Raw genomic sequence first — 72,089 nt, 5'->3', positions numbered from 1 at the left:
CTATCGTTTTTAATTGCATATTTCGTAATCAAGTCTCCATAATACACTAATCACGTAAATTAAAATAAAAAAAAAATTAAAAATTAAAAATTAAAAAAAAAAAAAAAAAATTAAAAAAAAAATTAAAAATTAAAAAAAATCATAGTAATTAAAAATTTCATCTAAATCATCTTAATAACACCCCGCATAATACACCATCATAAATCATCATCCTATTCCATCAGTGCCTAGGAAACTTGAAAAAAAATTGAGGTTGCCTAATTAAGGAACGTAGCAAGCACTTAACAACCTCCCTCAATTCTCTCGGGTAACTCCCGCTGCTGGAATATTCACACGCTATCCTAGCTTCCTCGCCGAAGTTAGCAAATACCGTGAAGACGCGTTTTCAACTTCCTCCTTCCTAACTTCTAAAAACTCGGTCATTATTCGCTCCTTATGAGCACTAAATTAAAATTCATATTTGTATGAGACTACGGTCCGTAAACATAAGGAATTAGAACTTACATATCATCGCCGAAAATACAAGAAACAACTGCTTATGTTATCTCCTAGGCATAGTTCCTCCTCCCAGAATCAACCTCGCCAAACATCTCCGTTTCCATTATCTCCTTTAATTATGGCTGAAGAAAATCTCACAAATCGAGAAACCCCTTTCGATTTCTATATCGCCTTTACAGAAGGACCTACGCTTCCCGCATTAAACTCGACGCGATTGTAGGTGATTTTCAGATTCCGCCAAACATTTTCGGTTTGTTACCTGTTTACCATGGTTTAGACCATGAAAACCATATAATCATCTTCGCCGGATGCAACAAGTAGTCACCACTTTCGCCATCCGACCGCTACTAACGAACAAGTCTTGCTTAGGTTGTTTCCCTTCACCTTAGCCGATAAAGCTTCAGTTTGGCTCACGGACAAGCCGCAAATCCATTGACACATGGGCCAAACTTGTTCAAGCATTCATGATAAAGTTCTATACTTTAAGAAAACTACAAAAATGCTTCAAAAGATTCAATTCTTTTCGCCAAAGACCCCCTGTGAATCCTTTTCGGAAGCGTGGAGCAGATTTATCGATCTACTTCTCAAATGTCCCCATCATCAACTCGACACCGGCCAGATTAGTCCGTTTCATTCTTTAATGGTCTCTCCGACCATCAAAAGGAAACATTAGATATCATGAACGGCGGTTGTTTTCATGGACAAGGGCGCCATGAAGCATACACTTTTCTTGAGAAACAGCCTCAATGGCACCCATCGGGGAAACATCGATTCTTCTAGGTCTTCTAAAGACACTCCTACCAAAGTTACGTCTATGTTCGAGGTCAAACCCGATCCGAATTAAAACTCTAATCTAGTCCCTAAACAAAAAGGTTGATGCTCTTTTCGGGTACAAGTAAATGAACAAAACCCAAACAGTCATGGCCGCCAACGCTTCCCCATGCCCTCTTTGCTTAAGTCCCCGAAAGCACGCCGATTCTTATTGTCCTTTGGTATACGAAAGTGTCCTCCCCCAACCCTTCTGAAGAGGTTTGTGCTTTCAACATCCCTAACGCACCTTGGCGACAACATCCGAATTTAGCTTGGGCACCCCCGCCCAACAACAAGCTCCTTCGGTGGCAACAACGCTCTGACGACCACCCGCGAACTACAATTCCTATCGTCAAGGAAATCCTCCACAATTTCAGCAAGGGCAAAGTAATTTTTCCAACAACGCAAATATGGGATACCAAAACAACCGCGAACCTTGTTCCCGCTTAACCAAGGATATGGCTACCAAAATCAACCCGTGAATAATAACCGAACTAGTTCCCGCCGCTCCCTTTAAGATAATCCACACCGATAAAACGGCTGAAACTTTCCCCGACATACATGAATCAACATAATCAAATCCTAGCTTCTATCCAACGGTCTCTTTAGCTGTTGTTAGCTCGGGATAAAGTCAAAAGGGCGTGTTCCCCGCCAAGCAGGTTCCAAACCCTAAGCCTACAAAAACACGCCTTTGAACTCAACAATGCACCGTGACCTAGTAATCCAAGCCGGGTGAGGTAAATGCCATTACCATTCTTTCGCTCCGGGCCGAACCATCGACAATAATATACGATGCCGACGAGGAATCGACGGAAGCCACGACTAACGCCCTTCCAACTCATACCTCGCGAACCTATAACGGACGAAGTTGTAAAATCAAAATCTACACCTACGCCCCTAGAAAAGATACCATTGATCCTTTACGCGATTCCGTCCAAAAGCTCCGCTCCCCGCCCGCTTGGTAAAGAACAAACATGACTTAACATTTTGATGAGATCCGTGAAACCTTCAAAAATTTGACCATAAACTTACCTTTCCTAGATGCGCTTAAAGCATTTGCCCAAGCATGCCAAGTTTTTGAAGGACATGTGCACCACCAAACGACGCATTTAATGTACCTCAACAAGCGTTCCTCACTGAAGCGGTTTCCCTCGATTACCACTACCAATGGTGTGGTAAAGCATAGGACCTGTGTCAATTAACCGTACCATGCACGTTAGGCGACAAGTATACCGCCATCGCTTTTTTAGACCTAGGTGCCGGTGTTAACCTACTTCCCTACTACTTATTTAAGCAGTTAGGTCTTCATGAATTGAAACCTACCAATATGACTCGCCGAACTCGCGGATCGCTCCATCAAGTACCCAAAAGGCATAGTAGAGAACGTTATAGTAAAGGTCCAAGATTTTTACTATCCAGTTGATTTTGTCATTCTAGATAATCGGTGAAGTAGCCCTGTGACTCCATCCCTATCATCTTGGGACGCCCTTTCCTTTGCAATTGCCAACGCCTTATAAATTGTCGGGACGGTTCAATGACATTGTCTTTCGAACCTTTTCTGTCGAACTCAACGGTTCAAATTAATGAAACAGCTTTCCGATCCTATAATGGAGGGCTTAGATTAGCTTGGTTGATAGTCCGAGCATGATTATTTCGCAAACTCTTTTCCCCGCAGACTAGATATACACCAATTTCTTTCTTTTGATAATCCGAGTTTGACGATGACTCGTACATAAGGGATGTCCATGCATTATTAGAGTCAAGCATCACCACTATTTGACCCTAATGCTTCAAAGGCAAACTAATTCGAAGGACCGGATTCGCTCTTTTCCATTGAAGAGATGATCCCTCACTTAATCCTTGATCCCCAATCCTCCAACTCCGGATTTAAAACCTCTACCCCTGATTTGAAGTACGTTACATCTCGATTCGATGGTAGTCACCCTATAATAATTTCTGCTCACTTGACTACGCATCGGAAGAGACACGCTTTGATTCATGTCATTCGTGAACACCGCCCGCTTATCGGATGGTCCTTAGATGATATCAAGGGAATAGACCTAGCATATGCACGATCGTGATACATCTTGATGACGGCACAAAGACATCACGAGAACCACAACGCCTTTAATCCCGCTATGAAGGAAGTAGTGAGAGAGGAAGTTCTACGTTTATTTGATGCGGTATCATATACCCTATCTCAGATAGTGATCGGTTAGTCCTGGCTCCACGTTGTTCCCAAAAAGTCCGCATTCAAGTTGTGCAAAATGAAAATGGTGAATGCATCTCCACTCGTGATTCCTTTGAAATGGAGAATTTGCATTGACTATCGCAAACTTAATGCCGTAACCCGTGAAAGATCATTTTCCTCTCCCATTCATTGACCAGATGATGCTAGAACGTTTAGCGGTCATGCTTACTCATGTTTTCTTGATGGCTATTCCGATACTTCCAAAATTGTCATCGATCCCAACATCAAGAAAAGACAACTTTCACGTGTCCCTTTGGAACCTTTGCTTACGCATCTAATGCCTTTTGGTCTTTGTAATGCCCCGTGCACTTTCCAACGCTGCATGCTTCACATTTTTAGTGATATGGTGGAACGCTATATGGAAGTCTTCATGGACGACTTTTCCATTTTACGGAAATTCCTTTAACGATCGCTTATCCAACCTTTCCAAAGTCTTAACGCTAGCGAGGAGAAAAATCTGGTACTCAATTGGGAGAAGTGTCATTTCATGGTTACCAAAGGACTTGTTCTAGGTCATATTGTTTCAAAAGACGGGATAGAGGTTGATAAAGCTAAAATTGTTAAAATTTCTTCGCTACCCTTCCCACGCACAGTTCGGGATATCCGTGCCTTTTTAGGCCACGCTGGGTTTTACAGGAGATTCATTCAGGATTTCTCTAAAGTTGCTCGACCCTTAACCAATCTCCTGCTTAAGGATGCAGTATTCGACTTCAATTTCAATTGCAAACAAGCTTTTGATACACTAAAAACCGCTCTGACTACCGCTCCTATTATTCAACCCCCTGATTGGTCTCAACCATTCGAACTGATGTGTGACGCTAGCGACTTTGCTATTGGTGTCGTGCTAGGCCAACGACGCGACGACAAACCCGTTGTCATTTATTACGCTAGTAAAACTCTTAACGACGCTCAACGTAATTATACCACAACTGAGAAAGAGTTCCTAGCTGTTGTCTATGCTTTGGATAAGTTTCGCCCCTACCTAGTTGGAACATCGACCATAGTATATACTGACCATGCCGCAATTCGGTACTTACGCTAAAAAGGGACGAAAACAACGATTGTTACTGGATCCTTCTCTTACAAGAATTCACCCGGAAATCAAAGACAAAGAAAGGAACAAAAATGTCGTGAGTCGACCATTTATCAAGACTGGTTGGTGACATCGATAGTGATTCCGGGCTATCGGTGACTCCTTCCTGCATCTAATACTTGTACTCTATTTTCTCATCTCCATGGTACGCGGATATCGTTAACTACCTAGTTACCGAGGAAGTCCCTCCTTTGGTCACGCCCCGATCATAAAAGTTCTTATCCATGTGAAAAAAATATTATTTTTGGGATGAACCCTACCTCTTTTAAGTATTGTTCGACCAACTATCATTCGCCGCTGCATTCCCGACCGGGGAACACACCGACGATATTATCCTTTTGCCATGAACAATCTTTGCGGAGGTCATTTCAAAGTGGAAAGAAAACTCGCGCCAAGGTGTTACAATGTGGTTTTATCGCCTACCCTTTTTCGCGATGCACACCTAACATTGCGTAGCTTGCATTCGTTGTCAACACTTAGGTCGAATTACCAAACGAAATATGATGCCCCTAAATCCTATATTGATTGTGGAAATTTTTGATGTTTGGGGCATTGATTTTATGGGACCCTTCCCTATTTCTCAAGGTTTTCTATACATTTTAGTCGCTGTAGACTATGTGTCCAAATGGATTGAGGCACTCGCGATGTCGCCGAATGACCATAAGATCGCCGTGAGATTTGTAAAAGAAAACATTTTCTCGCTTTGGTGTTCCCAAAGCTATCATCAGTGATGGGGGTACACATTTTTGTAACAAAATTTTTGGGTTTTTAATGAAGAAATATGGAGTTACTCACAAGGTTGCTACTCCATACCACCCACAAACGAGTGGCCAAGTGGAAGTCTCCAACAGAGAGATAAAGTCTATTCTCGGAAAACTGCCAACCCATCAAGAAAGGATCGGTCTTCCGCTTTATCGGATGATGCCTTGTGGGCATACCGAACAAAGATTTAAGACACCTATAGGGATGTCTCCTTACCGCATTGTTTTTGGAAAACCTTGTCATCCGCCGGTTGAACTTGAGCATCGCCTGCCTTTTGGGCCATCAAAAGCCTCAATTACAATATCATCGAGGCAGGTGAGAAGTTTAAAACCGCAATTAAACGAAATGGAGGAGATTCGAGTGATGCTTATGATCTCGAAATCCTACAAGGCTAATATGAAAAGAGTGCACGACAAGCACATTTTTGCGTAAGGATTTTAAAATTGGCCAAAAAGTTTTATCAGATAACCCAGATTACACATCTTTCCCCGGTAAATTGAAAACACGATGGTCCGGTCCTTTCATTCAGGTCACCGTGAAACATTATGGGGCAATCTCTTTGCTTAATCCAAAAGATAACAAATAATTTCAAGTCAATGGACAACGCCTAAAACATTACCATGAATTACGCCACCGGATGTTGAACGGACTCTTCTTTGAATCCGCTTTTACATCGACTAGATGTTTCGTTTGGCGCACTTTCGATCTTGTTTCTATAGAGGGCGCCATTTTGGTAGCCGGGCCATCTTCTATCTTATGATCTCCAAAGTTCTTTGAAGTGTGTGGTTGCAAGCCGAACCTTAGTCCACTAAAAACTCTTTTACGTAACGGAGTATAAATGTATTTCAGAAACACGAGCAAACGCGCTTTTTCGTAAACGATGGGTACCTAAAATTTCAACTCCTTCCTTCTCTTCCCTTTTCTACTCTCTACCTCGCGAACTTCAGCTAATTATTTGGTGTAAGTCTCACTCATCACTTAATAGGAAATGGTCGTAGTTCTTTTGCTCGTAAACGACGCGCTGAAGGATGACGGGGCTGGTGTATGCATTGCCAAACACCCTTCCGTTTCTAGGCCCGGACTTCCTATCCCGATACTAGCCAGCTTTAAGGTATACTTTTGTCTAACACCACCATGCGGCAGATAATCTTCGCCGCCGCTACCGTTTCTCCCACGTGGATGATGGGATTCGCCTTGAGAATCGACGTTAAAAGACTTCGATTCGTCTTGAGGATCCGACGCTAAAAGACTCACCTTGTACATATGTTTATTTTGTTACCTTTTCCCTTTGCATTAAGTTTTGCACAAGGGATTCGTGGTCAAACCTCGGATGTTGCATACTTGGAACACAAACGGGCAATGGATTCCACCGCACTTCAACCCTAGAATTGGTTACTTTGAGTACCTTGGGGCGGTTTGAGGATAGCCGTATGTAAAAGGGCAATTTTATTAGACCAGAAAGCGCCACACGGTCCAGGGATGGTACCGCCCCGCCCCTAACCCCATAATACATAGAGGTGAAGCCACAACCGGCTGGATTGGGTTCGCCTTCCAGAGCCGACATGACAGTTGTCTATGATTTAAGATAGTGACTTCTAGACATCCGGTGTTTTTCATGTATATCTCCCTTTGTATGTAAATAAAACCCTTACACTTTCCCTTAAAAAAAAAAAAAAAAAAAAAAAAAAAAAAAATTGTGGCTTTCAAGAATGACTCATATAATTGATAGAATTTTTCGCGGCCGATCGCTTCGATATCTCATTCGTCCAATTCGAGTCCAAACGAGTCGTGGGTAATGATTTAGATTTTTAGGTTTAAATCGGGCTTTAGGCTTGATTTGGGCTTCGAGAAAATTTTGGCCCAGCCCAAATATCGATTTCTCGGTCCATTTAAACCCAAAATACCCGACATCACACGCCACAAATCCACGTTTCGCCTTCCTAAAACCGGATCTTGCCCTCTCGAATCGGGTCTCGCGACGAGACAGCCCACACTAAAACCAGTGTCTCGCGCGAGACCCTCACAGTCTCCGGATCAAAATTTCCTTCCGCCGATCATCCCAATTCTCCCCTCATCAATAATCCATAGCCATCCTCCCTCTTAGATCAGCAATGGCTGGAAACAGACGGATTTGTGTGGAAATTTTTGGAAATTTGTTTGAAAAACGGATGTTTGCTCCATTCTTTGATCACTAAATTCACTCTAGAGGATGGGAGAGTTTGTTATATGCCAATGGAGGGCTTTATTCTAAGGATTTGGTGATGAAATTCTACTACAATGGAAGCTTTAATGGCGACCATTTTGGATCACCGCCGAGGGTGTGCGCCACTAAGTCACACCGGTGTTGCTCTCCGGGATCACGGGCATTCCATCGGGTCGACCACGGATCGATTTCGAAGAAGCAGTCCGGTACCCACGGACTTACGACCTAATGCTCAACACGCTTTATCGAGGGAGAGTACAACATCGACGGAAATGCGCAGATCGGCTTCGGTGCGACGTGAACCAGCTAGCAGCAGTGACTCAATGGTTGGGATCAACGCCATTGGCACCTCAAGCCTTCCGACATCAACAAGACCTTCCTCCACCTTCTCTCGATCCTTCAGATTTAAAGGGTAACTTCTCGTGATCGTTACCTTTCTTTTTGATATTATCACACATGCCACTCTTAGGTCAGCCCCCCTTGCCGTTCTAGTAACGCAAGTCATGATTAATCTGGGATTTCTGTCTGCCACCCCCACTACTCCCTATACCACAATATGAGAATATGCTAGTCTTTAAGAAATGCATACAAGATCCTTGGGAACCCACAGCACCTAGGGCTGCCGAGCACGCTAGCGTAGGATCCTCACTCACCCACCATACTTTGATGAGACTTCCATGAGTAAGATCACCCAACCCATAGAGGCCCCACGCAGTGGGAATGCTGGTCGAGAGACATGTACACTCGCCAGGTATCGATGAGACGTACCTTGGGCGAGTTAAGGACCGATATGACCACTCGCCACGAGTCGATGACAGACAGCATGGGTGAATTCCAGCAGGAAATGAGAGCCTCCATGACTGCATTTCAGACAAGATGCTTACTCGCCGAGAACCGGGCCAGCGAATGTTCATGGCGAGCCAAAGATCGATTCCAGCTCGGTGATGGATACTCTTGGTGATATCCAGAGCAGTTAGCCTCCCGGGGAGCTCAGATTGCGACGACGTCATAGGACTCCCCGGTTCGGTTCTTCTTCCAGCCCCCCGAGGATTCTACTAAAGACGAGGAGGATCATCAAGAGCTAGATTTATTTTTTTCCGGTCTTGTATAATATTTATATCAGATATTTTATTTACGTGTTTTCACTTTCTAGCTTAATAGTAGATGATAGTTTTATATTAGCTATACCTAATATTATAGTATATAGGTAGGAACATATATTGCTAATAATAAATTATATATATATATATATATATATATATATATATATATATATATATATATATATATATATATATATATATATATATATATATAAATATATTTCATATGTCATACTTAAACAACAAATTTTAAAATCACTAACACGCTTAGAAACCGATAATGAAAATGCATAAAAAAAAAAAAAAACGTCATGAACCACAACTAAAAACGAACCACAACTAATTGTTGCACGCTTGTCATAATTAATTGTAAAATTCATTATCAATAAAAATTTCCACTTAAATGAAAAAAAAAAAAAACGGTCATGAACCACAACTAAAAAACGGTCAGAAAACGGTCATGACCACATCTAGAAAACGGTCAGAAAACGGCAATTTTCTTTCTATAAATAAGTTCACCTCTTCCTCCATATTCACTCATTTCTTATTCTTCCCTCTACACTTCTTATTCTAAAAAACGTTTTTAGATCACTCCAAGTTCAAGATTCATGGATGCACTAGAAAAGTTTGAGCAGCCAAAGTTTGAATATGCTACTCAAGTTTTCATGCTAGGTTGTTTTGTTATAGTCATGTTGTTAATGTGGCATATTATTCTATCTAATATTTAGGTTTGTAGTTAAGTCATCGTATCATTATGTTGTGTTTCCATACCATTGTACGTTCTTACATCCTATTGTGATAGTATATCTACATTTTCCTTGTCCTTCTACTTACGTAAAAAAAAAAAAAAAAAAAAAAAAAAAAAAAAAAGGGCACTCCTTGTCACATGCCCCATTCTTCTCATCCACACTTCATCCACTTTTGCGCATATCTTAGAAGATACACGTGGTATAACTACCCTGTGACACCTCGAAACGTATCTTTTACATTTTCGGATGGGTGGCTATTTATACCAAGGATAGACACCTCAAAATATTTAACTTCCCTTTTTCCAAAATAATTTTTCACCACTCCATCTTTAATGGCCCTCACCGAAGTTTAGGCTCGAGCAAAATTTTATGGAAAATTTTCAAAATGGTCTTTTTTCATTTTTTTTTACATGAAATATTACGCCGAGGATGGTACCCTCTGTTACACCATAAGCAAACATTTTATTCCAGAGAATTGGTCTTGTTATTCTATAAAAGCGGTTATTTCCAAAACGGACAATTCTTTTGTCCGTGCTAACGGATGCGAAGCATGAATTGACTATGGAAATCATCTCTCGAGGTACTTCAAATTCCTATTACAAACCAAGGAGTTCACGCCGAGGATTCACCTTTCGATAATATCCGCATCCGATGTTTGCAACTATCCTTCACGGCTAATACAACCGAAAACCGTATTGTTTATCGAGATCTTTACAAAAGAACCAATTATCTGTGATCCAATGGGTAGCTCATAATGTCCTAGGCACATCTAAGACTTCAAATAACCAAACCACTCCTCCATTTACTCGGGTGTTGCGGACTAACCGCAATGATTTTTGCATTATAAAATTTCTCGAATGCGATCGACGACGTGCGGAAAAAGGCAGCCCCTTTTTACCAACCATTGTGACACTTATCATGATACATTGGGGTTTTTCTAGTACTTCTCCTCATACACCTCTTCTTCAACAAAAAGCTAACATTCTTACCATTCACTTTCAAGATGTAGGAACGGATTCTCGAACCCCGACGTTGCAAAAACCATGTCGGTGTAGGAACCAACTAAGATTGTTCCACCGACAACATCTTTACTTGAAAATGCCTTATGCAACGTATTTAATCCCATGGAAGGGCTTCGCTTTAATTCAACAAGGACTCGATGACATTATTCAAACGCCGTAACATTATTATCACCAACCTTCTTGAATTTCGGGACTCGCGGACAATAAACGAAGAGGAACAAGCACAATTCTTGCAATACCACAACCAATTCTTGGCAAATCACACTCTAATAATGGAGAACCACCGCGAGATTTACGCACAGAAAGCAAAATGTTGCAACAGTCGTTGTAACGGATTGACGGCATAGAGAATCTTATAAACGGATTCCTCCCACATAAGGATCCTCGCCGTTATTTTGGGCCAATAAAACCATTTAAATTTTGCAATTTTATATTATTTATCATTTTCTTTTTAGTTTTTAATTTTCATATGGTATTTTTGTTTCTACTTAATTATTTTCATCATGCTCTAATATTTGTTTATCCTTGTCTAAACAGTCACATTTTTTATTCACAGAATGGAAGCTCCAAAGATGATTCCGAACAATCTTTCCATTCCTTACTAAATTCTCCGGCATATGGACATCTTTTTCGGAGACTACATCACTCAAGTTGGATGGAACTCTCTCATTCTACACCCGAGCGCATATACTCCCCAGGTTTGGCAGCTTACTTTTATAATAACATGGAAGATCTACCAGCTGTCCAGGGTTTCCCGTTGAATGGGTTTACACTACGTATTGGTAACACCCGACACGCCTTTTATGAGCCAACAGTGGCTATGGCTCTAGACCTTCCTCCTCTTCAGCCAGATCTCCCCATCCAATACATGATAGAGAATGACCTTAATGACTACTCTAGGGAAGATTTTGCTGCCCGCTATGGCGATGGCCTTGCCCACGTCAAAGAACGTGCCGAAGCTGGCCGATGGCCAGAATACACTATTCCACTAGCCAGTATGACCATGAATGTGGGAACTGCCATGCTATTTATTCTTCTGAACATCATGGGAGATTGGCATTTTTCCACGGCATCAAAGGAAGCGTGTAAGACATTCCATGCATTGGCCCAGCAACGTACCACCTTCGACATTACAGAACTAGTAATTGAGAATCTTAAGAAGGCTCGGTCTTTTTGGCAAGATTACATCACCCCGCCGCCATTCAAAGATGCGGGATAGTGAGGACATTCTTCCTCGAAGTTTGCAGCCACCTTCAAGACTGGGTAAAGGTCGACTCTATGTGTCCAACAAACAAGATAATTCGTTCCTTTGCATTTCGGACATGGACCGCAAGGTATCTTAAGAAAGTTCGTTCTTTTCCCTAATGATGAAAAAATGATAGCTCATCTAGACAATGCAAAGAAAAGGAAGTGGAGTGAAGTCCGGAAAGCTATGATAGATTGGCGGGGATGAAGGAATGGCATTTCTACGAGGGGACGAGGCAAGGAAGGACTATCCCCGTTCAAGGTTGGGGCAATGTGAGTTGATGCTTGTACATATTTGTTTTATGTTTTGATGTGAAATAAATAAGTGACCTAACAGTGTGCTACTCTAACAACAGGTGCTTCTACTTTTATGATGTATAATATATAGTGTGTTACAATAAATTTCGTGGAAGATGTCACTTTATTTTTGCTCAAAGCCCTCTCGTATACTCTTTCTTCCTCTTAACACTTTGAGGACACAAAGTTGTCCGATTGTTTGGGGTGGTGAGAACCTTTTGCAAAAAAATTAGGCATGCATAGTTGTACATAGTTACTTAATGTCTAAATAAACGATTTAGTGACAAATTCTCGTTTCTCCTTCTATGATGAAAAATATTTAGAAATCTCACCCTAGCATCAAAATTAGGACTTGTTCTTAGAAACTTAATTTAATAATGTATGCAATAGTTTTACATCTTTTCATGAGCATTCATGCACTGACTATCATTAAATGTACACAGCAGTAAGTTTCTGGAACCCACGGTTAGACAACTAAGTTTCCATATCCTGTAAGAATCTAACCAAAAGCCTCAAAATGTATGATATATGAGTAATGACACAGAGGAGTAGTTCTTCCGAATAGAGAAGTTCACACGTCTACTTACTTGATCACTACCCAAATCCTAGGCGAGAATTTAGGCCTTCTTTGGATCGATATAGCCAAAAATTCGCACCTGTAAATTTTTTTTTTTTACCGCTAGTCGCCCCACTGAACCTTTCATTAATCCTTTCTACTTCACCAAAAAAAAAATCATTACCCATCTAGTAAACACAATTAAATAAGCCTACCTAGATGATGAGTATGAGAAATAGGATGAAGTGCAGAAAAATGAAGAGAAAAACATTGTCACAAATCAAAATCAGTTACCTGTGCCAGAAGAAAAGAAAAAGAAAATAGAAATATGTTTCCAAAAAATCAAAAGAAATATCAAGGTTAGAATTCCCCCCAAAGATCAAATCAAAAGGGAATACAAAAGCTTAAAAAATCCAAGTGTGGAAACCATGTTAGAAGCAAGAAAGAAAAAAGGATTTCTCTAGTATAAATATCTCAAGACCTTATTCTCTCATACTTATCATTTTTGAATTTTCCATTCATTTTCTTTTTACACTACCACCTAAGCCCCATAACACCTAATAAAGACCTCTAGCTCAATTAGGAATAGGATAGTGTGATAATAAGTAGTAGTTGTGACTTCTCGACCTGGCGGCTCCGATTTGTCATTGAGTATGTGTGGAAACGTGTGCCCACTGCACACTCGGAGATAGCAAAGCTTGAGTGGAAAAATAAGAGAGAAATTGTGTTTTCGACACATACCGTGAGAACCTACTTAAGGGACTTATCCAAAGGATCCGTAAACGGCCCCGCCAGACATTTCATTATTAGATCACTGCATGCAAGCTCATAACGTAGATGTTTCGATTATTGTATGTATATTAACTTGAATTTTCGAAAGAATAAAATCCTTGTTTCCCCTATTTAGAGAGATGACTAGATACCCGAGATTAATTAAGGAAACAAGCCTTTGTTTCTTGAGTCGTTGTATATAAATGAAGTTTGTGAGTATCTTCTCGAAAACTCTCACGAGGGCTATAACTCGCCCACTAGGGAATTCCTAGTGGTTCAAGGCCTTGTTGCATCACGGTCAATGCAACCGCGACTCGCGAAATGAGATTTAGCTTAGACAACACATTTTTGATCACTTATCGTTTTAATGTCTCTTTCTTTGCTTGAGGACAAGCAAAGTGCTGTTTGGGGTGGTGTGATAAGCACCTAAAACTGTAATATTAAACCCCCGAGGGACATAGCATTTTTGGTCGATTATGTGTTTAATAATCATGTAATAATTATATTTTCGCATTTTTTTGCGGGTTTCCGCGAATTAAAATGAATATAGTGATAAAATATGCATCAAAGTACGAGAATACGGGGAACATTTGGAGTTTCCCACTCGACCCGTGAAGCCCGAAGTTTCCAAAAGAACAGTAACCGGTCTGGAACGGGCCCACATATGAAGAAGCAAACAAATTTCCGATGCTCAAATCGGATAAATCTAGGTGCCCGGCGTTGGCTAGTGAAGCCGCCAAGTACAAGAATCTGGGAATATTGGGAATTCACACTCAATCCCCGTGAAGCCCAACAAAGCCCCGACTAGAGCCGAAGTTCCCAAAAGAACGTAACCGGCGCGAGAACGGGCCCACATATAAAGAAGAAGGAAACTTCCGATGCTCAAATCGGATAAATCTAGGTGCCCGACGCTAGTGAAGCCGCCAAGTACAAGAATACTGGGGAATATTGGAATTCCCGCCAATCCCCGTGAAAAGCCCAACAAAGCCCCGACTAGAGCCGAAGTTTCCAAAAGAACGTAACCAAAGACAAGACGGGCCCACATACAAAGAGGCAGGAAATTTCGAAGCTCAAATCGGATAAATCTAGGTGCCGACGCGTTGGCTAGTGAAATTTGCCCATACCGACGGCTGACGAACTCTGCAATAAGGACAAAAGTAGTAAAAACGCCAATTTTTTAGCCGCTTAATCGACACACTCTGGGGCCCGTAAGGCATGATGAGTCGGCATAGGCGGTGGCAAATGATGGTTTCAAATTGATACCACCCGGCAAGAGAGAAGACACGCACCAATTCAAAACCGTGGTTTAAATTAACATAAGCTAAAAACAAAACCTTAAAATGGCAAAAGGACAAAACTTAAATAAGTTTTGAAAACAAAGTTTGGTTTGAACCATTCAATTAGCATAAAAACAAAACCTTAAATATTCACGGGTCACTCTTGTATCAGCTATATATATGAAGGGGTCGCCATTCATTATGAGGTCTTCAAAGATATTAATGCTTTTAGCTACGTTTAGTTTTTTTCAAGACTTACCTTCCGCCATTTTTATTTCAAAGAACTTAATACAAGAAGTTATTTTACCCTTAATAATGATCATTTCTTTTCTTGTTTAATTTTTGTCCCGCATTTATTTACTTAATGTATACAAAACAAGTTTTATTATTCTGCTATGATGATGAGCTAATTCCCCTCGTGGGGAGGGTTATCTTCTTTCGTGTGAAAATCCGGATTGACTTCGTTAATATTCTAGAATCACTACTTAGGAATTAGGCATAGAATTAACATCCGGTCCCAAAATGATCGAGATCGTACAAAGTCGAGAGTCCGATGCTCGAAACGGTCGTAGCGACAAAATGTCGCCGCAGCGACTTTCTCTGCGGTGTCGACAACTCTCCAATTCGTCCGGTGATATGAACTTGTGCCAGGAGCGGAGATAATATACCAGAGATGCGGTATTATTAAAACTCCTTATGCTAGTGAAATGCGACCTAGAGATGTGGGCATGCACTAGGGATCAATACTCGACGTCGTCTCCGAAACGAGACGAACTAGAGATGTAGTGATTTGGTAATAAAAAATGTTGAAAAATGATTCTTGCATGAGCATGATTAACTCTCTCCCTGTTTCTCTATATTTTGTTTACCTATATTTAATCACCGTAGTAATTTACATTACCGTTAATTTAATTAAAACCAACTAAAAAGAAACCTAAAATCTTACTCACTTAAAGTTGTAATTCCAGTTGTGAACCTATCCGAGCCCTAAGGTTTCGACGATCCCTTACTCGACCTATCCTACCAATCCCACGTGAGTAAGGTAACTTGACTAAACGCGCGACTATATACGGACGTTGGACTTTGGACTTTGGACTTGGACTGTGGACCTCGGACTTTGGACTGTGGACCTCGGACTTAAGAAATAAGTAACTGAAAGCCGATAAACGTTTGTAAATTTGTGTTTTTATCAAGACCCAATAATAGAAAGTGAAGACCCTACACCTGTAGAGGTTCCAATATGGACACCTAGATGGAAAACGGATAGAGATAAAGCAAAGACTAATAATACTTTTATCCCTTCTGTTAAAAATAGCGATAAAGCACCATATCCCCAAAGACTAGTTGTGTTTAAAAAGGACGAGAATTTTGATGAGATTAGGGAAGTGTTTAAAAGTTTGACTATAAACCTACCTTTTCTAGAAGCTATAAAAAGTCTACTGGACACGCTTAAGTTTCTTAAAGAGTCAGGCGACAAAGAAGAGGAAAACCAACATACCCCGCGAAGCATTCTTAACTGAACAATATCCCTCTTTATCCGAACATAACGAAATTGTTAAGTACAAGGGACCCGGGTCGATCCATCTTGACAATGCACCTTAGGTGATACCTTCATAACAACTGCTTTATTAGACACGGGGCGAAGTGTTAACTTACTCCCTTTTTATTTATATAAACAACTAGGTCTAACAAAACTTCAACCAACCAAAATGACTTTGCAGTTAGCCGATCGTTCTATTAAGTATCCCAAGGGTGTCGTTGAAAATATTCTCATTAAAGTTCAAGATTTTTACTATCCAGCCGACTTTGTTATTCTTGACACAGAAGTTGCTCATGATTCCATTCCCATCATCTTAGGGCGTCCTTTCTTGGCAACCGCCAATGCCCAAATCAATTGTCGGGATGGCTCAATGACTCTTTCTTTTGGAAATCTTTCTGTAGAAGTTAACATGTTTAGACAAAAACAGGGACAACTAGGTTTGCCTATAGAAGGGGAAGTGAAGTCCATTGAGAGTTTTGTACCTCACATTAGTGCGGCTGGCACTTTAGTCCCCACACTAGTAGATACCCCTCTTATGGAAGAAGACAAGGATCACAATTTCTACTCCCTAGACGTAGATAACATCAAGGAGGATTTCCTTCAACTCTTTTGCAACCCTTCTTTGCCGCCTCGCGAGTTCTCTCCTATTGACATCCATTCATCTCTTGACGCCATGACGGAAGAAAAAAATTTCGCCCTCTATCCCAGTGATTCTTCTTACCCACCTATTGAGGAATGTCTTGCATATCTCAAGGCCTCTGATGATATAGACCTAAGAACACTAGTTGAACACCATTCACCCACCTCACATCCTCATGTCACTCATTCACCTTCCATCACGAATGTTCCTCACCCTCTACCTTTTCAAAGAACCATTGAGTTTGTACTTGACCTTGGCGTTTCTCCTATGCTTCATAACTATCTAGAACCAACTAGTGAAGAAGTAACACCCAAGGACAAGCCACCTGACACATTTACATTTTTTCCATTTTTTCCTTCTCAAAATTATCCACATCCTACATATCTTCCACAACCATCAATTTTCTCACGTTCATTTACTTGGCATCCCCCCTTCAGAAGAGGACAAAGTGAAACTCAGATGCTCAATTAGGTTTTAGATCTATAAGGCTTTGCTCTCATTCCACTAAGCTACATCATAGGAAATCTTGGTGCTTAATTCGTTTGATGGTGCATTCCATGTTAATTATTTGTAGAAAGACCCACAACTTTTTTCGATTGTTGATATATGGTAAACCTGCATTTTAATACATATATATTAGTAAGTCTAGGGAATCGACTTTAAAAGACCCAAGTTTTTTGACAATACCAAGTTTCGGAGTATATGCCAAACAAAAATTTTCAAACTTAAAAGAGTTTTCCAATTTTGTTTGGGGGTCAAAATATTTTGGTATTTATTTTAAATCTTGTTGCCACCCTAAGCCTGTCATGTTTACTTGTAGAGTTTGTGTTAGTTAGTACATACCGGTTTAATTGTGCTTCATATTATCATATCATCTTTACAATATTTACATTCAGCATGTGCGCCAATTTTTGCCACGTTTCTATGGTAAATTCTTTCCTTATCTCTTTACACTTTGAGGACAAAGCGTTGATTGTTTGGGGTGGGATAGAAACATTTGCAAAAATTAGACACTTTTAGGATGTAAATTACGACTTTTATTTATAAAATGTTAAAAATTATAAAAATTAGTTAGTTACATAATTTAATTGTGCTATTGAATTGTTTCATGAACCCCCTTCTCCCAAATTGTTTGGGGGTGGTATAGAAACACGATGTAAATGTTAAGCACGTATTAGGTTGTATATTACGTATTATTTGTCTTAAAAATAATAAAAATAAAAATAAAAATAAAAAGTTTATGCTATACACTTAGGAATATTGGTATTGTTTCTTTCTTTATGCTCTTAATAATCTATAAGTCTCACGTAGCTTTTGCATTAGAATAGTTTTTATAAACTTAGGTTAATATGTAGGTAATAATCTTTGCATCTATCTATAAATATATTACATGAGTATCTATGATTGTTTGGCAGTAAGTTTCTGAAATCTAGCGTAGAGTACTTATTCTACAAATCCTGTGAGAATATAGCCTAAAGCCTTATATGAGTAAAACATTTGAGAAATGACACAAGGGAGAAGTATATTCCGAATAGAGAAATCACACGCCCACTTGCTTGACCACTATACCATGTCCTAAGAGAATTTAGGCCCTTTTTGGATCGATATAGCTATAAATTCGACCTAAGTATATTTTCCGCTAGTAAGCCTAATCGAGCCTTTCATTAGCCCTTTCATAAACCACAAATCCTTTTACCCTGTTACAAAACAAAACAAAATAAAAAAATTCAACCTACCCAATTTAGATAAGTCCGAGAATAGAATAAGGAAGAAAGAAGAAGAGAAAAACCTGTGTAAACAAAAGTTAGTTAATTGCTTCAGAAAATAAAGAAAAGAAGTTTCCATCCAAAGAAAAGAAAAATAAAAATAGCAATAAAATCAAAACTCTAAAAAAATAGAATAAAAGGAGTCAAAAGCCAAAGAAAAAGAAAAAAAAATATGGCTACGGATGGAAACAAAGTGTAGAAGCAAAAGTAAATAACAAGGTTTTCTCTAGTTACATAATATGAAGACTCTATTATCTCAGACTTGTCCTTTTTGAATATCCATTTCCTTCCTTCTTAAACCATCTCCTAATCCTCACAACACCTAATAAAGACCTCTAGCTCAATTAGGAATAGGTTAGTGGGATAGTAAGTGGCAGATGTGTTTGATCAACTTCGGCTTCCTTGTGTGTCATTGAGATTGTAAGGTAAAGTATGCCCACTGCTTGACATTTGGAGTAGCAAAACTTGAGTGGAAAAATCAGAGTGATTTTTGTCTTAACTTTTTATGTGAGAACCTACTTAAGGAATTTATTCCAAAGTTTGAAACGGACTAGCATCGCATTTCATAGCATTACTCATTGTATATATGTTTATTCGTAGATGATTGATTATTATACATATATTAGCTTAGGTTTTTGACATGATTATTCTCAGTATTCATTGCTAGTGAGATGTATAGATAATTGAGACACAAATAAAGAAACAATAGTTTTATTTCTTAGTCGTTGTAGTATAGATGAAGTTTGTGAGTACCTTCACTGGAAAACTCTCACGAGGCTATAACTCGTCCACTAGGAAATTCCTAGTGGTTTAAGGCCTTGTTACATATGGTCAATGCAATCTCACTTGAAGCGAGTAGATAGAACTCCATTTTTTGTCACTTATTCTAATTTCTCATCTTTGCTTGAGGACAAGCAAAATGCTGTTTGGGGGTGGTTTCATAAGAGCCCAAAACTGTAGTTTTAACCCCTTAACAATCGTACTTTTAGACCAATTATGTGAATAATAAGTAAGAGTTAATATTGATTACGTGTTTTTATGCATTTCAGGCTTCAAAGTCTATTATGTGCAGAAATGTGCCACTTTAGCGAGATAAAGGAGCAAAGGTCGGTTGCTAAGGAGTTCTGTGATTAAAGGCCAATTTTCAAGAAGACAAAGCCTTTGTAAAGCCCGATCAAAAGCTGAAAAGTCAAAGTCCACGCGACGTAAACAAGCAACACAAAGTCGTGAGAACTTCCTCCAAGACCATATCTTTGGACTCAGACCTCAGAATTGGGCCTACCTTATGTCAAAACGACCGGCTCAAAATGAGCTTTCCAATGGTCCAAGCCTTGGCCCAATCAGAGGAGCAGAAGTGGACGAAACATCTGTTGAAGCCAACTACAGCTGAAAAGCCCATTTTGGACTAAAGAAATTGGGTTTTGGGCCCGATTTTCCGGCCCAAAACATGGCTCCAAGCCCATCCACGATTTTTGGATCTGAAAGTATAAAAACAAAAGCTTGACTCTTTGTTAGAGGTAGTTAGGTTAGGAAGCTAATGTTAATGGAGTTTAGGGTTAGAAAAAGATAGATCTAGATTAGTTTTTAGATCTAGATCTAGTTTTTTTACATTCATTCAATTAGTTAGTTTAGAATCATATTTTAGTTTTTAGAATAAAGTATTAGTTCTTCATTTCAATTTAGATTATTGTTTAAATTCTTATTTAGATTTAGTTGTCTTAAATTCATAATTAGTTATTCACAATCTTAGTTCTAAATTAGTTTTAATTTCAGTTTAATTTAATTATGTCTTATTGTTATTATTGTTCTTGTGTTGGGAATGGTAGTATAGAAATTTCACATTAAATCATTACTCTCACCATTGTTCCTTTTGGGTTTGATTAGTTGAATTCGATTTAAGTCTAGAGAGTTAAGAGTAGACGAATCCTTACTCATTATATTGCATGATTATGTTTTGAGAGTAAGAAGAATTGATTTAAACGTAAGAACGGTAGGATTACGTATTAGTGTTATTAACATTATTATGTTAGGATTCTATTGTTTTTACGGTTATCATGTTCCCAGTCGGGAATGCAACGGCGGATTAGTTGGTCTGAACAATACTTGAAGAGTCGGGAATGCAACGGCGGATTAGTTAGTCGGATCAACCTTTATTTTGCATATTTTTTCGCTAATAGATAACGAAGTGCCGCATGGTCAGTGTAGACAATAGTTAGAGCACCCACTAGGTAAGGACGAAACTTATCCAACGCATATACAACGGCGAGAAACTCTTTCTCAGTGGTGGTATAGTTACGTTGAGCTTCATTAAGGGTTTTACTCACATAGTAAATGACAACTTGCTTATCTTCTCGGCGTTGCCCTAGTACAGCTCTAATAGCATAGTTGCTCGCGTCACACATTAATTCAAAAGGTTTAGACCAATCCGGTGGTTGAATTATAGGAGCGGTAGTTAATGCGGTTTTTAATATCTCAAAGGCTTGTTTGCAACTGAAACTGAAATCAAAAGCGGCATCTTTAAGCAGGAGATTGGTTAAAGGTCTAGCAACCTTTGAGAAATCTTGAATAAATCTTCTATAGAAACCTGCGTGTCCTAAGAATGCGTGAATGTCTCGAACTGTTTTTGGTATAGGAAGTGAAGCAATTTTTTCTATCTTAGCTTTGTCGACTTTGATTCCGTCCTTTGAAACGATGTGTCCTAAAACTATTCCTTTAGTAACTATGAAATGGCATTTTTACCAATTAAGAACAAGGTTTTTCTCTTCACAACATGTAAAGACCTTTTCAAGATTTGATAGACAGCTATCGAAAGAATCTCCATATATTGAGAAGTCGTCCATGAATACTTCCATAAACCGTTCAACCATATCACTGAAAATATGAAGCATGCAGCGTTGGAAAGTACCAGGTGCATTGCAAAGGCTGAATGTCATTCGTCTATATGTAAATGTACCAAATGGACAGGTGAACGTTGTCTTTTCTTGATCAGCAGGGTCTATGACTATCTGAAAATAACCTGAATAACCATCAAGAAAACAGTAATAGGCATGACCGGGCTAAACGCGTTCGAGCATCCGATCGATGAATGGAAGTGGAAAGTGATCCTTACGAGTGACGGCATTAAGTTTGCGATAGTCAATGCATATTCGCCATTTTATCGGGATATGGCGAAATGCATTTATCTTTATCATTTCGCACAACCGTAATGCCGATTTCTTTGGAACCACGGTATGGGACTCACCTAAACACTATCAGAGATAGGGTAAATAATACCCGCATCTAGTAATTTTAACACTTCCTCTCGGACCACATCTTTCATGGTAGGGTTTAGGTGACGCTGCGGTTCACGCGACGTCTTAGCATTTTCTTCCAAGTGTATGCGATGGGTGCACACATTAGGTTCAATGCCTTTAATGTCATCGAGGGACCATCCAATAGCAGAACGATGTTGTTGAATGACATTAATTAAACGAGCTTCCTGATCGTCAGTCAATTGTGAAGAAATAATAACTGGGTGACGACCATCGGCATCAAGCTGTACGTATTTTAATTCCGAAGGAAGAGGTTTTAAATCAGGGGTGGGCGGAGTGGGTATTAAAGATTCTTGAGGAAGGTCATCATCCATGTAGTAAACAGATTGATGATTATCCAAGTTACTTGACATCACTGTTGTAGGGTCAAATAATGGTACTTACTCTAATAACTCATTTACTTCTTGTGTATAATCATCGTCCTCAAACTCAGATTCGCTAAAGGAAAGAAATTGGTACACTTCATCTTCAGGAAAAGAGTTTGTGAAATACTCTTGCGGAATGCTGTCAACCCTGTTGACCTCACCATCTATGTCAGGCTCTGGAAGTTGTTTCATCAACTTGAACACATTCACCTCGACCGAAAGATTTCCGAAGGACATGGTCATGGAACCATCTCTACAGGTTAATAAGAGCATTAGCGATTGGCGGAACGGACGCCCTAAGATGATAGGAATGGAATCACATGCAACTTCTCAGATCCAAAATAACAAAGTCTACGGGATAGAAGAAATCTTGGACTTTACAAGGGGCGTTTTTCCACAATTCCTTTTGGATACTTTATGGAACGATCGGCTAACCTGTAGAGTCATGGTAGTAGGTTTGAGCTCATGAAGACCTAGTTGTTTAAATAAATAATATGGAAGTAAGTTCACACTAGCTCCTAGGTCTAGTAGTGCGAGAGCGATGTATTTGTCACCTAAGGTGCATGGAACCGATTGGTCTACCGGGGTCCTTGTATTTTACTATACCATTGTGTTCGGTGATGGAGGGAAACCGCTCAAATGAGGAACGCTTTGTTGAGGAACATTAGTTCTCCTTTTGTGGTGCACATATCTTTCGAAATTTTGCATGTTTTGGTAATAGTTTTAAGGCATCGAGAAAAGGTAAGTTGATTGTTAAATTTTGAAAAGTCTCTCGAATTTCAGCAAAATTCTCATCGGGTTTATTCTTTGCCAAGCATGCAGGGAAGCTTGATGCCTTTAGTATGAATTTGGCAAAGGGTCTACTTGCTTGTTTCCTACATTCGGAGGTGTTGACTTTTTGTTGGATCCGGGGAATCTTCGTAGGTTCATTATTAGAAATAGATTCCTTGGAACCCTTTTTCCTTTGGTTGATCATCCGCATACGTGATCCGATTGTCTACAGTTTTTCTAGATCGTAGAGTAGTGATTGCATGCACCTCACCTTGGTTGGGGTGCTTGTACCGAGGGGCATTGGTGAGTTCAAAGGTCGTGTTTGTTTTGGTTTAGGGTTTGGAACTGCTTGTGCAGGAAACACGCCTTTCTGACTCTTTTCTTGCGCCAATTGTTGAAGTGATTGTTGGATAGACGTTAAAATTTGAGACTGTTGGTTCATGTAAGCTAAGAAAGTCTCGTTTGTCCTATCTGAAATGGGTTGCGCAAGTTGTGCAACAGGTAGTAGTTCACGATTATTGCTGAGAAGTTGTTGATTATAGTTGGGATCTGGATTAGCTGGAACAAGGCTGCGGTTGGTTTGATAGTTAGCATTGGAATTATTTTGAAATTGACCTTGTTGGTATTGTTGATTATTTCCTTGGCGGTATGGAATAAAATTATTGGTAGGTCGAACAGGTGGATTAGCTAAACCCGAGGAGCCCCCATTTGTTGGTTATTTTGCTTAAAAGCTTAAATTCGGATGTTGTCTCCACGGTGCATTGGGAATGTTGAATGCACATGCCTCCTCCGATTGTTGAGTAGGGGAAGCATATAACAAGGGACAATATGCATCAGGATGGTCAGGACTAAGACAAAGGACACAAGGGCGCGGTCAACGCGTTCATGACTGGTTTTAGTAGTTGATCGTTTACTTGAACTGCAAGGGCATCTACTTTTTTAGTTAGGGATTCTATCAATTTTTTTATTTCGGGATCGGGTTTTACCTCAAAAATAGATGTGGCCTTTGTAACATTGTCCTTTGATGACCGAGACGACTCAGTGTTACCCCAGTGTGTACCTTTTTTCGCTTGTTTTTCAAGAAAAGTATAAGCTTCGGTAGCTCCTTTGTCCATGAAGCAACCGCCGTTCATTATATCAAGAGTTTCTTTTTGATGATCAGAAAGACCATTAAAGAATGAACGAACAAGGACAGCTTTGTCGGTTGGTGATGAGGACATTCTAACGAAGATCAAGATAAACACGACTCCATGCTTCTGTAAAGGATTCATGAGGATTTTGACGAAAGAATTGAATTTTCTGAAGCATTTCAGTTGTTTTCTTCTGAGTGTAAAATTGAAGCATGAAAGCTTGAACTAGTTTATTCCATGTGTCTATGGACTGTGGCTGTTGTCCTGCTAGCCAAATTGACGCTTTTTCCGCTAAAGTGAATGGAAACAGTCGAAGCAAGAGTTGTTCCTTAGAGACTGCTGGATGGTGAAATGTTGTTGCCACTTGTTGAAGCCTACGAAGATGATTGTAAGGTTTTTCGTGCTCCAAACCATGATATATAGGTAACAAACTGAAAACGTTTGGTGGGATACGAAAATCACCGACAATGTCCTCAAGTTTGATGCAGGAAGAAGGTCCTTCCTGTAATGCAGTATAGAAGTCCGAGAGGGGCTTCTCTGCTGGTGGAGGATCGTCGGCCATAATGACAGAAGTTGATGGCGATGAAGGATCGTGATGAAGGTAATTAGCAGAAGAAGAACAATTTTTAGGTGAGAACTTACGCAATTGCTTATCGTATTTTTTTCGACGATAGGTATGTTCAATTTCTTTAGTGGAACCAGACCTTAATCTCATGCAAGCATAAAATTAGATCTAACTTACAGAAGGAATTTAGTAGGACTCGAATTTTATTATTATCTTAAGCATTAGAGTTGAACAACATATGTCTAAGCTGCTGCTAACGTAGCAGTGAAGCTAGGAATACGTGTGCATAAACCAACAGCCAGGTCACAAGAGAGGTATGAGGGAGGATTTCTGTGCAAGCACGGTTCTAATTAAGTAACCTCAATCTTTCAAGTTTCCTAGACACCATTGGAATATGATTAAGATTTATGGAATTACAATTTATGCAAAGGCGGTATTAATTTTAATTTAATTTAATTTGATTTAATTTAATTTAATTTTTTTTTTATGCAAGGGTTAAAATACAAACATGCAAATACGATCTACTCATACAATACTAGGTGCAGTAGCATGTGAAGATACTCTACTCATACGTATAGCTATACGAATAGGCAAGCTTGTATCATCGATAAATACTTCCATACGCATGCAAATATACATCAAGAATAATGATATGTATGCTAATTTGTAAATCGATATTACGTAAACGATATCAACAAGAATGTGCAAATTTGAATCACTCATACATTATCTAAATACATTAGCATCGTAGATAGTATACATACGCAGATAAATACGACAAAACTAAACATGCAAGGTATTATATATAAACTAAAAATCGACTCTTGTATTGCATAATAATTCGATTTCGACAATACTCATTGAGATTCATAATGTCATATAGAGATCAGCTTTACCCGTAGGTTTAGAAACAACTTACCCAACTCAGATTTTAACCCTCGTTGGAATGTTCTCCTCTTTCTTGACAAAATCGACTTATTAGACAATACCGTGTACATATACGTAGAGAAATATTAAACATGTAACAAGAAACATTTATACGTAGAAAGACATATACCCATGAAAAACAGTACCATTAATATGTAAATATACATTAATATGCAATTCATGTCCGTGTAATCCTATATAAATATTTACCGATGTACGAACTTGATTCATGCATAATTCTAGGCTAAAATGTAAATAATAATCCATAAATTTTTCCTAATACTATATACATGGCATACATGCAGAAAAAACATAAAAAAATTACAATAATACTAAAAATTTGAAACCTGTAGCTTCCCGCTTTTCTGCCCTTGAACTGAAACAAACGTTTCAATTCGTCGACGCGATTAATCCCAAAGGATTATCGAATTTTTCAGGTACAGGGCCAGATATTTAGGCCTGGAAATGGATCAAGGTAGATCAGGAGATGCTGGTGGTTTAACAGGGGCAGCAAACAAGCAATTTGACTCGCAAACGCGGGTCACACTTGCGCACGCGACTACACACATGTGCACGCGTGTCAAGTAATCCACAGTGAGTTCAATTTTTTATGGAAGTCTTATAATCTCCTGTAGTGTACGTTCCCAGTCCTAACTTTTGGTACCTGGAAGTGCAATGAAAAATCCGTGAGCTTACAGGTCTATTGCGAGACAAAAATACGAAATTTGACAAAAAACATAAAAACGAACGAAAAGGAAAGGAAGGAAAAGAATGGGGGTTCCCCCTTGATGCAACTTCCGATCTGTAGCACAAGTCCTATGGCTTTCCCCGGCAGAGGCGCCATTTTGATATTAGCTTTTCCTTACGTTAGAGATTAGAATCTCTAATTTGGTACAAAAACAACTCAAAGTTCCTTACTCACGATTTTCGTTTTCATAGAGCTAAAGTAAGGATTTGAACCAACCTAAAGTCTAAGACAACTACAAATTGTTTGTTACTTTTAGGGAACTAATGAGTAAGGTTATATTACTAATGCTAGGTTTCTTTCCTACACAACATTAAGAAAAACATTAAAGTTTGAAATCATGCACTTAATACAAAAGACAAATTACTAAAGAAAGAAAAGTGGAGAGCTAATCCTCCTCATGTGAAACTAACATTTAGTTGTTGATTTGAAAAGGTTTATTGATTCTTCCTAGACTTATAGACAAGCCCCTAATGGAAGAAAACTTGATCCCTAGCTTGCATGGCTCACTTAAGAGCTCATACATGCTAGCAAGTGGAACCAAGCAATGACTTATCTCTAAGCTCATTGCTTTGATTCCTAACTAGACACTACACCAACTATCATTTTGGGATAGGATGTAGAGCTAGTTGTTCTTCCTAACAACCTACCAAACCAACAACAATTGTTTTTCCCTCATATGAGTTGGATTAACTCCCCAAAAGGGAAGTTAGCTCATGATCCTTGGGACAAGGAAATTACAACTAGAAAAACAAAAAGAGAGAGAAAGAGGAAGAAGATAAACAATCAAACTCACTTCTTTTTATTTTCTAGAAGAAAACAAATGTTTCCTCCATTAAAACTATTACAAGCTTCTTACCAAAACTAAAAACTAAACTTATGATTTTTTTCACTAAGGAACTAAAATAATGTCATGTAAGGAAGATAAGTCAAGGGAGTAAATGGAGTGTCCCCCACCCTTGTCTAATTTCTTCTCCATTTGAGAGAAATCTCATTTCCTCTCACGTGAACCATCAAACCACATTAATTCATTTTTATCCACCACATTAAAACAAAGTGACACCTTGCCTTTTTTTCACTATTAACACCTAATCTAATTTATTACATGCAAGGTGTCAACTTTGCACCAATAATTTGTTATTTTTGTCTTGACATGCTCCATGATTGATGACTCATCCAATCTTGTGCCCCCAAGAGTGGGTCCCATGCGATCGGTCGATGCGGTATTTTGGGCACTTTTACAACTTCCCGCCTATCGCGTAGAGTTCATCATCGCCGATTGTCCGAAAGCAGCTCTCTTGTCGCGATTCAAGTCCCGGGTTCGAGAGGTAAGAGCTTTGGAAGTTTGATGCTTCGTATGGATTTGGAAGAATTCATATATCTGCCGTTCCTCGTGCTTTTATCGCAGGTTTAACCAATATTTCCATGTTTTTCGCGCAAATACCTGCAAAAGTATGAAAACATATTTATTTCATGATTATTAAACACATAATTAACCAAATTTATATGTCTCAATGGGGTTTCATAATACACTTTTGGGTGCTAATCAGGAAGTTTGAAGTATCAAAACACACCATAGGACATGTGAAGCCATTAGCAGCTCGGGTTCTCCACCCCATGCATAAGGCTGTTGTATTCTCTTCACATATATGTCGAAGTCTCCTTCAATGATCCTATATTGAGCAAGAAGAAACAAAACCAGATGTGAACCTCTAGAAATCTATACCATATATCCAATAAAATATTTCAAAAGCTCATCATTCTATTTCTTCTCGCCTCTTTAATAGCTCATCCGCAACCTAAAAATTTTACGTATTGCAATTATAATTAGAAGCTTCATGATCCTGCAGTGTAAGATGTAAAACAGCATAGTAACACAACTAGAAAAAGAATAATCACCCGAGCTCTTAAGTCATCAACGAGTTCTATCTGACGGTTTCCATCATGAGCTTCTTCCCCACACTTCATGCAAGCCCCATAAGACACTGTTATAAAGAGGCATTGACCATCACCTGGCACCCCTGCAATGTCCTAAATATTACTTCTAACTTGCTATTTACAATCTTTTATCTATTAGGCTCTGACTAGGAGAAAGAAAAAGATTGTGCAAGGAAATCACAATCGATTTTGTTAAGAAATAGGCTTTGAATAGCCAAGACATCTTTCCTTATACAAAAATCACTCCAAAGTCGATCCAAGCCAAAGAGGTCCCAATCAATCTTTGTAGTTTTGGAATGGAAGCAAAGTTTTGATTGAATTTGCATCATCAAAGAAAGAAATTTTCGTACTGGAATGGCTTACCAACGCCAACCAAAGCCCTTAAAAGACCATTAAGTGCAATCTACATATATGAATCAAAGAGTTCGGGTAACTTGGTATTGAGAGGAACAGAAAGAGAAGCATAATCTTAAAAAACTATCAAAAGGAAAAGCAAGAGGAGAGTTACTTTATTTCCCATGTCTGCAATCTTCCCTAAACTGAAATGGTCATCAAATGACATTAATTGGAATCCTGACTACAAGACAACAATTTAAAGAGCATCAAGTTGGTCAAGAATTATGTTTTTCCTGTTTGAATTCTTAGCTCTCAAAAAGTAATCACATTGTATGTTTCATCTTGGCTGGGTAAAACTGTATTTGCACAATTAGACAAAGACAATTGGTTTAAACAAGTTCACAGCAAAGACTTTAGCTCACTCAATCTTATAACTAATAAAGATCATTGTCACCTCCTCCCCTCACAAATGACCAAAACTAATAAGCAAAAACAATATAATAATAACAGAAATTATATATAAGAGAATTTAAAGCAAGTTTCCATATAATATATGAAAATTAACAGCGCGAATACTGAATTTGTTCTAGTAAAATTTTGTTGTACTTTCCGCCTTACAGAAGATTACTTAGATAAAGCATAAGACTGCACCTTACAGAAACAACTTATGAGTTGGCTACATCATTTACAATGCTTTTGGGCGAAATCTCAATATATCATGCTAAAAGGCCGTTAACAATACTCTTTAAAATTTTAAAACAGGAAAAAAATAAATAAATAAAAATGTACAGCCCAATGAAACATTTACTTAAACAATATACCACATACTATAATTCACTTCAATATTAAAAAAAAAAAAAAAAAAAAAAAGTACTAACAAATCACTCTATATTTAGCAGAGCATTCTTCCTTCCCAAAAGAATATTCGTCAACAAGACTTTCATCAAGATTCTCAACAAAGCAATAATCCAACGTGGGTGCAAGACAAGCACAAACACCAAACAACAACCAAGTCGAATCCAAACTATTGCGGTTTATTGGGGTTTCAACTTCAATGACTTTATTGTGTTTATTGTTCATTTCAAATTCATTTCCAATTTGGCGGGTAATAACTCGGAGGAAATGAAGTTGACTTACTTTAGTCAATGTGTCAAAAGTAATATATAATGGGCTTGAAGCCCAAGTTAAAGTTAAGGACACAAAACAATATTTGGGAACTTAGCCAAATAGAACAATTATAGATATACATGAAGTTAGAATAATACACAAACTAAACTTCTAATCACATATGGAAGCCTAATCAATTTACATAAATAGACCTATACATGTAGAAAAATAAAACTCATTCATATTGAAACCAGAGCATACACATAGTAAACAAATGGTTAAGGCTTATCTTCCTCAATGTTGTGTACCTATATAGCAAAGAATTCAATTTAATCCAAATATCTATATTTATGAGTTTCATATATTTAATTGTGTTTTCCTATATAAAAAATTCTATTGCAGGGTCATGGAGTATGAAAATTACAACTAACGTAAAACTAAGTTGCTAAAAGAAATTCTAGAAGCAGTTCTTGATATTCAACAAGATCAAGTGTATAACACAAAAATAGAGAACGGACGATTCATCAGCAGTGTAACACTACATGTACCAAAAGACATATTCGTTAACAATGAAGATGTCATAGTTAAAGAATTCTATGGAAGCTCTGCATATGCTTTAGAAAAGGCACAAGATTCTGCTACTTTTAATGCAATAAAATTTATAAAAGATGAACGTGAAATAGAAATTGAAGACTTCAATTCTAAAGAGTTGTTGAAGAAAAGAAAAGAAGTTGAAGAAAACAAAATCAACTTGACACTCTCAATAACCTTATGCTAGATTGTATGATTCAAGATAAAGAAAACAGAGACAAGATTTTTGAGCTCAAGGAAATAAATAAACAGATGAAGGAAAAGGGGAAAAATGCTTGGAAAGATATTAGCAGCAAAGACGAGAAGAAAGATTTGAGAATAAAGCAAAAGAAAATCATCACAATTAATGCCGAGGTTTAACGCTTCTTATTTATGAAAGTTTGTCACTATTGAGTCCTTTAATTTTTAGTTTAAATTTATAATATTAGCACACTCGCTTTTCCGATTCAACTACTTCAAGTTATATTGTGTTCGATATCGAAAAAAATATAAGTCATTTGTCACCGTTGGAGTAGGTATTCGTATCATAGCTTTGTTTTGCTTGCTGACCTTCCAAAAGAAGTGAGTAAATGTAATCATTCTTTTAACCAAGGTTTTGTATACATACCAATTGTGAAGAGTGGTAAAAGCTCGAAAGAAAAGGTCACAATGTCTTCTTTGTGCATTGTTACAGGTCCTTTCTCTGTTTCGACTTCAAAAATCTTGAGCAAACCATTTTCCATATACTTTACCAGTAGCCACGCTATATCCAATTTAAAAGAAGGAAAAAATAAATGAGATCAGCATAAAGTAACTTTACATGAGATCAGTCTAGCATCCTATCTATACCATATACAACCCCCCTAACAACTTCTGTTGCAACTGCACTACCGACAATCATACATACTTCTTATGTACAATACATGACAAATTTGCAAACATCACATGTTCTTGATCATTTCTGCATACCAGAGTCCATGCACATTACATGACACTGTTGCTACAACAACGAGAACCTCTACGGCCTTCATTAACTTTTTTCAAGAAGAAAACGGTAGCCCCAATGCGCCAAAGTGTTATTTACGCCAATTCCTTACCTTGCAACCCACTTCCTCCAAAGACAACCGCCTTGCACCAAGTAAAACTGACGAGATACACTTGAAAACATAGGGTCCCCACCTCTCAAGATTTTTCCCAATATATTTGCCATGACCTCCTTCCTCAACCGAGTTTTTCAAAGATCCACATAGTCACATGAAGAAGATTCGATTGTTTCAACAATTTCTGCTATACCCATATCTTCGACTAGGTCCGGCAACTTTAGTGAGTCGACTAACGAAATGCGTCTTGCATTTTCTACATCCGCACCAATCGGGTTGCTAATTTCTCACCGACAAGAATTTGACGGAGAACCAATATCTTTGCACATTTCATTAAATTAACATTAGAAGAAGTATAAGATAAACAACAATATATTGTTGATTAAATGAAGATCAAGAAATGGCTAATCCCCCACACACACACCCCGATTATTACATTTACTAAAAAACTTAAGATGATCCGGTCACCAAGGGTTTTCACTGGGGTAGACATCTTGCAATTAGAAGTGGGTAATGTGGTTACACCTAACACAAAGACAAACCACAGAATTTGCAAACGAAGAGAACAGCCTATTTCCTTGCAACACTAACACAAAGAAATCTAGCAAACATTGTAGTTCTTATCCACATACCTGGTAGATATGACAATGATCTTCTGAAGTTGAGCCTAAACATCCCTTAGCCTTGACAAATTGAGCTTAAGAGTTTCAGGTACAGTCTCCTGAGTGATCCCTTCTGTGTAAGCTTACCTAATTAAGCCCAAAATTTGGTTGCACTCTCATACATTCGGTGAAGACTTCGCGTTTTAGCAACTACACATATCCAGACACACCATTGCCTCACCTACAAGGACTGTAGTTATTGCACATAGCATTTTAGTAGTGTTAAACAAACCCAACTTAATATTCGTCATGGCCTAAGGTATCAAACTTAATATTTGTCATCTAACTAACTGAAACACACAAACTTGCAAAGTATCAAGACATATTACAATTCAAAACAAAAAAAAGGGCCCTCCAAAAATAAAAAACTAACACCAACTTTCTAAAATTAACAAAACAGCATTTGGTATTTCTTAACAAAATCCACATCTAGCTCAGCAGCCAGCATATGTGCTTCAGCCTTGAACTTTCCTATCCATTTTTGTGTTTGTAACAGCCACACATTTGTCTTCCCAATCATCCATACTCTGACATATTACTCATGTAGGTTTACTACTAAACTTGTCAAATCAAACATAAAATATGCAATTAAGCCAAAACATAAATTAGGAGAAAGAGGAAGAAACGGCAAGTAGGTGATATAAGGGGAATAACCTTAAAACGTGGTTTCAAGGGTTTATACAACAACACAAACACGCACAAAGAAATTGCAAGAGGAAAGAAAGCCTATGACCAACCCAAACATTTTAGGACTATATGGACCTAAATATGACCACCAGCGGATGTGTATGTATCACTAAGAATGTGAAGTCCTCGCACATCTGTTCAATTGGCAAAACACTTAACCAAGTTCCCTGCTGGAAGTGGGAATGGATCAATAATCCATTCCAATTGCCTAAAGCCATGTCATTGATATACAATGCCCTTATCTAATGCATTTGTAAGCAAATCCAACTATCACACCTACCCCAGGGCATGACAAGTCAATTAAACAACAAACAAAAATAAATAACCTTCGGCTAATCAAGATCATGCATGCACACATATTAGAACACCAACCAAGGATCACTTGAAGAACTACTCTAACCATCTTCAAGAAGTTAATCAAAACAGGTATCTAAAATATAAAACAAGGGACCAATGCAAGAAAACATTGCCTAGAAGATAACTAGACATGTCCCCCCCCCACTTTGACGTTTGATGTTGGTCAATTAGGTTTGACTCTCATTAATCATTAGTCCAGGTTTCTATTTTATAATATAATAATAAACTGACAAACACAACCAAAGCTTGAAAAAAAATAAAACTACTCAAGCAACAAGACATAATCAAAATAGTAAAAAAAAATAAGACATAAATTGTAGTAACAGCAACCTTAATTCCGCAAGAGAAATAAATGCATCATATAAAGGTATGCAATTAAAGAGGAAATGAAAAAAAAAAAAAAAAAAAAAAAAAAAAAAAAACAATTACCTATCAACAACTTTTACTGCTAAATTCTTCTTTGTCTTTTTTTAGTATTCACATTTCGACCACTTGAATTTCCTTCATCATAAAGTTCTTGAATGTTCTTCGTTTTAAGACAAGGAAAAACAACATCTTCATCAGATTCACCCAAATTAATATACTTCGTAAGAACTTCAACCAAAAATTTCATACAGTTCAAGAAAGTTAATCCTTCAATGCTTTTCTCATAATGCTCGAATAAATTATCCACTTCATTATTTACCCAAAACATCTTAATTTATAGCATACGAACAAACACGAACACTTCAAAACACACACACACACACACACAATTAATAACATTATAAGTAATTAAATTTAAAAAAAAAACCAAAAAATAAATAAATAATAAATAATAATAAAAACTTACTTATCAAATAGGTTTCTCATCCTGAAAACCGACTTTTGAGTTTCACTATTTGCATAAACATTACATACACCACGGTGTATACAACACCTCTTTTGCTTGATTTTTTAATCATATATCAAAAAAACCGAAAACAATAATGCAGTCATAATTATATTAAACAAACGATTCTGCTAACCATTTGTCTTTTGGACAACCAAAATAATTACGAAATTTACATGAACAATCTCTACAAAACATACAAAAAATAGACAAAGAAATTAGTAATCAAAAAAAAAAAATAAACATTTAAACATAAAAATAAACGGATACTAATACAAAAATAACTCAACTTACACTTCTATTTTGATAAAATTCCAAGATAACCTGAAAAAAAAAATTAAATAATGCATTAAACATGACATCCTTATTTGACGGATCATATACTTAAATTTGAAAACTCAAATTCTGAAAGATCAGAACTCCCTTTCTTCTCTAATGATATAATGATGCCCCTTCCCAGTTGGCCTGAACTTCCAATTGATTTAGTTCTGTATCTCAATAGGAAAAGCAACTACACCTATGCCTTAGCGCAAGATATGAGAAATTCGAGCGACTTAGCCTAAGTAACTCAACTGAGAAAGGTGGAAATAGATCAAGAAAAAATATTTACAAAAAAAAAAATTAACACAAATACAAATCAATTGAATTACCATATCAACTACATTAGCTTTAGATATATAATTTCAATATCAAAATAATGTTTTTTTTTCCGGATAAGAATATTAGAGTGCAATCTATCGCTAAACCTCTTAAGAGCTCTTCAAAGTCGAAACTGAAGTGAAATAGAGGCACGAATGCGCTAAATGTAGCAGTGCTACATAATTAAAATCCCCCCACACACACACACACACTCATCTCATTATCACAAGTGTCTGAGAATTCTATTGTAGTTCAAAATTGTACATACAAGTACCCATTGTATGTTCAGAATTTATATTTCTTAATGAAATAATTCAAAATAGAGGAAAGGATACCTGTAACTATTGTAATTGAGTTCTTCAGAAAAACAAAATGCGATCTCTTAACCAATTTGATTTTCAGAAAATGAGGAAGAGAAAGGATGACCATTTACTTTACTCACTTCAACAACTCATAGACGTGTTAAACATCAACAAAAAACTGTCTTACTTAAAAAACTGTCTTACTTGATGACACGGTGCTATTCATGTATTATATTTGGGCTTTTTATTAACTAACTATAAGGCCCAATCACACGCAATGTTTGGGATTTTCTTTTAAGATCTTGGGCTTTGTGATAAAAAAAAAACCATGAGGCCCATTACAAATTTGGGTTGGTTTGGGATTTTTTGCTTATCAAAAGTTGTTAGGTACTAATAAGTGAACTAATCATGTTTAAATTATATGCCAATAAATACTTTGTTCTTGGGTTTGGCAAATTTCTTCCCTTTGAAGAGGCCCATGATTGTACCTCTTTAGCTTCATTGTTGGATGTGGATGGAGCTTTGGGTATTCAATAAAGTTTTCTGTGGCGTTCAATGGGCAGTTGATTGCAAGTCCTTTGCTATAAGAAACTGTATCTTTTAATTTAGTTATCATACATTGTCAAATAAGGACTAATTTATTGCCTTGGAAAAGCATACAAGGGTTATTCAGGATGTGTATTTTGTGCATTGCATACAGATGATCATAATGCTAAATTTATAGACTTCCAGCATTTTGTTTGTTGCAAATGTAACTGCATACCCAGTCCAGGTGTTGCATGCCAATAGATTTGTTCTCAGTTCCCTTGAAAATAAAGTGATCATTTGGTGATGCCAACTTGGTTTCTCCAAATAAATGATGACATCCATATGGATTTCTGACTTTTCGGCACAATGTGACACGCATCGAGGCCTTACCGCTAGGCCTTTGGATGTGTGTGGTTCGACTTACTGGGATCTTAATGTAAATTTGATCAGTAGTTGTTATACAGCAAGAAACCATTACTAAAAGCTTGATCATAATTTATTCATAGTGTAGCCCAGTATCATTCTCTCATAACTAGATTGAAGCAATACTACGTGAGAGCTATTTCAACTTAAGGTTACTTCAGCATCTCTTTCTCCTAGCTTATATACTGTCAATTCAATTGTTCTACAATGCTTGATTGGATATTGATAAGGGGATACTAGCCTATTAAACAGAAGGCATTAATGTGTACACTAATTAGAAACCTAAAAACTAACCCAAACTAACAAACCAGCAAATTTGAAAGTTGAAGCCAAAATTTGACATCAAGCACAAATATTGGTTTAAGGTGAAAATATTAACAATTGAAAGAAAACAGTTCGTCACTAATTGGTGTACACTACGAAGTTACAACTTCAAATACGAAGAAAAAACATCCGAATTTATAGGGGAAACATCCAGTGAAGGACAACCATACCATCACCAAATAAACATGCAGAAGATGATATCAACCAAAACTATAAATCATATATAGAAGCAACCATTCATATAATTTTGAACAACCAGAGGTAGCCAGTACATATCTACACAACTGTCATATTTGAATGAAATAACTTAAGTTATTACAATTCACTTTATGCTCGGTGCAAGTGATATATATATTTAAACAGGGAAAAAGATAGGACTAGGCTATCACATTCCATCTCTCTATTTAGCACTCTTTTCCATGAACACAGGGTCAGGTCAGCATTTGAACACCTTGCAGACCATCAACCACAGTATAACAATGACGATAAGGACAGCCCCTCCCACCATCAGTTTCATTCGAAGGTTCTCCAGCCACATCTTACGCTGAAGTTGCATGCCCTGCCTCTAGAAGCTATCAGCCCGGAGACCAAGACAGAGAACCTAAAATAATTAAACACATCATATCACCCATGTAAAACTCTCCAATCCTAATAAATTCTAGGTATGGACAACAAAAAACATAGTAGGGGTATGACTCACAATTTCGGGAAATAGTTTACTCGGTTAAAAGTATGTCAACTACTTCAACAATAGAAACATCAGTGCACTTGGTTAATGGTGAAAACAACAACGGGCATGCGGTGCAAAAGGCTCAGCTTCACATTTGGGAGCCAGAGCTTGAGTACATGAACAAGGCCGAGACAAAGAACTCAGTTATACTTAGTGAACAATGCAACATGGAGTTGGTCAATATACTATCTGATCCAGTCCCTCCCACTCATGCAAAGGACATCCTGCCTTTTGACGATGATATTGTTGAAGCCATTGAGATAGTAATGGAGAATTCAAATGAACCTAAATACCTCCCCTTCAGTGTTAACAAACTCAATTACCCCAGCGTAGTAGGGATAGTTTTGCATTGAAAATAGCGGCAATAGCATATTCGCTTCATTGAACATTTTCACATAACTTCAATCAAAATTCTATTATTAAACAACAAAAATAAGTCCAATAGATTTATCAAATGAGGGTTTTTTTCTTTTTATGGACAGTAGGGATTTCAAATTGGATAAAATATAGATAAGTGATCAATATAATATTCATATCTCATAGCTCTATATAGTTACTAATATTTTTCATAATAATTTAATATAAAGCAAGATCAGCAAAGTTAAGATAGTTGGTAATCCTAATAAGTCAAACTAACAACCATTCGTTAGACTTTAAACCATGCTCATGCTAAGAATTCCCCGATATAAGAATGAGAATTTTGTTTGCCATTGCAAAACACTATTTATGCTTCACAAACGGTGAAATTATATGATAAAACAGAACATGTGGATAACAATTAAACAACCAAACTGGAAAAGACAAAGAACCAACCACATCAAAAATTTAGTGAAAACCAATATAATATTCATATCTCATAGCTCTACATAGAACATGTGGATAACAGTTACACAACCGAACTGGAGAAGACAAAGAATGGTCCACATAAAAAATTTAGTAAAAGCCAATATAATATTCATATCTCATAGCTCCACATAGTAAAATTTTAATTAAGCAAAACTGTTGGGTGTGGATGGAGCTTTTGGTGCTCAATAAAGTTTTCTGTGGCGTTCAATGAAGTCTTATGGTTAGGAAAAAATTCTATTATCATTAATAAGTCTCATAGTAATGATAGATGATTGTGACGGAAAGCAAGATTCTTAGATTCATATGCATAAACCTAGTGCCCCAATGAAGTCTGCAAATACCGTACTAAACTTGGATTGGTCTGGCCTTTACCATACTAAAAACTAACAATTCTATTTTATATAGTTATTCGTTTCTAATTTATATAAGTAGGATGACGTCTGTAACAAAAAACATTTTTACACTCTTACTTAGCATAAACCTAATCGCTACTCGCTTTTCAAACGAGTATCGACAAAGTAGCAATTTAACTGCACAACTAGGATGAGATCACTCGCTTTCTCTGATCGCTACCCATGGGGAACCGAATGCAACTGCATCGAACTAAACTCATAGAATAATTGGTGGGAAATCGGCAACTAAATGCAAATGCATTGAAATAACCTCAAAGAATAGTTAACGGGAAATCAAAAACTGGATGTAATTGCATCGAACTAACTTCAAAGCATAAATAATCAGAAACTAGATGCAGATGTAGAAAGGGGTTCTAAAATTGCAGATAATGTACTTTAGAAGTAAACTAGACTTACAAGAGTAATAATTTCTTCAAGTACAGCTACTTGAATAGTAGGGAGTTCCCAATCATCCTTCTCACATGAGTAATTACGAGTAATTAGAAACCCAAAATGAAAGTGAGTTTATAAAAACATACTCTTACATGTATGCAAACTGTATAGAAATTGTAAACTATCGAACTAACCTAGAAAACAATTAACGGAAAATCGAAAACTGGATGCAAATACAATGAACTAATCTCAATGACTAATTAACGAAACATTGAAAAATGAATGAAACTGCACTAAACTAGCCTAAATAAATAATTACTGGGAAATTATAAATTTGATGTAACTACATTGAACTATCATCAAAAAATAATTAATGGGAAATCAAAAACTTAATGCAAATGCATTGAATTCACCGCAAAGAATAATTAACGGAAAATCGAAAATTGGATGCAACTGCATTAAACTAACCTCAAAGAATTATTAACGGAAAATCATAAACTGGATACAACTACATTAAACTAAAATTAGAGATTAACTAATAGGTTTTATCAAGGTCTGGTGCTTCCTTTTTATAGAGAGTAGTGCAAGAAATTTGAATGAGTGATTAATATAATTTTTATATCTCATAGGTATACATAGTTGTTAATATTTTTTAGAATAATTTAATATAACGGCACCCGTTCGTAGGACGGGTTCAAAAACTAGTTTGTTACAAACAACACATTATTTGAATTTTATTTTTGAAACCTGCCAACATAGAAAGCAAACTCTTCAATCTCCGTTTATGTGGCCACATAGGAGTTACGTGGGGCACGTGCACCAGGCAAAAATGGACCCAGGAGAGGGCTAGACCAGGTTTCAGCCCGAGGTCCTTTTGATATAAAAGAAAAAATAGTATTAGTAGAACCGTTCACCCTCTAGCTGACCAAAAGAAAGTGGCCGTACACGCTTACATACATTACTTTAAAATAAAAATAAAAAGAAAGTAAAAAAGAAAGTGAGTAAAACAGAGACTGTATCTTACCTCTTTCTTCCATTGTCTATAGTGTAAGTATACACAGAGTTTACCATATTCAAAAAGATGGGTGTAAAGGCGTGATTTAGCTTTCCTTTACATATAAAGTTGGATGGGAACTGAAAAGGAATATTATGGGGACCGAGTTCGACTTAGGAGCGAACTGCCTACGTATCTTGCTCTCGATTTGTGAGGGAGAGAAGAATCAGGTCTGGCGTAGTTCATAGGAGGGGTATTTATAGATGTTTAGAATGAATCCTTGCCCACCACGTGTAAAGTGCATCACCAACGTGGGGTCTAGATCAAGGAGACGTGCGAGACCTGCCTTTATAGGTCTGCTGTGATGATGGAGATTAGTAATCTGGGCAAGTAGCTTGCGGCAGTGGTCAGTAGCTGGTGGCAATGATCCGTGCATATGCTCCTTTGCTCATGATTGCTTCTAGAAGGCAAGTTGAGTCACGTTATAGCCTGGTTCGAGTACTGGTGCGAACTGTGCTGGAACGTTCTCTTAGCTTATAGGTGCGATCTGGTTCCACAGGTCGGTGTGATAGTTCCACCGTGCTGAGTACGCGCTTGATATTCCTAAAGGGGGATATCACTCCCTTACAATAGGTTTACAAAGATTTTTTTGGCTTTGCTGCTAGCATCTCTTTCTTTATTCGTCACTGAAAGCTGATTGAGGATGATGGTTCTGCTAATAGTCTCATCAACTATTATTTCTTGATTGAAATTAATTGTTTGAAGGTGGAGGTTGGGTTTTGAAATTGAACCATATGAAACTTTAACTTTTGTTTTGAGAACTTTCAATAGCTAACTAACGTGCCATATTCTTCCGTCAAAGTAGATTTCAATTTTACATGTGGTGATTCAATCCATATACCATGGCAGTAAAAAAAGATAAGCAAATTCCGGCGATCAATAAGTGACCGGTGCAACATTTGGTTCTATTTGAGCCTCCACCGCCCCACACTTACATATCATCTTTTAGCCCGCGGAGAGTAGAAGTCTTAGTTCCGCCCCTGGCCCCAGGTGAACTTAGAAGAATCTAAAGTATATTTGCTTAAGTTACCAATATCTATTATTTGGTGCCATGAAATCCTCCCATATAAAGGTACCCAGCCACCACTTCAATAATCACCATTGATACGAGATGAAATGGTCAATTATATTGTAATCTCATCAGCTAATGTATTAAGAATAATATTATTTTTTAACAAATAAATTTACCTTACCTGACTTTGCAAAATTATAGACTTAAAAGTGATATGGAGTATTTTAAACACGTCTACAAGCAGTAGAAGATAGTTTTGATCCTTATGTAAGTTTCACAAGGTTAATCAACAGGTAGGGGGTCTGCCTCGAGCTCAACCCCATAAAAAAAAAATCTCAAGTCAAGTCTAAATTTTCGTAGGAAAACTTGATATAATGATATGTACTTATCTCATTTCTCATTTTATGTAGATTTCTCTAAGTGCTGATTGTGAAATGTGTGATGTATATACCATGTCGAATTTTTTGTCGTTTGGGAAATTTTTATCCAATTTTTGGAATTTCAAACTATATTGATGCATGTGACTCATTGTTCAATTTTTAATATCTCCATTTTTTTTTTTTGGTTGATTGATAATCCTATTTTTAAACGAGATCAGTAACTCATTGGTACAACAGAGGTTCTGGTACAACAGAGGTTCGAACCCCAAACCTCTAGTATCATCACCCATAGGTTTTACCAACTTTGCTAGTTGGCATTTGCCTATCTCCATCTTTACTACCTTAAAAATCCCACATCTACCTACAGTAATACAATCAGGGCGGCTCTAAGTTTGTGGGGGCCTTAGGCGAGCTCATAGATTGGTCCCTTGTAAAACCCAAAAAAACAAGTGAAAAATCATTTGCAAATTTGTTGATAGTAATAATATAAAATTTAAGGCTCTAATAACATCAAAATGATGCGGTAGTCTAGTGGTGATGACTAAAGCTATCAATGGGTTTCGATAACCCGATAACCGATCCGAACCAAACTGATAAAAAACAGTTTGGGTTTTGATAATTTAGTTTGCCCTCTACCGACCCAAAACCGAACCGAATCGATAAGATATTGGTTTGGTTTGGGTTTGCCCTCCACCGAACCGATATGAACCCGAACCGATAAGATAACATTTTAGTAATATTTATGATTAATTTTGTATATGTTTATCAATTGTGTGGTTAAAATTAATTAATTTAATTTAAAATTTAATTAATTTTATAGTTTCGGTTCGAGTCAGTTCGGGTTCGGTTTGTAATATATCTTATCGGTTCAGTTCGGTTTCGGATTAAACATAATATTATCGGTTCGATTTGGTTTCGGATTCCCAATTTTCTTATCGGTTCGGATTCAGATTTTTCAAAACCCGACCCAAACCGATCCATTGAATGCCCTAGTGATGACCTTCAATATTCACAACTTGTGTTCAACTCCTTCCAGTAACATTTTTTCCATACACTAATGGCAAATTGGGCCTAGTATAGTGTCACTGACTGGGGTCCTTTTTATTTGGCTATTATGTGAGGGCCCAGGCAACTGCCTATGTTGCCTACCCCTCAGAGCCGGCCGTGAATACAATAATACTTTAGTAATTTTTTGTGTGACTCTTGGTCACTTTTTTCTTTCCAGATTTGCCCCCCATAGAAATTTGCATATTACTATTTTGTCTTTAACCTAAATTTCGGCAGTTTTATATTTTAAATTACCAGAAAAAATTTCTAATAAATTTCGACATTTTCTAATCGAAATTCCAAACAAATTTTTTAAATCGATAATTGATGTTTAGTATTTTGGTGAGGGATGTCGATGTCGAAAAAGAAATCAAGTTGAAGACAAATAGTTGGGGAGGAGATAAGGGTTTTCTTTTAATTTTTTGGGTTTTTGTTTGTACTATTTTGAACAATAAGATAATAAATCTAACTATTAAAAAGAAAATAAAAGAAAGAGAATTTTGACTTAACCCCCTAAAACTATGTAGCGTTTTGACTAAACCCCCTATTTTTAAAATCATTTGAGTTTGCCCCCCACTCCGTCAATTTTGTCTGTACCGGACGTTGGAATTTTATCTATTGACCATTTTGCCCTTATGATAAGATAGAGCCATTGGGTTTTATTGTTTTGGGTAGGGCTGGAAATAGAGCGGGTTCGGGTCGAATTCTCACTCAAAATTCTTTACCATATTTGGACCATCCGGATTCGGGTCGGATTTCGGATATCCATATCCATTAAAAAACACCAAAAAACACATTATTTTAATAATTTTCATATATAAATGTAAGATATAAATTAATTTTTAGGCATCAAAATATAAATCTTGTTAAAATGATTCAGGTTTTCAAATATTCGGGTCGGATTCTAGTCAAAAACATAGAAACCATATCCGTTAAAATGGATTCGGATCGCATCCCGTACCATTTCCAGCCCTAGTTTTAGGGCTTTTTTACTTAACCTCCCACAAATATGTAGTGTTTTGAGTTTGCCCCCCCCCCCTCCCATTCAATAGGCTTTAGAGTTTTGTAAGTTTCGTATAAACCCTACAAAATTTAGTGTCAAATTTGAGTTTACCCCTGGTCGGTTTGGGTAGGTTAACATTGGTGAAACCGTAACCCAGTTGGTCGATTCAGGTACCGATTCGGCTAGAAATTAGTTCGGTTCAGTCCGATTCGGTTCCAACAAAATATAAACCGATAGGATTGGTTTGGTTATCGGTTTAGACCCAAACCCGACCCATGCACACCCCTATATGGGAGAAACATTTTTTTTTCTCCTTAGTTTTTTGAGTTAACTAGTATTACCCCCCCCCCCCCCAAACTAGATGAGCCAATTAGGATTTCTCCCCTACTAGATGGGGAAATTAGGGTCTCCCCCCTAAGTACACACACACACACAAAAAGTCAACTTGGGTTGACCGTGTTTTTTTTGTGTGTATTTAGGGGGGGAGACCCTAATTGGCCATCTAGTGAGGGGGGAAATCCTAATTGGCTCATGTGGGGTAACACTAACTAACCCTAGTTTTTTTCTTTTCAATTTTGCTAATGGAGTAAACTCAAATTCGATGCTAAATTTTGTGGGGGGTTAAGTCAAAAAATCCCAAAACAATAAAACCCAACGGCTCTATCATATCATAAGGGCAAAATGGTCAATATATAAAATACCAACGTCTGTCACAGATAAAACTGACGTAGTGGGGGGGCAAACTCAAATGATTTTAAAAATGGGGGGTTTAGTCAAAACGCTACATAGTTTTGGGGGGTTAAGTCAAAATTCCCCATAAAAGAATGTGGTTTAGATTATGGAAGAGGTGATAGAGATTTGAGAAATTAAACTCCACCTCAGGATTCTTTCAAATGCAATAAATGTTACTAATTTGATTTCAATAACTAATCATAGACAAGTAGTTATAATTGATCCTTTGTAGTTGTGTTATCATCTCTAATAACCAACTACAAGCATATAGAACTCCATTAACATCATAGTTATATGTATGCAATGAAATCTGGCCATATTATTTCTATGAGTGAAATAAAATCTCTTTTAGCTCTAAACATAAAAATATCATAATTCCTAATAAAATCAAACTAACTAAATGATAAACGGTAATTTCAGGTTTTGTCCTTTTGAGTCAACAATCCAAAGTCCAAAGTCCGTAAACGTCCGATTAGTCAAGTTACCTTACTCATGTAGGTTGATAGCATAGCTCAAGTAAGGGATCGTCCATACCTTAGGACTAGGCAAGGTTCACAACTAGATTTATAGCTTTAAAGGATTAGTGAGTAGGATTTTAGTTTGTTTCTTATGTTGCTTAACTAAAACTTAGAACGATTGATTGCTACGTAAACTAAATAGAGAGAAAGAGAGATACAAGAAAAGGGTTAATCATAATCAGGCAAGGTCAGTTTCAAAAGTTAAAGTACCATATCACTACAGCTCTAATCTATCTCTAGTTCATAGACAAACCCGAAATGGCGTCAAGTGTCGATCCCTAGTGAGATGCACTCATCTCTGAGTTCATTTCACTAGCATGAGGAGTTGAATTAACATTCCATCTCTAGAATATCTCTTTAGCTCCTGGTTTGATTTTACATCAGCTGGACAAACTAGAGGGCTGATGGCCACCATAGGGTCTCACACGAGACTGGACCTAGTGTTACCTGGGTTTCGCGTGAGACTGGTCTGGAGCATCAGCACCCCAACTTTGGTCAGACTCAGTCATTTTGGGGCCGGATGCATAATCTAAACCTAATTCCTAAATAGTGATTCTAAAACACTAAATTGCACCCTGATACTCACATGAGCATCATTAACCCTCCCCTTAGGAGGATTTTAGCTCATGGTCCTTATATAGATTGATTGTTCTTGTTGTATGCAATGAATAAGTAAAAAGAAATGAATAAAGAACAGGAATTTAACTTGAAGAAAAATAGGTTTTATTGAAGTGAATATTTACTGTACCAAATACAAAAGCTTGAAAGGAAAAAAAAAAACTACTGTATGAAAATGTAACAACGAAAAGGAAATATGCAAGAATTAAGTCCCCTCCCCTTTTTCTCCAACATCAAACTATATACCCCCTCTTTGAATCTCATGTGAAGCCTTCCATTTATAAGTTTTGTCCTTTCCTATTTCTAAAAATCCAAACTTTGTATTTAACAAAGTTTGTCCTTTCTTCTTTCCAAACATCAAATCATGTATTAATTTCTTGTTTTGTCTTTTCTTCATTTGCAAGGTGGCACACAAGTGTCTTGCCACTTGTCTATGCATGATGACTCATCATTTCTTATGGGCCCGTAGAGTGGGTCCACGTGTTGTGTCCAGTGGCGGCTCAGATTTTGACATTTTTTATAACTTTCTGTCTTTACGTAGAGCTCGTCGCCCTGATTGTTCTGGCAGTTCACTTGCTGAAATCGACGTCCAAGTTTGAAAGATGTGAGGTTCGGAAGTTTGATGTTCCTTTACACATGGACCCGTTCTGCAATATTTTTGTCCCTTTGGAATCTTCGGCTCTAGTCAGGCTCTGTTAAACTTCACTGGGGTTGAGTGGGAAAACTTCAAGTATGCACAGTATTCCCGTACTTTGATGCAAGTTTTATCATCATATTCACATTAACTATGAAAATCTACAAAAGTACAAAAATACATTTATTTTATTATTATTAAACACATAATTTACCAAAATGCTATATCTCTACGGGGTTTAATATTACAGTTTTGGGTGCTTATCACTAAATCTATTACATCAAACTTCTTCTTGGGGTTTCATTTAACTCTCCAATTGAGAGTATTACCCCATTGTCATTAGAAGCTCATCAATAACAAATAAGTAAATTAAACACGAAAAGAGAATGAAAATGGAAGAAGAAGAAGTGAATTTTATTACTAAAATTACAACTATTTCTAAAACTAATTTAATCCTACTCCTACTTACTAATTTAGAGAAAGAAAAGAATGCGAGAAGAATTGTATTAGCTAGAAGGCCATAAGTGAATGGGCCAATTTATTGAGAGCACCACCCCTCCTATTTATAGTTATAAAGGAGTGAAATGGGTGGCCAAGATTACATCCCACTTTTTACTTTGTCTTGGTTCGAACTTGTTTTAATTTCTAGTCGAGTCAATTTATAGAAGTTATATACCATTGCGTAGAGCTCGTCGTGCTGATCGTTTTGACAGGTCACACGCCCAAATCGGAGTTTGGAATCAAAAGATATGATTTTTTTAAGTTTCATTGTCTTTTCTGCAAGGATTGACCATGTTTGACACAGAATTGACTATTTTGACCAGACTTCATGGGCTTGAAATATGATCTTTTTAAGGTTCCAATGGGCTTCTTTTGGACTTAATAGAAATGTTTTGTTTCCAATTAACATATTCACCTTGTTTCTATGCCAAAAATGCCGATTTTGCAGAAATTTTATTGTTTACGTATCAAAACCTGCAAAAACATGAAAACCATTATTATTTCTATTTACTAAACTCATTATTGACCCAAACCAAATTATATGATGAGCCCACATATGGGTTCCACACATATTTGTGTGTGTGTGTGTGCGTTTGTATTTTTACAAACGTGTATTATATAACACGCACAACGTGTGTACATCATACTAGTATATGTAAGGTGGTGGAGCAATGATGCCAAAGGGTAGTTGTCAATGGTGGGACACTATGCCTAGTTTCCTATTGTCAATAGAACATCTACGAATTACCTACGACAGATTCTTGAATTAGATTTTTCATGTAATATATATATATAGCCCGGCTCCTAAAAGAACCTTAAATAAGTACCAAATCGAAAACAACCACAACTTCACCTACAAAATGATTTAAAACCTAATATTTTTACGATATGATCTACTAACCATAAAGAACATCTCTAAAAAAAATTCAACTCATTTCAACTCATTATAAGTCGACTCCTAAAAGGACCTTATAAAACAACCCATTTATATAACTCGACTCCTAAAATTCAACTCATTTATATATATACAGCCCGGCTCCTAAAATGACCTTATAAAACAACCCACAACTTCACCTACAAAATGATTTAAAACCTAATCTTTTGTGCATATGATATACTAACCATAAATAACGTCTCTACAAAAATTCAACTCGTTTGATATCCTCTAACTTAGATAAAAATTGTTGTCCACTTTTGAAAAAATATATAACAGTCCAGAAATGTTCAGTTTTTACAATCATCTTTTGTCAATGTTAAAAATTGTCAAATAAGTTGAATTTTTGTAGAGATATTTTTTATGGTTAGTAGATTATATGCACAAAAGATTGGGTTTTAAATCATTTTGTAAGTAAAGTTGTGGGTTGTTTTAGATTTGGTCCTTATTTAAGGCCATTTTAGGAGCTGGGTTGTATATATATATCCGGATCGTAGAAGTATATACTTATTTTTAGTTAAAATAAGTACGTAAGTAAAATTTTACCTAGAAAATGAATTTAAACCCAACTTTTTGTGTATATCATCTACTCACCATAAAGACCATCTCCACAAAATTTCAGTTAATTTGGAAACCTCTAACCTAGTTACATCCGATTTCTGATTTCTCATTAATTATTCTTTGAGGTTATTTCAATGCATTTGTATCAAGTTTCTGATTTTCCGTTAAATATTCCTCAAGATATTGCATCCAATTTTTGATTTACCATTAGTTAATACCTGATTTTAGTTTAATGCAGGTGTATCCAGTTTCTGATTTTCCATTAATTATTCTTTGAGGTTAGCTCAATGTAGTTGCATCCAATTTTCGATTTCTAGTTAATTATTCTTTGAGGTTACTTCAATGCATATGTATCAAGTTTCTGATTTTCCATTAATTATTTTTTGAGGTTAGTTCAATGTAGTTGCATCAAATTTATGATTTCCCGTTAATTATTCATTGAGATTAATTCAGTACAGTTGCATCAATTTTTTGATATTTCGTTAATTAGTCTTTGCGATTAGTTCATTGCATTTGCATACAGTTTCTAACTTCCCGTTAATAACTCTTTGAGGTTAGTTCAATATATCTGCATCTAGTTTTTTATTATTTATGCATTAAGGTTAGTTCGAAGCAATTACATCCGGTTTCTGATTTTTTGTTAACTATTCTTCGAGGTTATTTCAATGCATTTGCATCTAGTCTCTGATTTCCCACCAATTATTCTATGAGGTTAGTTCAACGCAGTTGCATTCGGTTTTTGATTTTCTGTTAATTAATTTTTGATATTAGTTCAATACATTTGCATTCAGTTTCCAATTTCCCTTTAATTATTATTTGAAGTTTGTTTGTTGTATTTGTGTACCGTTTCCAATTTCCCGTTAAATATTTTTCAAGGATTTGCATCCAATTTCTAATTTCTCGTTAGTTATTCTCTGACGTTAGTTTAATGCAGTTACAACGCAGTTGCATTCGGTTTTTGATTTTCTGTTAATTATTTTTTGAGATTAGTTCAATGCATTTGCATTCAGTTTCCAATTTCCCTTTAATTATTATTTGAAGTTTGTTTGTTGTATTTGTGTACCGTTTCCAATTTCCCGTTAAATATTTTTCAAGGATTTGCATCCAATTTCTAATTTCTCGTTAGTTATTCTCTGACGTTAGTTTAATGCAGTTACAACCAGTTTCCGATTTTTAGTTAATTACTTTTTGAGTCTAGTTTATTGTATTTGCATAAAGTTTTCAATTTCCTGTTAATTACTCTTTGAGCTCAATTCAATGTATTTGAATCCAATTTCCGATTTTCTTTTAATTATCCAATGTGGTGTGTAATACCAACTTCAAACAGAACATAAAAATAAATTATGTTTCATTTACTATGTGGGATCATCAAAAATTATATAGATCCCGATTTCCCGTTAATTATTCTTTAAATTATACATGACTCACTATGTGGGATCTTCAAAGATTATCTATGAACGTGTGATGCTATATTAATTATTCTGAAAAATATTTGCAACTTTTTTTTTTTGCTTAAAGGTAATTGATTAACTTAAAAGAATAAAGGTTACAAGAAGAAAAAATAAGAACATTCTGACATGACTGGACTAAGAAGGATAAAACAACCATGTACCATTCTCAATACAACAGTGCTTAGTGAGTAAATCTAAAGTACGTAGTATTGTGGTTCTCAAGATGTCTCACGAATGGAGGTTGAGACTGCCACCATACACTTTGCCCTTTAGTTAGCCCTGCTCCATGTCTAGCACAGCAATCTGCTCCCAAATTAGTTTCCCTCCAGATTGAGGTGATATTAATCCATGTTGCTTTGGCGCTTGTAATAGCTGCCATCGTGCCCACGACTCTCCGGTGCATATTACCTTGTTGGAAAGCTTGAACTACTTGCGAGAAGAGTCCGATTCCACCCATATATGCTTCCATCCCATTTCTATAGCTTTTGTGACTCCTTCCACAATCGCGATATGTCTCCGCCATGTAGTTGGTAGAAACTCCTAATCCCCGCTGCAGCCCCAAGGAAAGCCCCATTATGATCTCTATAAACAAAGACCCCACCCTAAGATACGGATTACCCCTAGAACTTCCATCCGCATTCATCTTTAATATTCCGGTGATTGGAAGATTCAAGAATATTCAAGATTTTTGGAGATTTTTGAAGTTTGTGGCTGAGTTTGAATGCTTTCGAAGTACCTTCGGATCTCTCATCGAAGTTCTTCATGTGTCCCGAGGACTTATGATAAGCCCCATTTGTTGCCTTCGAACCAAGAAGCAGATTTCTCGAAGTTGGAACTCTTTTTGTCATACATTACCTTGTTGCGATTCTTCCATAGACTCACTAGGCCGGGTCGGGAGCATGCCTTCCACATATCTAGAATTAATGTACGTAGTGCTTACCTTGTTGCTGAATATCGTTCGAGGAGATTCCATGCTCGGGTGAGTTCAAGCACTGCCCTGATACTACCACACCCGCTTTGCGGTTCGCATTGGAATAGAAGGTGATCCAATGTTTCCTCTTGTTCCCTACCGGATGCTACATCGCGAGGCCAATTTGGAATTTTCTTCTTTTTAGTCGTTCATCCGTTTCTTGCGGCACCATGAGCCAACTTCCAACCTATTCCTTGTGTCCTTGGTAGGATATGTGCACTCCATATGAAGTTACACCATACGGGGCTTGGGCCTTGGCTCTTATGTCCTCATCTTATTTGACAGTGAATTGTCCATTATGCGTTGATATCCATATTCTTTCATCTTCTCGGGTGCTATGTGGCTGTTGAATTTCTGCCTCTTCCATGCCAATGTGATTTAGCACTTGAGCCATGTTGTTAGAAAAATGCCAATCCTCTTCATGTATGCAATCAACCAGAGTAGCTTGAAGCTTCATAATCTCCTTTCCTGTCCTCCTGGAAGAAATCGCAGATAGGTTTCCTCAGTAGCCAGTTGTCCCTCCATATGTTTATATCCTTGCCATTGCCCACTATCCATCCATGAAAAGGAGCCATTTCCGTGAGGGCCCATCGTATTCCCAGCCACACTGTTGATGACTTGTAGTTGGACCATCCCCCAACTCTGTTAGTGTACTTGCCCTTCATAAAAGATGACCAGTCACCGTCTTCTATTAGTAGACACCAAGCTTGTTTCATGAGCATTGCAAGATTGATGTCTTGCAATCGTCTTATCCCTAGCCCGCCTTCCTCCACCGGTTTGCATGTCTTATCCCAAGATACTGTTATTGTTTTTCTCTCGGCTGGATTGCCACTCCAGATGAAGTTTCTGATGATGCTCTCGCATTCCTTCATAACTGATTTTGGCCATCTATAAATAGCCATGTTGTGGACAGGAATGTTGTTAAGCACATGTCTTGCTAGAACCACTCTGCCCTGAAAAGATAGCATCTTTCTTGCCCACCCTAAAGCCTTTCTTCTGATTCTGTCCACTAGAGGTGCAAGAGCCGCTTTAGTCACTCTTCCTGTAATGAGGGGGACACCAAGGTATTTTTTCGGCAAAAACCTTCCTTTATTTATTCCAGAGTCTCCTGTATTCGCACTCTCCTACTTTGAGACATAGGGCCTAAAAAGATTTTGCATTTGCCCTTGTTTACTAACTGGCCAGAAGTGTCCTGATATCGGTTTAGAAGCTGCAAAATATTCTTAATACACTTCATATTAGCATTGCAGAATAAGAAAATGTCATCTGCAAACATAAGGTGAGAAGGGCTACAATACTTGGCATTGACCACCATATGCTGTATTTTTCCATCTTGAACCATTTTCGATATACCTCTGCTGAGGCAGTCCTCTGCAAATGCGAAGAGCATAGGAGATAGAGGGTCGCCTTGCTTTAGACCTCTTTCTGCAGAAAAAACCTATATATTTGCAACTATATATGCAGAACTATTATATATGAATATTATATTGATCACTCATCCAAATTTCTTATAACGTGAAAACCCCACTATCCATTAAAAAAAAAGAACTCGCCCTTGATAAATCCCTTCAACTTCATTTTGTTGTTTAATAATAGAAGTTTGATTGAAGTTTTGAGAGATTGCCTAATAAGGCGAAGTTCATATTGAAGCTACTTGAATAGCAAGGCGTTCCCAATCATACGAAAAGAGATAAGATAAACACTATTTTAAATGCAAAACTATACTTATCGAGACATTCTCACAACATATAACACAACTATGTTTTGAGGTTAGTTCAATGCATTTGCATCCAGTTTCTGATTTTTAATTCCGTTATTTATTTTTTGATGTTAGTTCAATGCAGTTGCATCTAGTTTCCAATTTCCCATTATTTATTTTTTGAGGTTAGTTCAATACGGTTAGTTCAATGCATTTACATCCAATTTCTTATTTCCTATTAATTGTTCTTCTATGTCAGTTCAATGCGATAATTATTCTTTGAGATTATTTTAATGCATTTGGTTTCTCGTTTATTATTCGATAAGGTTGCATTTGCATCTAGTTTTCGATTTCCTGTTAATTATTGTTTGAGGTTAGTTCAATGAATTTGCATCCAATTTTCGATTTTCCGTTAATTATTTTTTGAGGTTAGTTCAATGCATTTGCATCTAGTTTATTTTTTTAGATTAGTTTAATGCAGTTGCATCCGGTTTCCGATTTCTCCTTAATTATTATTTAAGATTAGTTCTACGCATTTGCATCATGTTCCCAATTTATAGTTAATTTTTCTTTGATGTTAGTTCAATACAGTTGCATCTAGTTTATAATTTCCCATTAATTTAATGCATTTCTAACAAGTTTTCGATTTCCAGATAATTATTTTTTTATGTTAATTCGATGTATTTGCATCCACGTTTTGATTTCCCGTTAATTATTCTTTGAGGTTAGTTTAGTGCAGTTGTATCCATAGTCCGATTTTCCATTAATTATTTTTTAAGATTAGTTTAATGTTTGCATTTGCATCAAGTTTTCGATTTTTCTTTAAATATTATTTGAAGTTAGTTCGATGCATTTGCATCCAGTTTTCAGTTTCCTATTAATTGTTCTTTGAGCTTAGTTTAATGTAGTATTATATATATTTTAAAATATTTGCCATTATTGGTTTGTCGTTATTTTTTTTATTTTTTTTATATACATGTGAGCTTGTATTAGAATGAATGCAAAATTTTCTATTATATGTTTTGTGATGTTATTTTTTGTATAATTTAATTTTCCATTGTAATTTGTTTTGGTTTGGTATATTATAAAATTGAAAATTACATTATAGTGTTGAAAAAAATTATAAATTCAGAAATTTAATTGGAATATGTCGTAATTACTGTGGTTTTTTAAATCCTCAACGATGACTAAATGTCTAAATCCCAAAGTGGATGGTGCATTAAATTTATCCAACTTTATTTGTTTAGGCCCATATAGACATATAGTGCATACAATACAATTTTATTTGTTGTCCGCGTAGTTTTGGGTGTACACTGTTATTTATTTTATGATTAGTTGAGTTTTATTTTTCCTTTTTTGTCCCAGTCACATGTGAGTTTAACAGATGTAGAAAGTAAATGTTCAGGGAACTCAATTCATTTTTTCCTTCGTTATTTCATTGTCTTTTTCTAGAAAGAAACTTTGTTATGTTAAACTTCACCTAAGATTAGTGTGTAAACTATTCTTTGAGGCGTAAGAGTTTTAGAAAAATCATTTTCGGTGGAAACTATCGTTTTTAGCAATTTAGTTTTTTTGTCTCCTATTTTTTTTTTTCGTAATTAGCTATAATGTTTAGGAAAATTTGGAGAATCTGTGAAACTCTAGATGGGATTGTTTCCTTCTTTATATCATATTTTTTTGTAATTAGTAATAGAGTTTACAAAAAATTGGAGTCTATGTGAGTGCTCCAATTGTCTGATTTTTCCATATTAGTCTCCTACTTTTTCGTAACTAGCCAAAGAGTTTTACAAATATTGAAAACTTTGTGAATGCTCAAAAAATAGAGCCAAGAGGGTACAGCTATAATATATATATCAGGCCGGATCTTAGAAGTACATACTTATTTTAAATTAAAATAATTACGTAAGTAAAACTTCACCTAGAAAATAAATTCAAATCTAATTTTTTGTGGATATCATCTACTCACCACAAACATCATTTTTACAAAATTTCAACTCATTTGGAAATCTCTAACTTAGGCAAAAGATGATTCCAAATATACTATTTTTTGGAACGTTAGATTTTTTTTTTTAAAGATAACAACAATTTTTAGTTAGGTCAGAGGTTTCCAAATGAGCTCAAATTTTGTGGAGATGATCATTATGGTATGTAGGTAATACCCACAAAAAGGTAGAGTTGAATTTATTTTCTAGGTGATGTTTTACTTACGTATTTATTTTAACTTTAAAATAAGTATGTACTTCTAAGATTGTATATATATTAGGACCAAAAGTCCTAAAAGGACCTTAAATAAGGACCAAATCTAAAACAACCACAACTTCACTTACAAAATGATTTAAGACCTAATCTTTTGTGCATATGATCTACTAATCATAAAGAATATCTTTACAAAAATTCAACTCGTTTGATATTCTCTAACTTAGATAAAAATTGTTGTCCATTTTTGAAAAATATCTAGCAGTCTATAAATGTCTAGTTTTTGCAATAATCTTTTGCCAATGTTAAAAATTGTCAAATGAGTTGAATTTTTATAAAGATACTTTTTATGGTTAGTAGATCATATGTACAAAATATTAGGTTTTAAATCATTTTGTAGGTGAAGTTCTAATTGTTTTAGATTTGGTCCTTATTTAAGGTCCTTTTATGTATATATATATATATATATATATATATATATATATATCGGTTTGGCTAGGGTGACATCCTTATCGTGACATCCTAGCGTGACATCCTACTGTTCACGTCCTTAAAGCCCACCCCACGAACTCAACAAAACACAAAATAGAAATTTGTTAACAAAACCTTCGTCAAATAGTGTCCGAAACCAAACTCCAAATTGAAAACCCACTCCGGCATCCCACATCATCCCAAGCTTGAAGGACAGGTTAGTTACTTCCCTTGTTTTGGTACAATCAGCTATGTCTGCCTTACTGTTTTACTGGGATGTTTAGGGAAATTGTAGTGTTTGTGTTGTATGTGAGGAGATGTATAGTCTTGATTGTAGTGGGAATATGAAGCAGCTTTCAATCGGGTAAAAATTTTGATGATTGAGTTTTCTAAATGCTTGCTAGAATAATATTTGATCAATTTTCATGCTAATCATGAAATAAAACTTTAAGTGAAGTTATTATATTGCGCGCTTATGTACCAAATTATTTAACTCCAAATGCTATATATTTATGAAATTTTAAGGCATATTGATTCTGGAAGCAAATTTGTCTTGGCAAATTTATCGAAATAAATTTTATTACTTTCAGTCAATCTATGTAGTCTCCCTTGTCATGCTAGTCTGGTGTTGAATTTTACAGTAACTGTCTTTTAAACTTTATGTAGTATGTCTACATCCATGAATAAGAGCAAGTGTCCATTATGTGGAAGCACCATATTCGATAGAACTTCAAGAACCGAGATGAATCCTGGACGGCATTTCTTCATTTGCGCAAGAAATACATATCATTTACCAGTAGAACATAGATGTAGATATTTTATATGGGAGGATGAGATAAATTATGGAAATTGTTAAATGCTTGACTCTAACTCCATCCACAAATTATTTTGCGCCAGCTCGAACTGAAAGTGAAATTTCCATTTGCGCAAGGAAGATAAAGACTGATTCATTTATTCACTGGATCGGCATGCTCATTTTGAGGTTGTTGTTGGTGTGTATGCTTTTAGTGGTTATCTGTATTATCAAATACCTAATTAAGGTGATATGGTGCTTTTGATGGTTTTGAAGAGGATGGTATAACTGCTCGGTTATCTGTTAAGAATATGTTATGAATCTGTTATCTGTTGAATTTTTTTGGTTATCTGTTATGAATCTGTTGAATTTTTTCGGTTATCTGTTAAGAATCTGTTGAATTTTTTTGGTTATCTGTTAAGAATCTATTGAATCTGTTATATGTTGAATTTTTTCGGTTATCTGTTAAGAATCTGTTATGAATCTGTTGAATTTTTTCGATTATCTGTTATGAATCTGTTGAGTGTGTGTTGAATATGTGTTATGAAACTTGATGTGTATTTGAAGTGTCTTAGAGAGAAAGTTTCTAGTAGACTCGAGAATCTCGCATCGTCGTCGTCAACGTTTTCATCCGAGGTTGGCTTGAAAAGTGTTGTTGATCTTGTTGCTGAAGAGAGTAGTACTATGAAAGATGGAATAGAAGAAGAAGCATATAGGTCTTTGGTTATCCTGGTTCTAATTCCTGTTTTCTTTATTATTTTCTGAAGTTTTTTATCTGATTTTTCAAAACGGGCTGCCTGCAGAATGTAAGATTCCTATCCAACTTTCTCACTGAAGCTGGAATTATCATCAAAAGGAGCCAGGTGAATGTCATGTTTTTTGTGTACATATATCAAGTATTTTTTTGTTTCAAATATTGGCATCAGTAAAAGCTTCAGACGTTGTAAAACATGAACGCATATTCACTTAAACAGTTAAACCTCTTTACATATATTGTATAATCTCTAGAATAGTATGGCAAGGGTAAGTTGGCTTATCAATTATCATGCACATCGACAGTTAGTTGCCATTAGAAACTGAAAAATTCCTTTGAAGAGCCAAGTTTTGGGGTATACAATTATTAGATGGTGGTGGGTGGTGAAGGTTTTTTAAATAATTCCAATGGAAACATCTAGTTTTTCTTTCATGAGTTATCTTCACCTGAACTGTTGCTTATTCTCTGTTGTGCAGACTCTTATCTTTGCGAAAGCCCAGAGAAAGGTTGTGAGGGAGATCAAGACTGCCCGAGCTTTTGGCCTGATGCCTTTCACCACAATGGGAAAATACCCATTTCGTTTTGATCATTCTAGGGGGCACACTGATTCTGATGGGGAGCAAGTGTTGTAGTGGTGGTGTGTTGTAGTGATGCCATCGCTGCCTTGTTGCCTGCCTGCTGCATTGCTGGAAAGCAAGTGCTACTGCTGCCGCCTCTTCTTTGGAAAGCAAGTCTTCTTCTTTGCCCTTCTTCTTTGGAAAGCAAATGGTTCAGAGCTGATTTCCTTTTGTTGTCACTGCTGCTGGTGTGTTGTACACCGTATACACCATATAATCTCTACAGGCTTGTTGATTATTTCGAAAGCTTAGAGAGAAACAAGAGTGAAGGCTTTGTGTTTTGAAGTATTGTAGTAGTAGTAGAGCTGATTGTATATATATTAAACATGTATATACGGCCTTTGTGTACTGAAAGAAGAGAGTGAGAGTGAGGATCTATCTCTTTATGAGCTTTCATTTATCGGTTCATTTATTTACTTTGGAAGCTATTTTGTTTTGTTGAAACTTGAAAGAGAAGGAAATATGGAAGAAATGTTAAACGCTGTAGTTCTTCTTCTATTGCTATGTGTGTTTGGTGTTTGGATTTTATTTGTTTTCGTTGGAATTTTTTGGCAATAGAAAAGTCTATTTTATTTCTCAGCTGAGTTGCTTTAGGTGATTGGCTGATTGCCAAGGAATGTAGAAGAAGTCCTTATCATCAAAGTTCATTTCATTTTGTTACTCAGAGTTAATTCTGACAAAACATCAAACTAACTCGTTAGTCTTTTACTCCTTTTTAGCAGGTTTTCTTAACATTATATCATGACAAAACAGTTTGGAACTTCTTATAACAGAAACTTTCTAAAAGCAAACTAGATGAATGAAACAAAAGAAGCATCACTTGAAGAAGTATCTACAAGGAGTGTATCAACTAACTCTGCAAATCTGAAAAACTGCGCCCTAAAACGCGAATGATTATTACAAATCAACTTTACAAAAATTCGACATATCATCAAAATTTCTAACAGAAGCTGGCTGAATTGCTGCGGGCCTTACGCCAAGAGCTTTAAGACCTTCGCGCAAGACCTTATGTCGGGACCTTCCCGACTTAGTGTTTTTTCCTACTTCTTGACCCTCAACATGCATTAAGCAACAGAACCATGTCTTCAATCTCCACCGACATATATGCCTTGATAAAGACTAATTCCTATTAACCAAAAAAAAAAAGGGAACCATCTCTTTAGTACATTAAACAACAACTTCATACAGTCCATACCTAAAACATTGTCTCTAACTAACTTCGACTAACTTCAGTCACACTATGGAAAATACAACACATGGCATTCACATTTGAGGGAATATCATTATGTCTAGTTAGATCTCCTGCTAGCCAATGAGCGCATACCTTTTCGGATACTCGGCTTCAACTTCCATAGTTATGAAGATTTAAAGCCATTATAGACCTTACACTGCAAGTACATAACCTTTGTTAGATCGCCTGATTAAAGACAAATCAATACATCGAAGTATCAAAATTCAAAATTGCATATTAAAAACATCATAGTTCACGCTATTTCTATTTGTTCTAAGAACCACGTCCGAAGGAAAATATAAAATGCATCAAGGAAAATATAAAATGCATAAGCCTCAGGATCTCATATGTCCGAAGGCCATCCCGTTATGGATATTTATACAACAAAATGAAAAAAAAACATGCCTCTAATACTTCCATACTTCTAAGATTACATCAAGAAAGTCATACAATAGTGGAAAGTATTGACAACACAAAAAATACTTATATTTCACAGATTACTTGTTATTTTTCTCTGGACAATTTCTCGAGTCATGCTTAGCAATCTTTCCACAGGATTTACACATTCTTCCTGGATTGTTTAGGGTTATCTCCCTGGGAGATTGAAATCTCTCCTCGTTCTTCTTCCCCCTCCCTTTTGTTTGAGAAATGTTGGGATTCAAAATCAATATCTGAAATAAAGATTTGAAAATCAAAAAAAAAAAAAAAAAAAAAAAAAAAAAAAAACTATTTATATCAAATTAAACATTAAAATCAAATAACCTGTGAGGTATTAACCAAAGGAATTGAAGGCTCTTCATTATATGCATCTCCTTCGCAAGAAGTTTCATTAAACTTTTAAACTCCAATAGCCATTTCTCCAATCTTTTCTATAAAATATTAATAACCCTCAACAGTATGCGATGCAATGTAAGCCAGTTGAGAAGCAACCTTGATACAATGAGCCACTCTTAAAGGTTCATGGTTTTCATGGTCGGCCACTAATCTAGTATCAAACTCCGCTCTATACGTGTTTGCCTTTTGCATCCACCGCTTCAAAAGAAAATGCCTTGGAATCTCTTCAATCTCATAACGCATAAAAACCTTTAACATATGACCACAAAGCAACCCCATAAATTGAAAGTACATGCATTCGCAGTCTCCCTCTAAGGTTCCTCTATCGAAACTCACTCTCCAAACAGGCTTCTTCAGCGGGTCTCTCCATTTCACCATGTAGCTTCCGGTTCCATACCTGTCAATCTGTTCCCCATCAATTTTGTACTCCATCTTTGCCTTCTGGTATTGCTCCTTAAATTTATTGAATACTCTAATCGTATAGACCTTTGCAGCATGCATAAGGAGGAAAGCATCTTCAGCCACAATTTGTGAACTATGCTCGGTGCGGTAATCATAATCTCTTTCATTCCTAGCAATCGAAGCCAGAGACTTCTCATTACCATGTACAAACTACATCAGTGTAGTTCTTGAATTGACAAATTGGTCATAATGAGAATTCATCGATACACTTCTCCCAATCGTATGCATACCAGCAAAAAAGGTGTCACTAAGATAACAAGGAACCCATTTCTCCCGCATATTATATATTTCTGTTAACCAACGATTTTCAGACAACTCATTCTTCTCTATGATTGTACACCATCTTCTTTCAAAATCAGCAATCATATATGAGAAAGAAATAGTGTTCTTCAGGTCAGTTACCAATGTCTCAATTTTAGTAAAGGACATTTTCTCTTGGAATTTCTGCATAACATGCCAAAGACAGTAATGATGACGAGTATCATAAAACACTTTAGCAATGGCTGCAGTCATCACTCTATCCTGGTCAGTGATAATTGCAGTTGGCGCACGACCACCCATGGTTGCAAGCCAAGCCTTAAACATCCATATGAATATATGTTCTGTCTTATCAAGCAACAGCGCGCAAGCAAACTGAACCGACTGCAAATGATGGTTGACTCCAGTAAAGGGGGCAAAAGGCATAGAGTATGCATTGGTACGATATGTTGTATCAAATGAGACAACATCCTCAAAGTATTCATACTGGACTCGAGACCTCCCATCAACCCAGAAAAAGTTTAGTGCAGTCCCATTTTGATCTAGATCAATGGCGTAGTAGAACTGGGGATCCTCCACACTCTTCTACATAAAATAGTTTAGCACGGCTGTTGCATCACCTTCTTTAGGCATCTTTCTAGACAAACCATAATGATGGTTCCAACAATCCTTCTTTGTAAACCCAACTTCCTCCCCATGAAAAACAGATGCCACTTTCCCAACAGGTAAACTGTTATCACTGAAAATCTCAGTCAAGCTCTTTGCTGCTTCAGGCATAGTTTTGTTAACTTTCATGCAAATTCTCTTCGCTGGAGTCACGCAACCGTGGCTATGTTCATTATGAGCAATGCTGACATCGTATATCTCTTCATGTAGTCTTTTCTTAACACGCATTTTAGCTTCGCAACCGCACCGGATAGTCGATGTATTTCTTAATCTCACTAAATCTCTCTTGTTAGGGGCACCTTCACGTGCACAAACAAATAAACAATTAATAACCACATTCACATCAGTTCCCTTCTTCTCCGTCGTCCGAACATGAGTCTCAAATCCCTCTTGTTGACCATACTCTCTGTAGTAAGTCTTTGCCTCGTCAACACTTCTAAAAGTCATACCTACATACGGAGCAACTAATATCGGCGTGCTTTGAACAGGAGATTTAGTAGACGAAGAACCAACTACATCTTCTTCGATTTCTATCAGATTCATATCGGCGTCGCAATGAACACCAGCCATTATATCAAGACTATATAATACCTGCATGGCAAATTCAACACCAGACTAGGATGACAAGGGAGACTACACAGATTGATTGAAAGTAATAAAATTTATTTCGATAAATTTGCCAAGAAAAATTTGCTTCCAGAATCATTATGCCTTAAAATTTCATAAATATATAGCATTTGGAGTTAAATAATTTGGTACATAAGCGTGCAATATAATAACTTCACTTAAAGTTTTATTTCATGATTAGTGTGAAAATTGATCAAATATTATTCTAGCAAGCATTTAGAAAACTCAATCATCAAAATTTTTACCCGATTGAAAGTTGCTTCATATTTCCACTACAATCAAGACTATACATCTCCTCACATACAACACAAACACTACAATTTCCCTAAACATCCTAGTAAAACAGTAAGGCAGACATAGCTGATTGTACCAAAACAAGGGAAGTAACTAACCTGTCCTTCAAGCTTGCGATGCCGTGGGATGCCGAAGTGGGTTTTTCAATTTGGAGTTTGGAGTTTGGAGTTTTTGGAGTTTGGTTTCGGACATTGTTTGACGAAGGTTTTGTTAACAAATTTCTATTTTGTGTTTTGTTGAGTTCGTGGGCTGGGCTTTAAGGACGTGAACAGTAGGATGTCACGCTAGGAAGTCACGATAGGGATGTCACCCTAGCCAAACTGTATATATATATATATATATATATATATTAGTCTGGATCTTAGAAGTATATATTTATTTTAAGTTAAAATAAGTACGTAAATAAAACTTTACCTAGAAAATGAATTCAATCCTAATTTTTTGTAGATATTATCTACTCACCATAAACATCATCTCTACAAAATTTCAACTCATTTGGAAATCTCTAACCTAGATAAAAAAATTATATAGTACGTCCGGATCTTAGAAGTACATACTTATTTTAAGTTAAAATAAGTACGTAACTAAAACTTCACCTAGAAAATGAATTCAAATCCAATTTTTTGTGGATATCATCTACTCACCATAAACCTTATCTTTACAAAATTTCAACTCATTTGGAAATCTCTAACATAGGAAAAAGATGACTACAAAAACACTATTTTATGGACCATTAGATTTCTTTTTAAAGATGATCACAACAATTTTTATCTTGTCGAACTAACTTCGAAGCATAAGTAACCATAAATTTGAAACTAGATGCAAATGCATTGAACATCGAACTAACTTCTAAAAATAATTAACTGGAAATCATAAACTGGATAGAGATGTATTGAACTAATCTGAAAAAGTAATTAACGAGAAATTGGAACCTGGATGGAAATGTAATGAACTAATCTAAAAAACTAATTAACGAAATATTGAAAACTGGATGCAACTGCACTAAATTAACATTAATGAATAACTAACGAGATCTTATAAACTTGATGCAACTGTACTGAATTAACCTCAAAGAATAATTAACATGAAATTGAATACTTGATGCAACTGTATTGAACTAACCTCAAAGAATAATTAATGGAAAATCGGAAACTAGATGCAATAACTACATTAAACTAACCTCAATGAATAATTAACATAAAACCAGAAACTTGATGCAAATGCATTGAATTAATCTCGAAACATAGTTATATTATTTATAGGGGGAATATAATGTCTCGACAAGTATAGTTTTGCATTTTAAATAGTGTTTATCATAATTCTTTTATTATGATTGAGAGTGTCTTACTATTCAAGTAGTTTCAATATCATCTTCGCCACATTGAGCATTCTCATCAAATTTCAATCAAACTTCAATTATTAAACCTAACAACTAAAAAAAGTCAATATGTTTTATCAAGGTTTGGTGTTTTCTTTTTATTAAGAGTGGTGCAAGAAATTTGAATGAGTAATTAATATAATTTTCATATATATCTCATAGCTCTGCATAATTGTTAATATTTTTTAGAATAATTTAATATAACGGCACCCGTTCGTAGGACGGGTTTGAATATATATATATATATATGATTGAGAGTATCTTGTTATTCAAATAGTTTCAATATCATCTTCGCCACATTGAGCATTCTCATCAAATTTCAATTAAACTTCAATTATTAAACCTCACAACTAAAAGAAGTCGTATGTTCTATCAAGGTTTAGTGTTTTTTTTATTGAGAGTGGTACAAGAAATTTGAATGAGTGATTAATATAATTTTCATATATATCTCATAGCTCTGTATAATTGCTAATATTTTTTAAAATAATTTAATATAACGGCACCCGTTCGTAAGACGGGTTTGAATATATATATATATATATATATATATATATATATATATATATATATATATATATATATATTCTTTTACCATACTTTTTATACCATAGTTTATACCACACCTCCCTACAATTTGAGTTAAGTGCTAATAATTTGTGGATATGATCTAGTAACTATTAATGACATCTCCACAAAAATTTGTCTTATTTAGAAATCTCTAATCTAATTAAAAATCGTTCTCAATTTTAATTTTTTTTAAACGGTTCAGATTTTTCAATTTTGCAATCATCTTTTGACATAGTTAAACATTATCAAATGAGCTGAAATTTTATAGAAGTGATCTTCCTGGTTAGTTGAACACATCTATATATATATAAGGTGGTATATTATTAGTCAGGGAAAATAAATTGTGATTTAGCTGATACGCTTGGTGCCCAATGTAGAGGGATTCCTGGCTCCGCCACTGTGTGTGGGTGTGAAGGTCGTTCTATCAGTTTTTTATGTGATATCGTTCTCCACTATAAATTTCAACCACAAGTTGGCCTAAAATTATTTAGATTATTAAACCAGCAAATAAATGCAAATGTCGAAGTAAACGTACTCCTCAAGTAGTTGGTCAATAATTACCACACCAATTAACACTCTATAAGCTAGGTTGATTGGTGCGTAGTGAAGATCGGCGACCACAATTCATAGACATTTAAAGTTTCTTGAGGAACAATTTTAAGGCAACCGTTAATCCTACCTTGCTGTAATGCTAAAGATTGCAGACATGATTTTATGTCAGATACAGGGTTTCACGGGTCTCGTTCACTGTTTTCGAATGTAACAAACTAACGGTTTCACCATGTTACAACAAATATTTCCATCATAAAAGAATTGGTACGTAAAAAGTTCAGCTTAAACTTTATATCATCTAGTTGTGATTATGGTGCTTAATTATTCTACCAAGACACAGTCAAACCTTCAATTCCAAAACACTTGTGTCCGAGGTAAATTTACAACCTTCTTCTTTTTTTACCATAGCAGGGGCAAAGTAAAAGTAACATATAGGACGATGAAGATTTCAATTGATGTAACCTATGACTAAAGAATGTAAATGGATCAGACCTTGGACCTACCATTTGATAATTTCAAAATGAGGATTGCGTACACAAGAGGTCCCGTACGTGGTTCTTTTCTCATGTGGTGAAGGGCTTATCTTCTGCTTTTACATATCTTCAAATATTACGAAGCGTCTAAAACCAATTTCGAAACCAATTATAAAGAATCCTAGACTACCACCTAACGAAACAAGGGGCGCCCTAACATAAGCACACACAAAGACACTTAGAAACACAAACATGAAAAGCACAAACAACCACTCCCACACGCGCATTAATGGTTTTTCATGAACAAAAATAAGATCATTCTCAGCACGCGTTGTTTAAGTCTAATTGTCAAAACTTGCAAATCAAATTGACCATTTGGTATGGAAGTCCACCGTACCAATGAGGTTGTATAATGCATCAATCATTCATGGTTACTGGGTTAAAAAATGGGAAGCAATATTCCTAGATAGGGCCATAGGGGCCTTGAGGTTCAGATTAATATCTCATCAATAGAGATGGCTAACTCCATTGTGGTCGCAACTCAATTGTAGCATTGAAACCTACAAACAGTATAGGCTGTATAGTACTGTACAGATCTCACTCTCCATTGATTCTTGAACCACCATTGAGAAGGACGGTACTATTCCGATCCATAGGGTTTGGGAGTCTTAAAAGTGAAGCCTTTGAAGAACATGGCACGTACAAGCTCCACCTATGTTAAGTGCAGTGGTGTACCATTTGCAAGTCACATTCATGGCTTTGTTGTATGTACTTCACCACTGCTTTTTCTTCTGTTCTGCTTTTATGTTTCTGCTTTACTAAATTTATACTTCATAGTGAAATGTTTTTCTTTTTCACCATCTTCACCGACTCACTAAGTATATAACTATTGTGAAGAATGTTAGTTTTTGGTAGTAAATCTCCATGGTGATGACGCATGAGATGATGTTTCAGAGGTACTATTCAAATTCAATAATATGGCTTGTGATAAGACATTGAAATGCCTACAATCAGATTGCGACTTAAGTATGCAACTGCCCGTGTAATTACATGCGTACACGACAGTTGCTCGGCCCTTCAAGTGAAATTTAAAGAGATCATTGCATAGTAGTTGACGATATGGTAATGGAACGTAAGAGGTTTCAAACGGAAATGCAGCCGAAAGTTCTGTTATTAGACACAAAAAGGAGCAGGGTGACTAAGCAAAAGGAGGAGAAGGAGAAACTAAGGGTGAAATCAAGGGGAGTCTTCCAGGGGATGGAACCATAAATTTGTGTCCCGGGGGGGAGGGATATTTGTCTTAAAATTTTCAAGGCCGGGGTTATAGTTTCGGGTACTCATTGCTAATCAATAGTCACTAGTTTAATAATGGAGTTTCAGATCATGCACCATCCTAGAGTACCACACTAGCCTGTTCACAAAAAGGCAAAAAAAAAACAGACACAACAAGTGGTGGGAAGCAGAGGAAAATGTGAGACGACATTGACTAAAATCAGTCGCTCGACAAAGTACCCATGAGTGTTGCTTTTGCAACCAATAGTGTAGACCAACTGGTTGGAGCGTACCTTCTGGGGGATAATGATGGGTTTTCTCGGACAGGCCAGCCTCCATAGGTTGAGTTCCAACTTTGAACTTCCAAACACCCCTGAACACGCCACCAACACTATGGGGCACCGCGACCTAGCGATCAAATAAATAAATGGATAGAGAAAGTAAATTGATGCTTTGACCAACATATGTCTTGATTGATTATCGGGGGGGGGGGGGGGAGGGAAACACAAACAAACGTGTCTTGATTTATAATCGATCTGTAACACCCTCATTTTTATTAAATGTCTAAAATTAATTATTTTGTAAAAATTAATATAACATTGAGTAAGTCTTAAGTTGAATGGAGTGAATGTTTGGCTTTTTGAAAATGGGGGAAAATAGTTTGTTTGGTTTGAAAATGATTTAATAGGAAAGTTTTTAAGTTTTAAAATAAGAGCATGTCTTCAGTGCGCATGTCGTATGGTGCGCAGTTAATATGGGCCTTTTGATCAGTATTTTTGCCATTAAATACACACGCACCCCTTGGTATGAGTGGCCGAGATGTAATGGCGCACCATACATCTCGCGCACCATAAATTTAGCCTTAAAATAATGTGTAGAGGTTTTATTAATAAGGAAACATGGAGAGAATAATTTCATAATTTATAGGAGAAAATATGGAAAAACTTTTATTAAAAAGAAAATATCTATAATTTGTGGAGAGATGAAGATTTTTATTTGAAAAGAAAATGTGTAGAGAATTTGTAAATATGGAAATATCTTGAGTTATTTTAGATCTAATTAAAAGAAAGAAGAAGAAAACAAAAGAAGATTAAAAAGAATAAGAAGAAAGAATGAAGAAATTGAGTATTCTATTTCTATGCTTGGAGTTTTTTGTTGATTGGTATTTCTAAGGGTTTTCTTGGATCTACGTAGAGTACTTTTATTGCTTGAATCTTATGTGGAGTGTCATTCTTTTTTTCTTATTGTTCTTTCGCTAGAAGAAAATGTGACTAGACCTCACTAATATGTTATTTTCAATTATTTACTTGTTGATTCTAAATTGTGTTTCATTAATTAGAAAAAAAAACAAATAAATATATTTTGTAAGTATTTTATATTGGTACTTAGAACGTTAAAAAAAATTAGTGTTCGTATCATAGTCATGAAACGGTTGTTTTATGTATGGGTTCACATTTATTTACATGAATCTATTAAATATTCCGTAGTAGATATATATTAACGTTGAATAATGTAAAAGGGAGAAAATAATATGATTGAAATGGTACTAGTGAGTTGTCATTATTATTTTTGTTCGTACTAAAATATAATATTCATACTATGAAAGAAATATTTTGTTGGTTGTTGTTGTGTGCGAATGAAAACATAAATATGGGTTAAATTTATGATTTAATACATGCTTTTGAAAGTGCAACTTAATATGAGTAATAGTTGATTTGGTTAGGTTAGATTCTATTAAAAGTTTATATGTTATAATGAAAATTTCATTAATGGCTATGCAACGAACGAATTTTGCTTTGCTTTTAATAAATCACGTTGCTCTATTAAGTGCTATAAACTTTGTTTTCTAATAAAATGCTATGAACATGCACTATAGTGTGTACTGTAGCTATAGTGTAGCGTGTACTGTAGCAAATGTGATTAGTAATGATATGTACTGTAGCGCATACTGTAGCACTGTAATTATTATTGATGTTATTGTAGTGTGTACTGTAGCACTTGTGATAAATGATTATGTGTATTGTAGCTCTTCTAAACCTTGATGGCATTGCTGTAAATATTAAAGTTGTTGTTATAAATGTTATATAGTGGTCTACAATACTTTTATGATTATTCTGTACATTTAAATGATGTTATATTAATTAATTACCAATGTCATGGTGTGTTACGTTGCATTCTCTTAGCCATTTTGACTTCCCTTATTAATGATATAATATCATTGTTATTTTAAGTTGTGTCCTATATGTAATATTTTTGAGAAATGATTACGTAAATAAAATAGGCATCATGTTAAGTTTACGATTGAGTTACTATGAAATACTTTGACAATGTCTTTAGATAAGTTTAAAACAATCTTAAATGTAGCATGCATGATATATTCAAATGTGATAGATGTTTAGTGCAATATATTTTATTGGCACGTGATAAAGTGGAATAGATGATATATTTATTCAAATGTGGTGTTTAGTGCAATATATATTTTATTGGCACGTAATAAAGTGGAAATTGATGGTGTATTCAAACGTGGTGTTTGGTGCAATATATTTTATTAGCATGTAATATAGTGACATGGTTATGAGAATTAAATAAACAATATTTGAATAAGTTACGTAACGAAAATTCTAGTTCCTAGCTATCACAACTCATTTGATTATATGATGTTGATTTACCCTTGTAAAGGGAATGTGGTTTTGTTTCAAGGGAACTTGGAGCCCTTGTAGCCAACTGATGGCTTTATTTATCTCGTCGCCAATTCAGTACGAGACGCGCGATATGTTATGCCTAATAAAGGCTTCCTCACATAGTTTTGGCGTCCGTGTGGGGTTACTTTGTATGCGACATCCCGCTTAGGATAACTGTCACACCCCGAATTTCAACAGAATTCGAAAAAAACAATATTTGTTCCCGACTCTTTGATTTTCGAGGTGTGATGCACTCTCAACTCCCAAAAACCCATAATCAGTTTAAATACGCAGATAATAAAAAACCAATAATAATTTTCAAATAAACAAAAACCCTCTTCATTACAAAAATTTACAAATAAGATTAAATTACAAATCTCCTTTCAACAACTCTTTAATTATTGTAGTGGTAGGATCCGCGACTAACAAGGTCAAAGATCAGTGGACCGATGCAAGCCGCAATAACTGGACGGTTATATCCCATGGAGGCTCCCCCATTGGGTCTCCATGGGATATAACCAGGCTGCGATGTATGAACCGGATCAGGAGAGGACATCGTTCATAGTGGAGGGAGGTACGTATTGCTACACAAGGATGCCATTTGGTTTGAAGAACGCTGGGGCCACCTTCCAGCGACTGGGGGAGCAGATGTTTGCGAGCAAGATACGTAAGGGTATTGAGATATACATCGATGATATGGTGGAGAAAAGCATGTCCGAAGAGGAACATTTGGAAGGGTTGAAGGAAACGTTCAGCATATTGCGGGCGCACAATTTGAAACTGAATCCCGAGAAATATACGTTCGGAGTAACTATAGGGAAATTTATGGGGTACATAGTGACGCACCGGGGAATAGAAGCCAATCCTGAGCAAATTAGAGCACTAGAGGAGATGTCGTCACCCCAGGACGTTAAAGAAGTACAAAGGTTAGCAGGAAGGGTCACGACATTAAACCGTTTCATATCTAAATCGTCCGACAAATGTAGGCCGTTGTATAGACTGTTGAGGAGGACTCCAAACTTTGTGTGGACACCGGAATGTGAGGAGGCTTTCCAAGAGTTAAAGAGGTATTTGGGCCGGACGCCTTTGTTATCGCGGCCTGAACTAGGGGAGAAACTGTATTTGTACTTGGGAATGTCCGAGTACGCGGTAAACTCGGTTCTCGTCCGGGTGGTAGACAAGGTTGAAAGGCCGGTATATTTCCAGAGCAAAATACTATTGGATGCAGAGACCCGGTACAGCAAGGTCGAGAAATATGCCTTAGCACTGATATTCTCAGCATTAAAGTTGAAACCATACTTCGAGGCACATTCAGTGGTGGTGGTGACAAACTTACCCCTCAAACAAGCGCTAAAAGCGGAGAAGTCCGGAAGGATGCTCAAATGGGCGGTCATGCTAAGCTCTTATGAAATACAATATCAAGCAAGAACCGCAGAAAAGGCGCAGGCGGTAGCGGAGTTTCTAGCAGAGTTCCCAGCGGAGGACCCCACTTGGGGGGAAGAGATGCTCATGGAGCCCGAACAGGAGGGAGAGCCAGATGGGTCAGATCCTTGGGATAAAAGGAATGGGTGGAGGGTGTTTGCGGACGGGTCTGCAACAGTTGCGGGCAACGGAATAGGCATAGTGTTGGTCACTCCTGACAACGACCGAATCGAGTTGTCCATGAGGCTCGGATTCGCGGCCACCAACAATGAGTCGGAATATGAGGCCGTAATAGCAGGGATGGGAATGGCCGAGGATTTGGGGGTGGGGGAATTAACGGTTTATTCGGATTCCAACCTGGTGGTATGCCAAGTGAATGGAGGATTTGTTGTTAGATGTGCTCGAATGGCGAAATACTTGGAGGTAGTGCATCGAAAGGCAGCTAAGTTCAAGAAAGTCAGATTCGTACATTTGGTCAGTAGAGAGAACCGGCATGTGGACGCCTTGCATACATCCCGGCCGCAATGTCGGGGTCAGAGGAGAGAACCGTAAAGATAAAGAAGTTGGAGAGATCAAGCATTGAGAAAGTGGTGGAGGTGTGTTAGGCTACGGAAGTGGAAGGGGGATGGATGAGCCCTATCAGACATTTCCTGATGGGAGGAGAGGTGATAGATGAGAAGGAAAGAAGGAGATTAGAACAAACGACACGCAGATACACTCTGGTAGAAGGAGAAGTGTACCGAAAGAATTTTGATGGACCATTGCTAAGGTGCCTAGGGCCGAGCCTAGCACAAGAGGTATTGGCGGAACTGCACGCCGGGGACTACGGAAGCCACTTGGCGGGGAGAACAACGGCACACCGGTTGTTAATGCAAGGCCACTTCTGGCCTCATATGAAAAGAGATGCGGTGGAGTTTGCCAAGAAATGTGGCAACTGTCAACGATTTGCTCAGCTAATATTTGCACCAGCCGAACCGTTGCACAATGTGTCCAGTCCGTGGTCGTTTGCCATGTAGGCCATGGATATCGTGGGACCGTTGCCAATGGCAAAGGGGAGGAGAAGGTTCATGTTAGTCGCCACAGATTATTTCACCAAGTGGGTGGAGGTCGTGGCCTTGCAGCAAGTCAAGGAGGAGCAGGTGATCAAGTTTTTATGGGAGAACATTATTTATAGGTTTGGAGTGCCGCATTCCATCATCGCAGACAATGGGACGCAGTTCACGGGGTTAAAAGTGAGAGAGTTCTTGCAGGCCTATAATGTGAAACAGGGATTCTCAGCTCCGTACAATCCAGAAGGTAATGGACAGGCCGAATCCTCTAATAAGACAATCTTGAACAATCTCAAGAGAAAGTTGGAGGACCGGAAGGGAGCATGGGCTGAGGAGCTGAGCCATGTGATGTGGGCATACCGTACTACACCACGGACCTCTACGAAAGAGACGCCTTTCTCCTTGGCATATGGTATAGAAGTCGTGATCCCTTCGGAGATGGTGGCGGCTACGTCACGCACAAACGCGGTCGAGGCTGGGATGAACTGGGGCATATTGGCCAGAGACATGAATTTGGCAAAGGAGAAACTGGATGCCGCGCGCATCAGGCTAGAAGAATATCACCGGCGCTTGCAAAGACAATACAGCAAGCGATTGAAGCCCCGTCAGTTTCAAGTGGGGGATCTGGTTCTCAGAAGAGTGACTCCAAGCACAAAAAAGGTGAATGAAGGAAAGCTGGGGCCCAACTGGGAAGGACCCCCATACACTGTGGTGGAGATCGGAGGAGCTGGAACATACAGACAGCGGACCGAGGAAGGAAGATTGATAGAAAAACTTTGGAATGTAAGAATGTTGAAAAAGTATTATGTTTGAATGTATCACTAGTCCGGGGCAAGGGACTGGGGCTGTTTGCACATATATAATACTACAACACTTTTGGAATGTTAACAAAGAGCGGTCAAATTTAGGAGCAGCGGCAATGCCTAGCATGCGTGTCAGCCATAATGAGAGAGCGGGGGAAGAGCCTTCGCGGACATGGAGTCCGAATCAAACTTAAGGGGCAAGGCAATGCCCCAGCAGGTGTGTCAACCATAATGAGAGAGCGGGGGGGAAGAGCCCTTCACAGACATGGAGTCCGAATCAAACTTAGGGGCAAGGCAATGCCCCAGCAGGCGTGTTAGCCACTGAGAGAGCAAGGGGGAGGAGCCTTTTGCGGACATGGAGTCCAAATCAAACTTATGGGGCAAGGCAATGCCCCCAAAGAAGCGGTCACCACCCGGAGAGAGAGGGGTAGAATCCTTTGCGGACATGGAGTCCGGATCGAACCTCGAGGGCAAGGCAATGCCCCGGTCGGAAAAGAAAGTTGAGGATGGGAGAGGAAGTGTACGAAATCAGAGATAGCAAAAGTCTTAAGTAAACATAATATACGAAAGAGAACCTCTCCGGAAGGAGGCAAACGCAATTAGTAAAGTCACAGTACATCACAACGCTCCTCTCAAAAGGAGAAAAACCAAAATGGAAGTGTGCATCGCCGTTTAAGGCACCGGAACATACATAATCAATTACAGACCCAGCAAAAATAGATTCAAGGGGAAGCTAAAGGTATATCTAATATAATATCGATGGGATCCTCCGGGTTGACATCTTCAGTAGAAGGGGTAGCGGCCTCGTCATTCGCAGTCTTTTCAGCAGTCTCTTCAGCGGTCACCTCAGCGTCAGCCGACCCCTCGGGCTTGGACTGGTCCGCGATTCCCATCTCCTCATCGGCGGGGGTCGGCAGCATCTTTGGAAGGAGGCGGCCCTCCTTGACAAGCCATGCATGTTCCTCCTGAATTT

At 36.9% G+C, this 72,089-nt stretch overlaps 1 protein-coding gene across 1 annotated transcript; it reads right to left on the bottom strand.

Annotated features, from left to right (window-relative positions):
- Positions 1 to 58,934: 58,934 nt before the first annotated feature.
- LOC147505210 (protein FAR1-RELATED SEQUENCE 5-like) lies at positions 58,935 to 68,398 on the bottom strand. The gene is made up of 5 exons (XM_086605492.1): positions 68,270 to 68,398; positions 60,015 to 60,589; positions 59,477 to 59,831; positions 59,099 to 59,224; positions 58,935 to 59,009 (listed from the first exon to the last, which is right to left on the bottom strand). Exons 1-5 carry the CDS (start codon positions 68,396 to 68,398, stop codon positions 58,935 to 58,937), a joined length of 1,260 nt encoding a protein of 419 aa, XP_086461618.1.
- Between the last annotated feature and the right edge of the window lie 3,691 nt (positions 68,399 to 72,089).

The sequence above is a fragment of the Coptis chinensis genome, chromosome 4, assembly GCF_015680905.1.
Source record: "Coptis chinensis isolate HL-2020 chromosome 4, ASM1568090v1, whole genome shotgun sequence".
In the NCBI taxonomy this organism is placed as follows: Eukaryota; Viridiplantae; Streptophyta; class Magnoliopsida; order Ranunculales; family Ranunculaceae; genus Coptis; species Coptis chinensis.
This window is presented reverse-complemented; position numbering and strand designations above follow the sequence as displayed.

Bases quoted from the DNA above. Each gene is read 5' to 3' on its own strand.
- LOC147505210 (XM_086605492.1), bottom strand. From the start codon at position 68,398: ATGTCCTCTCCTGATCCGGTTCATACATCGCAGCCTGGTTATATCCCA. The intron at 59,832-60,014 runs GTTTACAAAGAA...GGTTGATGGGAG, and splicing joins TTTCATGGGGAGGAAGTTGG to GTCTCGAGTCCAGTATGAAT. The intron at 59,225-59,476 runs GTAACTGACCTG...ACACTGATGTAG, and splicing joins TTACTAAAATTGAGACATTG to TTTGTACATGGTAATGAGAA.